The following is a 60948-nucleotide window of genomic DNA, read 5'->3' as shown; positions in this document are numbered from 1 at the left end:
ACGGCATTCCAATGCAACGGTGTTTTCTTTAGGAGTTCTATGTCGTAAGAAGCTCTCAACCTGATTCTTTTCTATTTTCCTACTTTAAATGGGCTTTGCTTTACAAATGGCAGAGGACAGATACGAAATGTACTGGACACAACTGCAGGTAGCTTCACTCGAGAACAACTTTCTAGAAGAACCAAGTTTCCTGTTGTCTTCTTTTGGAATTGTAGTGCATCTGTTGAAACTTGTATATCATTTACAGTATTGAGTCTTGTGCCACTGCTGTACCTGATGTATCCAACCCGGATTAAACAGAGTATGTGCCACAAATACCAACAGCATGCTGGAATTTCTTCTACAAACCTCCTGGGAGGCTCTTTTGGAGAACTTTGGGTGCTGACCTAGGCCACTGCAGTTGCATTCCAATGCTAATTAACTCTTCCCTAAGCAATCATTAATGGAATCAGGGAGATGCCACAGCACAGCAATGATGCAGATCCTGCAGGGCATCTCTTCCAGGGTCCCCTCTGTGAATGTGAATCCATCCTGGAAACACAATCATGCTGTCCTGGCCTTTTCCAACCAGGCAGAGAAAGGGGAGCCCCTCCCTGGAGTCATTTGTGACTCAGAGGGAGTGAGGCAGGAACAAAGCACAGAAAGAAAAACTTTCAAAACTAGAGCAGGGGCCAGCACCCGAGCCAGCCAGCACTCCCATCTTTTCCTGCCCCAGGACAGCTCTGTACAAGCCAACAGGAAATATCAATTAGTTTTAGCACTAATAGGTAATTCCATTTCTAATTAAACATTCCTCTAAGTGTGGGAAGTCTAGTCTGATACTGTTGCACCCAGAGGGACAGACCAATTATGATTGCTGCACATTTTCTACATAATTAAATCCTCCACCACACAGCCTGCTGCACACCTCGGTATAGAAATGTTATTTATACAGTGTTAATTAACTGGATTTCAATTAGCAATACAGGCATTGAGATGCTCATTTCACTCTGCCACTTCACTGGGATATAACTGGGTATATGTTTACCAAGAGAATCAGGGAAAATGGGATGATCACCCCTGTGAACAGACATGGAGCCCCACAGGGAAGGCAAGGAGGCAAGAGGGTGGCAGCCCTGGCACAGGTGCCCAGAGCAGCTGTGCTGCCCCTGGATCCCTGGCAGTGCCAGGCTGGGCAGGGCTGGGAGCACCTGGGGCAGGGGAGGTGTCCCTGCCATGAACAAGGTGAACTTTAAGGTCCCTTCCCACCCAAACCACTCTGGGATCCCATGAAATGCAGCTGGGATTGTTCTGTATTTTCTCCTTGCTGACATTTCTTAGGTGGGAATGGCTGCCTTTTGTCATCCCTTTTTTTATTTTGCATTGTAAAGATTCCAACTGAACATCCAGCTGTCTTTCTTTTCCTTTTATTTAACAAACTGTAACATCCTCAGTGGACCTGTGTAAAGCATTCCCCAGACACAGCTGCCTATACAGACACCATTTTTCTCCATCTGAACAACACCCATCTCTTGTCAGTGTCCTTTGGAGCAGCCCTGCTGTCCCAGGCCTGCCCAGCCCTGCTCCCAGCCAGCATCAGGACATCAATCCTCATCCCTGAGCAGCTCCTGGAGATAGACTGAGTGCATGTGGTGGGCAGTGCTGCAGCTGAGGTGCCAGTAACTCCTGCTGAACTCGGCCACTGCTGTGTAGTAGCTCTGCCAGGCCTGGCAGTAACACCTCCAGCAGTGCCCAGAGCTGCAGCCCTCGTGGGCAGCCCCACCCCAGGAGCTGCAGCTGCCCTCCTCCTCAGCTCTGCTCCTGGCAGGACTGCAGCACTGCTGCTTGTGGCTTTTCTTGTGCTTAGCATTTTGTTTCGGGACTTTCTTCCTCGCTTCCTTTTGCCTCGGGCTGTGGGGTGGCTCCCGAGGAGCCTCAGGTGTGGCACAGAACCCTGCTGGGGGCACAGGGCTTGGCTCCTGTGTGTCTGAAAAGGCCTCAGAGCACGAGTGACTGGCCCTGCTGTGGAAGGAACCCCTGGAGCTCTCCGAGCCGTCGCTGTCAGCCCCGCCTGCTGCTGCCTCTGGGTGATGTTCCATCTCCTCCCACTCCACATCCCCATTTCTGGGCAGCTCACGCTGCTCTCCTGGGCCTGAGTAACTCCTTAAAATCTCCACCTCTCTCTCTGACCCCTCTTTAATGAAATATTCATAATCTTCAACAAAATCTGAGAAGCTCCAGGGACTGGTGAGTTGGGTTTTGAAAGAAGACAAGCATGGAATTTTGGGAAGGTTCTTTTTTAAGGCCTCCTTGTCTGGAGCCTGAGTGCTGTGTCCATCCATCCTGGAGATGGGTTTGGCTTGGTTCCTCTGTTCTATGAGAGAGCTGGAAGTTTGGGGGGTTCTATTTTTCTGTACATTTGAAGGATTTGTGCACTTTTTAATCTGTTTTTGCTTCGGAGTCTTTTTTGGCCTTTCTACAGAAGAATTATCCCTTGGAAGATTAGAGGGAGGCTGAGGAATGTCTGGAAAGCCATTCTGGACAGGCTGCAGCACTGGCTGCTCTGGTTCAGGACTCACAGTGTCAGAGTTCACCACAGGAGCCGTGGGTATTGCAGGTTTAACTTCCACCTGCCCTTCCTCAAACTGCTCCATCACTCCAGGGGGGATTGGCTCTGCACAAAAGGGAAACAAGCAGCACTGAGTCAAAGGTTTGGCTCTGCACAGAAGGGAAACAAGCAGCACTGAGTCAAAGGTTTGGCTCTGCACAGAAGGGAAACAAGCAGCCTCTCAACCAAAGGTACCCCTCCCTCTGGGGCCCACACCAGAGCCCACGAGAAGCTCCCCAAAACTGCCTGTCAGACATCAAGGGAGGGCACAAATCAACCCCTTCAACTCCCAGAGGAGTTTAAAGAGCCACATTTCCTTCACAGGGGCACCAAAGGCTGCTCAAGACAAACACCACTCCACTTGTCAGAGCTGGGTGTGAGGAACGTGGGCAGCAGAGGCACAGCCCCAGCAGAGAGGGACACAGCCCTGGGCCTGTCTGCAGCTCTGACTGACAGCAAAGCCCCGAGCCCAGAGCAGCCCCAGCCCAGAGCCCACCTGGCAGAGGAAGGAGCTGCAGGTTGCACTTGTGAGCAATTTTCATCATGGTGTTCTCCTCCTCCCCACGGCAGCAGTAGGTCACAGCCAGCCCCAGGGTGCCTGTGGGACAGAGCACAGTTAATGCAGGCCCAGCAGAGCTCAGGCTAGCAGGGTCAGGCCCAGCAGGGCCAGGCCCAGCAGAGCTCAGAGCTGACCCCAGCAGAGCCCAGAGCGCCCAGCCCAGCCCAGCCCAGCCCAGCAGGTCCCACCGAAGCGCCCCGCGCGGCCGATGCGGTGCATGTAGGTCTCCCAGTCCAGGGGCACGTCCAGGTTGATGACCAGGTTCACCTTCTCAGCATCAATTCCACGAGATGTCTGCAGGGAGGAGGAGGAGGAAAGGGCAGTGAGGGCTGAGCAACTGCACAGAGCTTGAAATAAACACAGAACCCAGGTGTGAGAGGCTGGGGGGAGCACAGTGGGGTCACCCAACATGTCAGGGTCACCCCAGCACGTCTGGCACTCACAGCACGCTGCCCACAGCTTTTAGCTGCACAGCAACAGATAAATTGGCAATTTCTGAGCCAGACCACAGAATGGGTGGGGTTGGATGGGCCCTGGAAGCATCACCTCACTGCAGCCCCTGCCATGGGCAGGCAGGTGAGGAATGGGGGTGATCTCTACCCCCCAGGGGAATGGGGGTGATCTCTACCCCCACTCTGAAAATGAATCACAGTTCCTGGTGCTCTGTCAGCACGTTTGAGTTCTCTCCAATTCCAAGAAAATCTGACCCTCTGAAGTGACTTTACGTGCAGTACTCCTGCATGCTGTAAAATTTGCAGAGCAGTTAATAAATTTGAAATAGGATCTGTAAAAAGCTTGTTTGAAAGCAGTAACAGCTCACCAAGTCTGTGGAAATCAGAACTCTGCAGTGGAATTGCTTTAATTTAGCCATGGCATCAAGGCGCTGGCTCTGATTCATGTTGCCTAGGAAGACAAAAGTTAGAAGCAGGTTACATTCTTCATCTTTATGCCCCTCACATTCTAGAAAACACTGCTTTGTATCATCAGAAATTTATCATCAGAAATAAGTCAGAAACCTCCTCAAACATCACCCCAAATGAATAAAGAAGGAACAAACAAAACTGGAAAACTCAGGTCACTCATTACAAAAATAATTCTTTTCCTTGTAGACTGAGTCTTAGAAACCTATGAAAAGTCAAATGCTATTCTCAGCCATTGAACCAGAGCCCCTGCAAGGCACGATTTAAGATGTATTTTCCTATTTTAGGTGACATTTATGCACAGTTTCAGTGGAATCAGAACATTGTGAATGGCTTTACCTGCAATGCACTGAGCAGGGAAGCCTCTGGATGTCAGGATTTCAAAATTGTGAATGAATTTACCTGCAATGCACTCAGCAGGGAAGCCTCTGGATGTCAGGATTTCAAAATTGTGAATGAATTTACCTGCAATGCACTCAGCAGGGAAGCCTCTGGATGTCAGGATTTCAAAATTGTGAATGAATTTACCTGCAATGCACTCAGCAGGGAAGCCTCTGGATGTCAGGATTTCAGCCAGACGTTGAGCCCTGAGGGAACACACACACTGAGGACAGGAAACAAACCCCAGGCCTGGCAACACCAGCCAGCTCTCAGGTTGTTCTCCACAGCCAAGGACTGCACTGTGGCATTTTCAGTGTTTCACAGGGCATTCCCCAGGCTGAAGTTTGCAGAGTGCTGAGACCTCAGAGGCCCCACGGATGCAGCCCTGGCTGGAGATCACAAGCTCTGCTCCCAAACCTGCTTTGCCCAGGTGTTCTACCCCACGTGGGTTACCTGCTGTGCAGATTGGAGAACACCAAGGCCTGGTTGAAAGGAATCTTGCTGAACAGCTCCTGCATGTGCTGGGTTTTCTCCTCAAAGGTTTTATGTGGGAGGGGATGGGAATTCACAATTTTGTAGTACTGCTTCAGCCCTGAGCAGGAAAGCAAAACAAGAGATTGGGGGTTGCCACAAAAACGTGCACAGAGCTCTGTAAACTGAAGGGAAACTGCACACAGGCACACAGGAGAGCCTCCAGGAGGAGCTTTTCTTAAAAGGCTGAAATTTTTCAAATGGATAGAAGAAGCAGAGAGCTCCACGTGTCACTGGAATTTTAAAAATACAGAATCACAGACTGGTTTGGGCTGGAAAGGCCTTTAAGGACCTTCCCATTCCACTTCAGGATTCACTACATCAACACTGGGAAGTGATATTCACAAACTGATAACTCAGGGGTGAAATGATGAGAAACCTTGCATCCTGCAGGCATGATCATGAAAAACCATGCATTCTACAGCTATGATCATGAAAAAGCATGCATTCTACAGGCATGATTGTGAAAAAGCATCCATCCTACAGGCATGATTGTGAAAGACCAGGCATTCTACAGGCCCATGATCATGAAAAACCATGCATTCTACAGGCATGATCATGAAAAAGCATGCATCCTGCAGGCAGGACTGTGTGCTCACCGAGGAGGCCGGGGTCCGTGGGGTTCAGCCTCACGAAGGTGGGCTCCCTCATGTACCTGGTGAGAGCAGCAGCCAGGGACTCGGGGTAGGTGGCTGACACTGCCAGCATCTGCTTGTTGACAGGCAGGGAGGAGTAGATCCAGCTGAGGGACACAAGCAGGGCAGTTACTCACACAAAAGCACTGATGCAATCCCCGGGGCAGCGCAGGAGGGCTCTGCCTTACTTGACCTGCTCCTGGAAGCTGCCCTCCTCCAGCAGCTTGTCAGCCTCGTCCAGCACCAGGAGCCTGACGCTGGCCGTGCTCAGGTACTGCAGCTCGATCAGCTGCTTGATCCGCCCTGCAGGGCAGCAAGGGGAGAGCAGCGCTGAGGGCGGGACCGCACACACCTAACAGCGAGCTCTGAAAGCATTCCTGAACTCCTGAGGCAGCACGCACAGCCAGCCCAGGGTTACTGAGCCCAGCAGGCACAAGGCACAGCCGGGCTGTCCCCACCTGGGGAGCCCACGGCGATGTGGCACTTCCTCAGCCTGCTCCTGTCCTGGCTCAGCGGCGTCCCCCCGATGAACACGTGGCACTGCAAGCCTTCCATTTGCGTGCCGATGGTGGTGATCACGGCGTGGATCTGCACGGCGATCTCCCTGGTGGGAGCCAGGATCAGGATCTGTGCGGGGAAGGGATCAACGGGAGGATGGGAGCCGCGGGATGGCGCTGAGAGCCCGGCGATGTGAACCGCGCAGCCCCAGGGCCGGATCCCCCAAAATCAGCGGGAGAGGGGAGGGGAGGATCCCCTCCTCTCCCTCTCCTCCTCCCTCTCCGTCTCCTCTCCCTCTCCTCCTCCCTCTCTCCCCTCACCTGCGTGGCGGGGCTGTCCAGCAGCACCGCGTCCAGGGCGATGGTGGCGAACACGCAGGTCTTGCCGGTGCCAGACTTGGCCTGCACGATGAGATCTGCAAAGAGCGGCGCGGGGTCCCTCTCCTCCCCGGGACAGCCCCGGGAGAGCCCCGGGACAGCCCCGGCCCCGCGCCCGGCCCGCCCGCTCACCCAGCCCGCAGCGCCCCAGCGGGATGGCCTTCAGCTGCACCGGAGACGGCCGGTGGAAGCCGGCGGCCTCCAGCCCCGCCAGCACCGGCGGCGAGAGCAGGAGCGAGCCGAAGTCGGCGGGGCCGCCGGGCAGCAGCACGTCCCGGGTGCGCACCCGGCCCGGGGCCGCCATGGCCGCCGCCATCTTGGCGGGCCGGGCGGGAACTCTCGCGAGAGGTGCCGGGCGAGCGCCGCCAGGGGGCGCCGCGCGGGGAAGATGGCGGCGGCGCCGCCTCAGGGCGGGCACGGAGCGGGCACGGAGCGGGCACGGCTCGGACCGGCCCGGCCCGGCGGGCTCGGCACCGCCGCGAACAGCCCGACATCGCTGCTGAGTGCAGCTCCCGGCCCCGCACTGACACCCCAAACCCTGCCCTGTGCCCGGGAGCGCTGTCCGAACGCGCCCCGAGCTCCTGGGGCCGTGCCCATCCCTGAGGAGAGCACACAGCTCGCACAACACGCGATTTATGAGCCTACAAAATTCCTACAAAAAAATTAACAGCACGGTATTCACTCAGCAAAGGGCACATGCGTTAATCTGTATGTGCGTTAATTACTACCCTCTGTAGGCCACTTATTTGCAGTCGTGGGTGGCTTTATGAATATCAGCTTTTATGGCAGCTCTGGACGTGCAGCCTGCATTCATTGCAAGGCGATTTGGAAAAGCTCCACAGTACCAGACATACACTGTGCCATTATTCGTACAGTGCCGGGCAGCCAAAATGAATTTGAATGGCTCTGGTGTGTCACGGGCTCGCTCACGCCTTTGAAATCCCTCATGTCTATATTCCTGATGGGGCAGAGCAGTCTGTCAGATTCCATTCAGTTATGTTTATTGTGATGATATTTTCCTGAGTACCAAGCTCTTCCCCCTGCAGGACAAAGAGCAGTTCCAGTTTGGAACTCCACCAAGGGGGAGCACACCAGGTGGCCACGCAGGTAACAGGATCTACAGGCATGCCACCGCTCCGATTATTTTTTAATTTTTAAGTGGATATTCTCCTTGGTCCTCAAGGGGAAAGAGTCTCCAACATGAGATAACTGTCTCTGGATAAATCTGGGAAAGGAGACAGACAAAGACACCTGGACATAACAAACATTTGATTAAACAGAGCCTTTCATAACCCCTTTAAATTGATGTGATTTGAACAGACAAGAAAGAGCAGTGAGGAGGGACTGTTCCCAGGGGGAAGGGCAGCGAGGAGGCGACAGAACAGCCCCCGAGAGCCACTGCAGGAGCTGCTCCCTCTCTGTGTCTCTCACTTATTCCCTTCCTCCCAAGGTTTCACGCAGGCTGCAATACAGCCCAGGTGATCTGGAGACAGACGTTATTCTCTGTGCGTTTATGGGACATTCAGACACTGCACCGCCAGTCACAAAGGTGCTGCTGTTTGTATTTCATTTCCTCCAGCCGTTCAGCGCAGACAGACTCCAAACTCCCTGTTTGACACCCCTGGCAGGTTTGCTGTCCCTGTCCCGCTGCTCTGGCCTGGCTGTGTCACACTTCAGCTCCTGCAGCTCCCGTGAAGGGTTTGTAACCCTCATCCCCACGGTAAATCCCACCTGCTCCTGGCTCTGCTGAGAGCCCTGTGTGAGGGCTGGGCTGTGCTGGATCACAGTGCAAACAGGAATCTTCTCCCTCCAGCCTTGCTCCACCTCAGTGACTCTGAGTTCCAGTTCCCGTTGCTGACCTTCGCTTGCCAGCCCTGCCCAGGGGGATCTGCAGCTCTGCCATGCCATGGCTCTGCTTCTGAGAGCCCGAGGAGCTATTCCTGCTCAGAGCAGCCTTTGGAAATCTTGACATTGAATCTGAATACTCTGCAGGCGGAATAGGTCCTGGGAAAGGATTTAGGTTGGTAAAAGAAGCAGATGAGACATCCTTCAGAGCTGGAGGATTACTAAAATAACAGGTTATTTTGAAGGGATGTAAACTCCCTAGCTTGGGGTCATAAAAATCCTTAAAGTTTTAGGATGCAGAAAAGCCCTGCTAGGGAAAATTCTTTCTCCCATAGACACTGAGAGCATGTTTTATCCCTCCAAGAAAGTGCTCACCACATTTTTGTCCCTGCCAGAAAGTGCACATCACATATTTGATTTTCATTCCATGCAGGACCCATTTTCCCCTGAGTCTGTATATCAGTGTATCAGCTTTAGGCAAGTGATGTTCTAAGACACTTCTGAGTGGTGCTGCTGATGCTCCAGGTCGGGTGCTCACTATTTCAGCCTATTTCAGACTATTTCAGCCTATTTCAGCCTGTTTCAGCCTGTTTCAGCCTATTTCAGCCAATACCAGGACTTAGGACTTGCACTAAATACTTCCCACAAATTTATGCATCTCCTCCTTTTCATATAAATCTGCTCTTTATTTCCAGCACTTAAATTCTTGTTGTGACTCTTTGAGATACTGAGGTAAAGTGCTCATGGATGGTTTGTGTTGGCTTCCAGAACTGTTGGGTTGTATCTATTTTAAGAATATATTCATTATTGACTTGGCCATTGCTACTGCAAACAGGCACCAGCCTTGCCTTATTCCTTTGCCTTCAAAGGATTTGTCTTTCGGATCTGCCAAGACATGGAATTATTCAGAGCAAATCTGGTTTACATAATATTTGCAGAATATTTTGAAAGTGAGATAATCTCATCCTCCTGTCCCAGATGTTTTCCCATTAAGACAGGGAAGTTTCTCTGTTCCCTGCAGCACGTGTGAGTCACTCCTTGGAGTGTGGGATGTATTTGTGCTTGCACTGCCATGGAAACTGTGTTTGTTCTGTGTACAGTAGGGCCCGGGACAGTGAAAGGGCCATTGATCCAGCAGAGAGGGTGGCTGTGTATTCACAGCACAGACTGACTCCGAGCACCCTGCATGTTCCCTTGGCCTCTGGAGAAGAGAGCTGCATGGCAAGTGAGCAGGAGCAGCAGGATCCCCTGCACTGCTGTAGTCATGACAAAGCTGTGGGCTCTTCCAGCCAGTCTGCTGCTGGAGTTGCCATAGATAATGATGAGGAGGAGGAGGAGGGTGATGTCTGACATCCATCTCAGGCTCATTTCAGTGCCCCCCTGTGGGATGGATTGGGTTCCTTGTCAGGCACATCCTTCACAAGGATCAGGGAGACCTCCCCAGATTTCAGATGGAATCCCAGGCCCACGGGCAGTCAGCACAGGCACATGCACGGGTGCAGCTGCAGGTTAAAGCAAGGAGAACTAAGGGATCAGGTCAGAGCAGCTGCTGCAGCTCTGCAGAGAGAAATGCCAGTATTTCACTCCTGTTGTTTTCCTCCAAATAAATAAACATCATCCCAGTTTAATCTTAGATACCAAGATTTGCTAAATTATTTTTTGAGCTCGTATGAGCGGGATCTAGGTCACGAAAACGCAGCGAGGCGAGAGGAAATGCAGTGGATGCGCAGCACGAGGCAGTGCTGCACAAGGAGCTGCCCTGCTCCTCATCCTGGCACTCCAGAGCGGGCAGGGCAATGCCAGCAGCTGCAATTGGGCTGGAGCAGCGTTAGAAGTTTTTATTGTGAGGATGGGGCATAGTGAGGCTGGGGCATGTCAGAACTTTATATATAAAGGCCACAAGGGCAGAGACTGTGTGCACTAAATTAGACTTAATGGAAGAAACAGGAATATTTTCAGGGCTATTTTATTTCTTTATGCACAAATATAAAACCAGCCAAAGTTCTGGCATTACATCCTTACCTATCGTGGCTGGGTGTTTCTGCCCCAGTGGGTTTAAACAAGGATGGATGCAATTCAGGTCATGCTGCAGCTGAAGTGGGAGGAAATTCTGAAAGGTTTGTCGTCGGTGTGCAAGAAAGTGAAAAGGAAAGAAAATTCAGCGATAACCACGCTTGTTAGTTCAGCAAAGAACAGTCACGTGGGAGCCTGGAGAAAGCAGATCAATGAACTGAAAGGCAACAAATGAGATGAGCCTTCAGCTGTGAAGGGATGGATGTTTCCTCAATCAGGAACGAACGAGGCAGTTCATACAAGTGCAATACTCCACTCTGAAGGAGTATTCTAATTTTTGCCCAAGGATCTCAGTTTTGCTTTTTATCCCGAAATAAACCATGTAGCTTTCTGCTTCAGGGAGTTTTATTCTTGGCTCTGTGTTTTCTCGGAGATCTGATTTTCCAGTGCACTGCACCATCTGCTCATGGTTTACACCACGGCAGAGCGGAAGGAGCACAGGGCCTGGCGTGAGGTGTCGGTGCTGCTTTGAACCAGTTGTCTACACGCAAGAGAAAAATGCTGCTTAGTAAGGAAATCCTACTGAGAAAATATTTCAGATTTTTCTCTTCGCTTGCAACTTCCCAGGAGTTTGGAGCACATGAATATTCCGGTCTTTTCTTTATTCTGTGCTCCTGAACTCCTTCATCAGTCTCCTGGGACAGGAGCAGCCCCGGAGGCTGGAAAATGGATCAAAAAGATGTCCTTAGCAGCAGCCAAACAGAGCCTAGAAACTCTTCCTGTTCATCTGCCAGAAGATCACAGCGTTTGGTGTCTTGCAAGAGGCACAGGAGCCTGCAGCATCTGCCACTTGCCTTGTACACGTGCAGGCCTCCTGAATCCTTGACACGCGCCGAGGGTAAAACATTGTGTGAGTTCAGTTTGGTCCTTCCAACAGCCATGGGTACCCCTGGCATCTCCACGGTGCTGCCACAGTCAAATGGGACAGCATCAGTTAAATCTGGGAGTGCTGCAGTGACCCAGGGCTGGGCTGGCCCTTCTCACCCCTGCCAGGGACAGCTCAGTGAAATTTGGGAGTGCTGCAGTGACCCAGGGCTGGGCTGGCCCTTCTCACCCCTGCCAGGGACAGCTCAGTTAAATCTGGGAGTGCTGCAGTGACCCAGGGCTGGGCTGGCCCTTCTCACCCCTGCCAGGGCACTGCACGCCCTGGGGGCTCCTGGTCTCTCCCTGCTCGCTCCCTGTGCCCCAGGAGCTGCCCGAGCCAGGCACATTCTGGCTCCCGGGGCCATCCCAGCAGTCAGATCTCTCCCTCCTGCCTGGCTCCTCACCCTGCCATATGCTGGGATGGGCTCTGGACAGCCACACCCGACCCGGCCCGTGGGGAACAGCCAGCTGGCCAACCAATCCTGCCAGGTTTCAGGGGAAAAATCATAGCTGGGCTGGCTGGCTTGGACTGTAGGGAAGAGCTGAGACTGACAAGCACCCTCTCACATCATGGCATGGCCTGTTGGAAGTGATTCACTTTTTGATAAGGTCATTTCTTCAATAAATTAATATCTTTATTGCCCCACATTCTACAGAGCCTCGAAGAGAGATGCTGTTCCCATGCTGAACAGATGGGAAATGGGAGCCCTGAAACGAGCGAGGAGACAGGAAATTTTGACCCATAATAACCCAGACGCTGGAAGGATCAATAAACATTAACTCTGGAGTGTTTCCCAAACACATGTGAAAGGGCAGATCGCAAATTTCCCATTTAAACTGGATTTTGACACAAAGGTCAGCTTTCAAAAACACTGAAACTGATTTCTGTAAACAAACTAGCAAACAAACCAAACCCTATTACCTTCTATAAAAAATGTTTTCCTCCAAAAAATAAAGACCTGGAGAGGCAAAAATTTTAGCCAGTCTTTGTGAAATTTATGGGGAAAAAACCAAGTAATTACCTTTTTAATCCCAAATTTGAAAACACAAAGTAGTATTTCTCCTCCTATCAAGTTCTTTAGCATTGCAGAGCAACTCAGACTAAAATATCACAGGGGACTCAGCATTTATCATCTAAACAACACATTTTGCAAATAAGATGGGAATAATATTTATTTGTGAGAAACACTCCAAACTTCAAACCCTTTCAAATTCAGCGCAGTTATGAAGTCTGATGATCCAAAAGTGTTTGTATTTTGTTTTTTCCCTGCTCGCCTGTCCATCTGTTTGGTGTCCTGTGGTGAGAAGCAGTGTTAGCAATGTCGATCCGAGATAAAAGCATCCCGGGCTAAGAGGGGCTCATCCGTGGCCCCGACATCCCCAGAGCCAGGAGTTCTCCCGGTGCAGACTGGCAGGGGCTGAGCCAGCGGAACAGAAAGGGAGCTGTGGTGACAATAAACCCCCGGGGCCCGGGAGCGCCTGTCCCCTCCGGTGCTGGCCCCGGCAAAGGCCACCCGCGCCTGTGTCCCCGCTGGCCGGGCCCAGCACGGCAACCGCGGCCAGGACAGAACGGGGACACCGCAGCCGGGGGGCTTTGCAGTTTCTCCCGATTAAGGCCATGTAGGTTAATCCGCGCCCGCGGAGCCACGTGCGGAGCGCGGAGCGCCGCGAAGCAGCGCGGCCAAAGCGGCGGGGCCGCTCGGCGGGCGGGCGGAGCGCGGGGCCGCCGGGCCAGCCCCCGGAGCCGCCCCCTCTCCTCCCGAGCCGCGGCCGCCCCGCGCCCGCCGGGCCATGGAGCAGCACCTGCGGCGCCTGCGGCAGGAGCTGGTAAGGGCCGGGGGTCGGGGACCGGGGGGCGGCTCCGGGCAGGGCCCGGCTGTGCGTCGGGGGTCCCGCCGCTGCCATCGCCGTGAGCGGGGCAGGGCCGGCTGTGGGTCGGGGTCCGTCCGTGCGTCGGAGAGAAACCGCGGCGGGGGCTTTAGGGACACGCACAGGTCAGAAATCAGGGAAGCAGGCGCAGAGATGGACGGGAATAACTTTCTGGGAATCAAAAGGCTGCGAAAGGAGCGCGCTGGCACCTCCGGTGCCCTGTGAAAACACTTCTTTAATAGGAAAGCCTTTGTCAGAAAGGAGCGGTGTTTTCGCCCTCCCGCTCGGGGTATCCTCAGTGCCGGGGCTTGCTGGGGCTTGTCCGGCAGCCCGGAGGGATTGCTGCTGCTCTGGGGCTGCCTGCCTGGGCTGGGAGGCGGAACTGATCCTTCCCAAAATAGGGTGCCAGTGGGTCTGGCTCGGAGTCTGCCTCATCCTGATAAATAGATAATGAGAACAAAAGGGGAAGACAAGGCAGAGCAAGAACGGGTGGGTGAAGTTTCTGAATGCCAGAAGCTCGGGGTCTGGGCTGGAGGGAGGTGATTGCAGCCGGGTCCGTGCTCCCTGGAGCTGTGTGCATGGCAGGAAGCACTCCGTGTGTCACCCCAGCGGGCAGGCAGAGTTCCAGCTGTGCCCGGGGCAGACGGGGCTGGAGAGCCCCGTGCTCCTCCAGATCCCGGGGTCTTGTGAAACACGGGCTGCAGCAGTGGCCTTTTGCTCCCGTGGCAGCAGTGACATTTAACCTGGTGCCGTTCCCAGTGTTTCCCCAGCAAGCACAGGAGGTGAAAGACAAACTAAAACAAAGGGAAATGGGAAGCACTGGTGTGCTGTACCCTGAGTGTGATGAGTGAAATGCAAACTGCCAACCGGGACATGGACAGAATTATCTGACAGCCCTTGAAATTCTGAGCTGGGAGGTGAGGTGGGAGAAGGAATAGCTTCCAGAAGAGCAGCCTAAGGATAAGGTTCCTAAATCTGTGTTTTGTCTTCTAACCAAATCAGTTTTGTTATCTGAGCAATATTTTTGTAGAGGAGTCTAAACATTGCACCTCTCAGTCTAAAACATGCCTGCTCTGTAGTGCAAAATCCAACTTCTGAAGAGTCAGTATATTCAACACAAAGGGAGATCCCTCACACTCAATGTGAAACCCAGAAAAAAACACTTTAAATGAGAAAATTCTGCCTTTGTTCAGTCCTTGCTATAATGCAGGAATTGATTTTTATCAATTGTAAGAATGCAACAGTTTTTATTATATTAGCAAACCATGACGTAGCCTGGCATCAATCTGCGTATGCTTGGCTTGAAACCCTGGGAGGGGGCAGTTGTCACCTTGAGCTGGCCGAGCTGTGGCTTGGCTGAGAGCAGCCTGGCTCTCCATACAGCTGGCTCCCCCTCCCACCGCCCGGTTTTTGTTGTTCAGCCCTTGGAACTTCCTTTCACACGGGCGATCCCAGCGCGGCCGAGCGCGGCTCTGCATCCGCAGGGTGCAGCTGGGCTCAGCCTGCTCACCTCCCGCGCCTCCCTGGCTCAGCCTGCAGTGAGAGTGGGAGCTGCAGTGGCTGGAGCAGCCCTCAGGGCTGTCCTGAGTGACACCAGCTTGTAAAAATCACTCCTGTGCCGCAGCCTGGAGTGGAAATGGGTGTTTCTGCACGGCCCGAGGGACAGCTGGGCCCATCTGCAGCTTGGGCAGTGGGAGCTGGGCTGTGAGCTGTGCCATGCTCTGCTGGGCACGTCCTGCCCGGCCCTTGGCTGCTGCAGGGCCACGGGCAGCGATGGTGACAGTGGCTTTGGCCACCTGCAGCCACTGAGGCAGCACAGTGGGCACAGGGAGTCCAGCCCGCTGTCCCCCTGCACGTAGCAGCACACAGACCAGGCTGTGCTGTGTCCAGCAGCAGCCCTGGTGTGCAGGGAGGCTCTGCAGGGCTGCCCTCTGTGAGCAGCCGGGCTCCTCAGTGTCACACAGCAGGGTTAGGGACTGTCCCGTTAGCAGAAGTTTGCTTTGTCTCAGTGCAGGCAGCCTCTGGTTTGCTAAAGCACACTTCTGGCCAGTTTTGAGGAGGGGATTTTCTCACAAAATAGTGGATGTTGGCACAGCTCCCAGTTCCCAAGGAAAGGTTATCTTCCAGTGCAACTCAATCCCCCAGCAGCGTGAGACAGGAGGATTCCAGCTCTGGTTTTCCTTTCCCTTGCTTTGTTTATTAAGAACACATTTAATTGCTGGTGTGCTTGGCTGGGCCCCCGTGTGTCACCTGTGCCCTGAGAGCACAGCGAGCTGTGCCAGGCGAGCCGGGTCAGGCACGCTCACCCTGCTCTTCCCATTTCCTCTGGGAAAGCTCTGCCAGGGCTCCCGAGGATCAATCTGACCCCTTTCAGTCAGCCAGGAGAGCTCTCCCGCTCCAGCCGCGTGTTTTCCATTGTAAGCTGATCGTTCCTGGCATGTGTGCTGTCCCTTTGATTGGAATTCATTCAGAGCAGCCGGGAGAGCCTCAGCTGACACAGCCATTCATGCCGTGGGACCAGGGCTGCCATCCTCATCCCGGGCTGCCACCAGCCCGGGCAGCTCCTTGCAGGCTGTGCCAGCCCTCTGCACCTCAGCCCGGGCTGCAGGAAGTATTTGAGACCTCGTCCTGCTCCGGGAAGCCCCTGGAGATTTCTGGATGCACGGCGGCTCGTGGGAGCGTGCAGCGCTGGTTTGTAGGTCTGGTGGTGGAATAAGCTGTGCTTCTGCACTCCTGTCTGTCCTTCCAGGGGCAGCTGTGGAGCGTGCCCCAGAGCCTGGCAGTGTGCCCTTCCTGCCGTGATGCCCATCCTCCAAGCCCTCTGCCTGCATTCGGGGTCTGCAGGCGTTGTCCTGAGGCACACAGAGCTGTGCTGCTCCCCGAGTCACAGAACTATCTCAGCAAAAGCTCAGATTTAGCAGGAGTTTGAGGCTTAGCAGGAGCTGTCCTGCTGAGGGATGGGCAGAGAGGAGTTTCATTTCTGTGCCTGCCTGCGCTCTCAGACACCAGGACAGCTCGCCCTGGTGTGCAGCAGCAGCACGCAAGGACTGTGGGGTCGGGGCTGGGGCTCATCTGAGGCAGGATAAATCATTTTCTCTCTGGGGACTGCTGAGTCCACGGGGCAGAGGCATCTGGCACGTGGGGTTTGTGTGGCTGTAACAGGCCAGGGGGCACAGCCTCGTCAGCTGTGCTTGGAACCTTACTTGGCTGTGCTTGGACTTTACTTGGCATGTTTTGGTCTTTCAGATGAAGCCAGGATGTATCTGAGCTTTCTGTTGCTTTCTTCTGGGAGGAAAAGTATTTAAGTCATCAGTCTGACTGGAACTTTTAATGTTCTTCCTGCACATTTGTCATAAATGCATCGAATTACTGAGTTTGATAGAGTCTGACTCTGCTCTTACATTAATTTATGTCCTGGTAGACAATGTTTCCTGCTATGAATATCCTGCAGGAATAGAACATTGGGTCCGAGTGGAAAATCCAGCCAATTATTTTTACTCTTTGTCTCACACTGGGTCCTATTCCGGTAACTGTGTCACGCTCCGAGAGGATCTGCTGTGTTTTCATTCCTGCTCTCTCTGAAGGGGCAGCTCGGGTGGTTTGCAGTGTGTGAGGCAGCCCGGAGGGTCTGGTGCCCCTGCTGCAGCTCAGGAGCCTCAGCTGATGCAGGTCCTGCTTTGGGGCACGGGAGGCAGTGCCAGAAGGTTGGGTGGGTGTCACAGACCTCGTTCCTTGCTGCTCTGGGGGAAGGTGCAAAGGAGTGACTTGACAGCAGATGTCCTGTCGTGTTTAACTGGGGAGGGAAGGCGCTCACAGGCTGTGTCCTCTGGGTTATTTCCAGAACAGTCACCTAAAGATGAGGATGGATTTTTTCAGACTCCCAGTTTCACGTAATCAGGAATGGCAAAGAGCAGCCTCCCAGGGAAGCAGCTCTGGGCTGAAAAGTGACCCTTCTAACCATCATCTTCAGTGGCCAGTCAAGGCCTGTGGTCTCCCTTATGGGTTGTGAGTAGAAGTCTGAAGATTGGGGTTATTTTTGGCCCGTTTTTATCCTGGTTGAGGAGAATTGATTTTTCTGATTTGCCTTTAAGGATAGGGAGTGTGACTGGGAAGCACAGCACAATATCCTTGCAGTGGGGAGGAAGGTGGGAAATGGAGTGGTGTGAGCCACGTCTGTCGTGGTTAACATCTGCTTGGGATCTCTTGAAATTGTTGTGAGGAGGAGTCTGGTTCAGTTTCAGCATCCTTCCTCTTCCAGAGAACTGAGCTCACAGTTAGCATCCTCATGCACACCCACCCTGGGAAGATGAGGTAAAAGAGACACTTTAAATTATTGTGATAAAATGCAACTGCAGGCCCTTGGCATGCTCCAGGGGAAGGAAAAGAAAGTTGGAACGAGGGGCTGGAGAGAGCTCTGTGCAGCAAGGCTGTGCCCAGCCACAACTGCAGGCTTGCTGAGATTAGTCCAGTTAGTGACCCAAAGGAAAACACAGAAACAATATGATCAGCTCAGCAGTTCTAAAATAATTTTAGTCTCTATTATGTCATCTGCTTTAAATACCGATTGTTTGGTGCTGGCTCTGTTGCCCATCAGAACTATTATTGAGAACTATTTGCCATTTGTTCTTTCCTGTCCTCTTAGCAATAACTTCCTGTGTGTGCATTTCTTTTACCTACGAGCTGGACATCTGTCTTCCTCCTGCTGGTGACAAACACGCTGGGGGCTCTTCCCAGCTCTGTGCTCAGTGGAGCTGGGGTGTCCGGGCTTTTCCTTCCCACCAGCAGCACGAGCTGCTGGCCCTGGGCAGGAGAGGGCTGGGAATGCTGGGCTGTGGCTCCAGGAGATGGCTGGAGCTGGATCCTGAGAGCTGGGAAGGGAGATGTTAACAGGAGAGCATCAGTTCCCAGAGTGGCTGGGAAAAGTTACTGATTTACCTGGGAAGGGGGAAGGAAGCTCTCCCTTATTTGTGGATCTCGTGTGTTTGAGGCTGTTTGGTGAAATGCCAGTAGCTGCTGGAGGAGGCTCCTTGGGCCAGGCTCTGCCCTGCTGTGTTAATCAGTGCTGCAAGGTCATGGGTTTAGCAGCTGTGTGAAGCAGTTGTGGGTATTGTTGGGGGGTGAGCACCATGGAAAGGGTGTTTTCCAAACAGTTGGTGCCCTTGCTGCTCAGGATGCACTGCCAGGCCAAAAACCACTCCATACATGAACTCTGGCAGTCTTTTGTTTAGTTCCCCCCCATGTTGAATATTCCCTGACAATCATTTGAAAGTGGAGTTCTGAATTTTGCACTTCAGTTTTCAGTGCTTGGGGTGTCTGTAGTTTGAAGGAGCTTTGCTTTGGAGGAGCACTGAGGCAGAGCTGCCTGGGTCACACCTGCCCAGGAGGGCTGAGCAGGTAATGCCTCAGTGCTGGAGAAAGGAACCTCTCCCATCACACACCAGTCCCAGGCACTGAAGGGGAGCACAGCCCTGTGAGTACTTGTCTTGCTTTAAAGGGCATGAGTTGGCTTGTGCAGAATTAGACATCACATTTTTCATGCCAATTTTTAGGGATTGCAAAAGTTTCAGGAATAATGAGATCCAATCTGAGGCATCTGTTTTTAACTGGTTTATAGAGCTAGCTTTGGATATCTGCAAGTTGTCATGGCTCTAAGAGGGCTCTTTTTGGCAGCAGAGAAGCCAAACCACCACTTCTATTGAAGGGCCAAGCCTCAGATTGGACACGTGGGCCCTGGAAGTGCTGCTGGGTTTGTGCAGCGTGGGCAGGAGCAGCAGGGCAGAGGGAGGGCAGGGCTGTGGCCCTGGCTCTGCTCTGAGCCCCACAGAGCTGGGGGGTCACAGCTGGCAGAGGCAGGAGCAGCTCCTGGTGCCCAGCTCACACAGCAGCCCTGCACAGCCCCAGCAGGGCCAGGGTCCCTCTCCACACCACGAGGGCTCTCTGGGCTCTGGGGCCACATTCACACGGTCTGCAGCCCAGCTCACCACAAACCTGAGTTCCTTCTGCAGGGTGGTGACCAAGAGCCACGGGGGTACGAGGGCTGTCCCTTCAGCCTGTCCCTTCAGCCTGGAGCTCCCATCACCCCCAGCCCTGCATCCATTTGATTTGCAGCCCAATCTGCTGAATTTTTTGCAGAATCCCTTTTTCTTCTCACAGGCCAGGCAGTTCAGTCCTGACCCTCTGCCAGGGTGATCTCTCTTCTCTGGGACATTGTTCTTTTTCTGGAGAGTCTCAGAGAAGCCAGTCTGAACTTGGGAGAGCTGAGATCTTGGCAAGGAGGAGAGGCTGGCAGTTAGGCACTGGGGAAGGTTCATTTTCCCTCCAGAATTTTCTTTCCAAGGTGAGCACTCTTAATTGCAGGTGGATGGAATCCAAGCCCCACAGGCTGTTTGGCCACCAGGCAGTGACTTCACTTTGGGCTGGGCTTTCTCCAGTGCTGTAAAAGACTGAGCAGACACCAAGAAGAGCAAAAGATAAAGCAGAGGGGGTTGGTTTGCTTCATTTTTTTAACTTGCACAACCCGAAATTACAGCAGCATTTGGCAGCAGAGTTGAAGGCTCAGGATGTTGAGAGCTCAGTTGTTGCTGGTGGGGCTGACATTGCTGAAGGGACACTGGGCTGGAGGGTGGGATTCCCCCATGGGATTCCCCCCCAGGGCAGGCACTGGGGCAGGATGGAGGAGCCCCAGCCCGGAGCCTCCTGTGCTGTGCTGTGCTGCCAGGGGCTCAGCCCAGGATCCCCCTCAGTCATGCACAGAGATCCTTTCCACAGAGGACATCACCCCTCTTCCTTTCCAGCGCTTCAGGCTCCCCAGGCTGCTGCTGCCCAGCTTTGGCAGCCCCAGCTGCTTTGTCCAGGAGGAGAAATGGGCTCAGACTGTTCCTCCAGGGGCTCTGCTGTGAGCAGCGAGCCCAGCTCTGCCCAGCACTGCCCAGGAAGGGTTAATGCTCCCTGGCTTTGCCTGCTGAGCCCGGCAGGGCTGCCCCATCCCAGGGCAGCTCCCTGGGGCCGGGGGCAGTGGGGCAGGTGCTGGGGTTGGAGGAGCTGGGGCTGGGGCAGGACCCTGCGCTCCCCACAGCGCGATTACTGCGCCAGGGGATTTGGGGGAGGCGGCCAATGAGGGGCCAAGCTGGCTCCAAATCCAGCTTTTCCCAAAGCCCCAGATAGAACAGACTGCCATTAAGAAGGCGAGGAGGGTTAGGACGAGCAGCACCTCGGCAGACCTGGAGAGGTAAGGTGGCAGTGCTGGCTGAGGCTGGCCCAGCTCGCCCTGGGTGCCAGGGGCACGCTGGGGCTGCAAGGGACATCATCTGCACGTCTGCAGCAGGGCTTTGTTTGCTGATGTTAGGAAGTGCCATAGCTGGAGGCCCTGGGTGGTGGAATCAAGAAGCTGAGCAGAGATTTTCTGTGTCTTTGTAGCTCTGTGCTCATTCCGGGTGATACACAAGTTTTTTGAGAGAAAAGCTCAGGAAAATGACTGCAGCCTGCTGGTGAGTTTAGTTCTAGGTTCTGGGGTTTGAAATGGGGATTTGTGGTCAGGAACTGTTGAGCAGTTCACCTTAGAGAGCTGGGTTCTCAGTTTTCTGCTGGTGCTGTTCCTCACTGCTCAGCTCAGTACAGAGATGGAAACAGAGCGAGTAATTGAACCAGCTTCGTTAAAATGAAGGAGATGTAGAACATAAAGCTTGGTAACGTAAAGCTGAATGTAAGAATAAAAGAAAAAGCTGGCCTTTTTCACCCTAATCTTGAGATCTGCTGCTGTACAGAAAGTGTTGATGAGCCTGTTGAAGTGTTGGTGGCAGCGTAGGCTGGAGCTGGGGTCATCTCTGCAAACCACCTCAGCCAGGGCGCCACGGCCTCACCTCCAGCCCTGCCAGCCCTGCTGGCCCTGCTGTTCCTCCCTCTCCTGCCCCTTCCCACTCCCCTCCTGCTAAAAATGACTCGGTGGCAGCTGTTGGGAAGTGGAGCCCGTTTGCTTGCTGCTGCTTTGGGAATATGATCCAGATCCTGCACGAGAGGGAGAAAGCAGCGGAGAGAAAGAGAAGGGGAGCTGGGAAGCTCTGGAGAATAACTTGCTTGTTTTGAGCCTGGTGTAGAAAGTTCAGTCTTTGTGGTGAGGTTCAGGGATGAAGCAGAGCTGCTACTAAAGGTCCTAGCCTGGGAATCGAAGAATTCCTGGTGGAATGTAAGTAACCCCAGAGTTTGTTGGTTGTTCTGTGCAGAATTTCCAGTGCAGTGAAATGTCTGGTTGTCCTCTGGTGAGAGGTGCCTGTCTGAGGGCACTGAGAGCTGGAGATGTGTTATGGAGTAACAATCTCATTCTTCCTGGGGTTTATTTTTAATCTACTTGAGCACTTCAGGTAAGGAAGCAAGGCTCTGTTCTGGCTCCTGATTTCAGCTGGTGACAGGGGACAAAAGACTCAAAAGCACAGGAATATTCTAAAACTGGTGGCAGCCAAAACCATTCATAATTCTGCACCTTGGGCTTCTGCCAAGCAATTAATGGAAACTCAAACTCTTATTTTTGTTGTCAGGTTAAACAATCCACTTCTGTCAGCTCCTCTTATTCCTGGAGGGCCACTCCTAGAAAAATCTAAGGAGAATCAGAGCGCTGTTGGCTGAAGGGGATGCAGTGCAGGGGGGATGAGTGGCACGTGTGGTCAGGAGGGGGGCATGGCCCAGAAAGCTGCTCAGCCCTGCTCTGCTGGCCCGTGCTGCTGCTGTCCTGCCTGGGGACAGTGCTGGGGACACCGACCCACAGGGACACTGCTGGGGACAGTGCTGGAGACACTGCTGGGGACACCGACCCACAGGGACACTGCTGGGGACAGTGCTGGGGACACTGCTGGGGACACCGACCCATGGGGACACTGCTGGGGACAGTGCTGGGGACACTGACCCATGGGGACAGTGCTGGGGACACTGCTGGGGACACTGACCCACAGGGACACTGCAGGGGACACTGCTGGGGACACTGTTGGGGACATTGACCCAGGGGGACACTGCTGGGGATGCTGCCCCACGGGCACACTGACACAGGCGCACACTGACACCTGGGCACACTGACACAGGGGGACACTGCCCCATGGGGACACTGCTGGGGATGCTGCCCCACGGGCACACTGACACAGGGGGACACTGCCCCACAGTGACACTGACACCTGGGCACACTGACACAAGGGGACCCTGCCCTGGGTGCCGCTGACCGCTGTCCTGTCCTGTCCTGTCCCCACAGCTGTCCATGAAGGAGGTGGGTGACGGGCTGCACGAGCAGATGACGTGCATGATGGGCGCCCTGCAGGAGCTGAAGCTGCTGCAGGTGCAGACGGCTCTGGAGCGCTTGGACATCTCGGGGCGCCAGGAGCCGCGGCCAGGGGGGGCCCAGGGACGCTGCCCCCCGCCCCTGGCGTGTCCCCTGCCACGGGCAGCCAGCTCGCCCCAGCCCGCTGCGCTCGCGGGGAGCGCCCGCCCTGGGGACAGCCCCTGCTCCTCGGGGAGCCTCGGCGGGGAGGCTCTGTGCCCCCCCAAAGGACCCGCCTGCAGCAGCCAGCCCCGCACGGCGCAGCCCAGCAGGCAGGGCACGGCGGGGGCACGGCCGCCGTGCCAGGAGTGCCCGGGCTGTGACGATGGCCACGACTGGACGTCGTCCCTGATGTCGCAGAGCAGGAACCGGCAGCCGCTGGTGCTGGGGGACAACATCTTCGCAGACCTGGTGGGCAACTGGCTGGACCTGCCCGAGCTGGACAAGAAGGGGGAGAAGAGCGAGGCGTCCCTGTCCGCGAGCAGATCCCAGGAGCTCTGCAGGAAGTTCTCCCTCACGGCCAACATCTTCAAGAAGTTCCTGAGGAGCGTCCGGCCGGACCGCGACAGGCTGCTCAAGGAGAAGCCCTGCTGGCTCCCTCCCGAGGACAAGCAGCCCGAGATCTCCAAGAGGTCCAAAAAGATCAGCAAACTCAAGGGGACGTTTTACCTGCCCCTGCACGGGAACCTGCAGAGCCACAGCAAAGCAGAGAGGTGCCCGAGGGCAGAGGGCCGTAGCGAGCACCCCAAGGTGGGCACCAGGAAAGTCCCCAACCCCAGAGACTACAGCCAGGGGGGCTTTGACATCAACACGGCCGTCTGGGTCTGACCTCTGCCCTGGCCAGCATCTCCACACCCAGCACGAGCTGCAGGCTGCTCAGGGGACCCTGGGCTCTCCACAGCACGAGAGAGCATCCGTGCTCTGGGCTTCACTCACCTGCACGTGGAGCTTTCTGGAGAACTACGGCAGCCTGAGCTCCACGTGGGGAAACCTTTGGGGGCCAATACTGGCAAAAATAATGCAAATCTTTAGCAGCTTTAGGGTGAGTGGTGCTCCAGGTGAGCAGCTCCTGGTGCCAGGCCCATTCCATCATCTCCAGCTCAATGGTGCAGCACAAAATCCACGGTGTGCATGTGTGTGTATGAGTGTGCAAATATATATATATATAGTTTTGTTAAAAAGTTCTATTCCTGCTTGTGTGCACTTGAAACTGGGCTACAAACCAGGCATCCCAAGCCTTGTACCTGAAGCACTTGTTATTTAAATGGAAAGAAGTTTGAATTTATAAGACTTGAACAATTGCTATGGGGGGGGTTCCCTTTAAACTGTATCCCTGGTGCCCCCCCAGCATCTCCCTCCCCTGCCAGTCAAACCAGAGGGGCACAAGGTTTGTGACCTGGGGGTCTCGGTGGGTTTGCCCCCTCCCCTCCCCTTGTCCCTGTGGGTCACTCCAGGTACAGCACCTCTGAAGTTCACTGTTGGGCTCTCACCCAGATGCAAAGCTCAGTCCCCGTTTCCCGTTGTGTTCCTGTGCTGTTGTACAAACCTGCTTGGACAGAACCAAGTTCTGCAGTGTCGGCTCTCCAAGAGTTTCCAATAAAGTGGGATTGTCTCGCTCTGCTGTGGGACACCCTGCTCTGTTCTCTCACGGGGGTTTCCTGGTGTCCCAACAAGAGTTCCCATCCAGGGAGAGGTTGTAAATCACGGCAGGGCTCCCTGCCAAGGTGCCAGCACTGCTCCAAGGCACAGCCCCGAGCCTCCAGGGCTCTGAGCCTCCCCGTCCCTCCTGCCTCCCCCAGCAGTGACATGGACAGAGGGACAGAGGGACAGAGGGACAGAGGTCTGCAGCCAAGGGAAGAGCCCCAGTCCCTGGCTGGAGAGGGGGACAGGCCAGGGTGCTGCCACAGCCCCGGGAGCAGAGCCTGGTGCTGGCGCAGCAGAGCCCTGTGTGCAGCAGGGCTGTGCTCCCAGAGCTGCTCCCAGAGCTGCTCCTCTCACTGCCAGCTCAGGAGGGGCTTGTGTGCGAGCAGGGGGGTTCTTTTCTTCCAACAGCCAGCTCTGCTCCTGCTGTAACCTCCCGGGCTGAGGCTGCTGGAGCAGAGGCGTGCAGGCAGGATTCCTTTTCTCCTTTGCAAATTAAATATAGGCACAAGGCAGGCCCTGTTTGTGCCCATACAAGGAGAGGAGCAGGGCAGCACCCAGCTCAGCACTGCTGCAGGAGCCTGAGCAAGCCTTGGCCTCTCTCCTCGTGGGCTTCAGGGCTGCTGCTTCCCCCGTCCTCCTTTCTCTGAATGCTGAAAGGCTGCTTGTAAAGCATTTTGCTTTCCTCCTCTTTTATCAGGAGTTCATCCTGTTTGTTACCTCCCTGCTCCTTTTGGCAAAGAGGAGTTTTCCAGAGAGAGGAGCAGCTTTTCCTGCAGCTGCCTCAGTCCCCAGGAGTGTGGCCTGGGGGTCCCAGCCCCGAGCCCTGGGGCACCCCATGGGCAGGAGCACATCCCAGACCTGCCCTGGGATATTCCCATAGCCAGGAGCACATCCCAGCTGTGCCCTGGGGCACCCCACAGCCAGGAGCACATCCCAACCCTGCATTCCCACAGCCAGGAGCACATCCCAGCTGACGGTGACACTTGGGGTGGCAGCTGAGGGACATTTCTGCAGAGGCTGCCCCTGCAAGGCCGTGTGTTACACAGGGCACAGGCTGGGAGTGTGAGCCCAGGGAAATCTGCAGCCCAGAATGCACACAGGGACCCTCTGGGAAAAGCAGTTCCTCCAGTGTGGGCTAGGCTTCAAATGCTTGGAAATAGCGAGAAAATGCAGCTGCATCTCAAAGTTCTTCAGAGAAAAAATATTTAATAAACATTCTTTATAGACATTCAAATAATGAAGAATTATCACCCCAGCCAGACATCCTCCCTAATTTAGTCTCCAGAGCAGGATGTGCTAATAGATCAGAGCTGGGTTTGTGAATTACCATTTCACTTCTCCAGGGACTTTTCCTGAAATTACAATGGCTTTTGCTCCTCTTTTTTCCTTCATGAAACTGCCACGGAATTGTTCTCCATTATTGAGTACAAAACCCACCTAATTAGCAGAATGGCAGTGTGTGAGGAGGCCCTGGCTGCGTTCTGCCCGGCTGACAGGAGTGGCTGGTCCCAGCCACGGACAATGACCAGAGGGGCAGGATGCCAGGGAGGGCAGCGATGGCAGAGCAGCCTGCTGCTGGGATTTGCTGGGAATCTCTGGTCAGCCTCAGCCCCGGGCTGGGCCAGCAGCACTCCCAGAGCCCAGCACGGCCAGAGCTGCCCAGCCCTGGGTGGTGCCTGCTGCTCTGGCCCATCTGGCTTAATGGCAAGAGAGGATTTAGCTCTTAGCGTTAATCGAGTGCTTTTCCAGGAGCTGCTCTGCTCCCTGGGCTCGCCCCTCCTGCAGCCCACACCCTGCTCTCCCGGCCAGATGGCCTCCAGAAGGCTCCCAAATGTGCCTGTAATTAAAAAGCCTTGATTTTCAAAACCATTTCACAGCTTATTCTTCTGACAATGAGATTGCTGTGGTGCAGGGGAAAGGAACCGCGGCTGGCGGCCCTTTCTGTCCACCCTTGTGGAGTGGCTTCAAACTGGAACAGAGCAGCGTTAGATGGGATTTTGGGAAGGAATTCCTCCCTGTGAGGCCCTGGCGCAGGTGCCCAGAGCAGCTGTGGATCCCTGGCAGTGCCCAGGGCCGGGCTGGGCAGGGCTCGGCACAGCGGGAGTGTCCGTGCCCAGGGCAGGGATTGGAATTGGGGATGTTGGAGGTGCCTTCCCAGCCACGTCCTGCTGGGGTGGCTCGGCTGGAGCTCCCCCCAGGTACCTGCTCAGAGCTCCCCCTCCTCGGGGCTCCTGTGCTGCAGAGCAGTCGGGGCTGGCCCTGGGGCAGCCGGCCAGGCGCTGCTCTGCAGCTGCCTGATCTGCATGTGCTCATGCTAATGCTCTGGAGACCATTCACGGCCGGCTTTGTGCTGCCTTTCCTGTGCCCTGAATGGAGCTCGCTTGCAAAAAGAGACACTGGGTCCCCTCACTCGACATCTCTCAAGAGGGGAACGCTGTGTGTGCTGCTTGCCTGGTGTGCAAAGCTGTGGCTGCTGCGATGCTGTTAGCAGCATGGTCGGAGCTTTGCACGGAATATGGACCTTAAAGAGGCAAATAACAGAGATATTCCTACGAGAAATTCTTATTTATTCCTAAGAGGAATGGGAGAAACATTCTATTTGCAGCTACAGGGTGTTGGGAACTTCTCTGGAGATAAGCTGCACTGCCAGGAAAGTCGGGCAGAAGTGCTCCTTCAGCAGGGGTTTATGGCAGCTGTAAATCACTCAGATGGGTGGGATGGGGCACTCAAAGAGCTGAAGCTGCACCTTCCTCCCTGCAGCCTGCGGGACCTGCAGGAGCCGCCCCAGCCGGGCTCCACCGGGGCTCTGTGTGCTGGAATCTCCCTGGAGCAGCCTGTCACCCCTGCGGCCCCTCCGGGGGGATTCCCGGTGTCCCCACCCCGGGATTGTCCCCAGCAGGGGTTGAGCTCCTTTGCCATAATGTGATTTCGTGGGACAATTGGATGTGACACATCCTGGCAACCCTGGAGAATCACAGAGGGGCTGAAGGCTCAGCAGGACACAGAGCCCTCATCTCTGTGTGCATCCCAGCTGGAAAAATAACCGCAGGTGAGGGTTTGCAGCGTTTCCTCTGGGGCACAGCAGGGTCCCGAACACGATACCATAAATTAATTATTTCTGTTCCAGCCCTGCAGTGAGAGCCATCTGGCCAGATGCCTGCACCCTTCCCAGAGCCCCAGGAGCTGGAGGAGAGAGCTCTCCACGTGTGTCTGAACCGGCTGAGCTCCTCCTGCCCTGCCAGAAGCAGGAGCAGAACCAGAAGGACTCTCAGCACTCGGGTTCCTCTGGAGCTGGGGCAGCCCCTGAGCCCTCTGTGCTGTGGGAAAGGTGCTGCTTGTCCATGGGGACCTGGGCTGGGCAATGGGAACAGCCTGGACCTGTGGGGATGGCTCAGACAGCTCCTTGTGCAGCTCACACAGTTCCTCATGCTCCTCAGCTCCTCATGCACCTCAGCCAATTCCCATTCCCACGTGTGGCCCTCCGTGCCCAGCTCTGTTCTCCTCTGCCAGGATCCCAAGGCAGCTCTGTGTTCACAGGGGTTCAGGTGCTTGCAGCCTTCAGGTCTGGGGCATTTCCAGTGTCCCCACATAACCAGGGGTGGGCAAGGACAGCCCTGGGGTGGAGGAAGCTCTGGAGGAAGCTCTGGAGGCGTTTTCCTGGCGTGGCCCAGGGGAGCCCTGCCTGCCCTTGCCGGGAAGAGCCAAGAGGGAAAGAGTTAAAAGCTGTCTCCAGGCAGGAGAACAAAACCACCCTTGCACTCATCTCCTGGCTGTGCTCATCTAATTACGTTATTTAACAGGATACCCTCTCATTGATTTTAATTACTCACATAATTTGGGAAGTAATTCGCAGCACATCCCTGCAGGGTGCACGAGTCTGAGCCGGGAACAATGAGCTGGAGTCTGCCCGGAGAGCAGGGAGGGGGAACAAGCCTGGGGCACCTGGGGACCTGTCCCTGGGAAAGGCGTCACCCGTGGTACAATACTGTCACCCGTGGTACGACATTGTCACTCGTGGTACAGTACTGTCACTCATGGTACAATATTGTCACCCGTGGTGCAATACTGTCACCCGTGGTACGACATTGTCACCTGTGGAACAATATTGTCACTCGTGGTACAATACTGTCACCCGTGGTACGACATTGTCACTCGTGGTACAGTACTGTCACTCATGGTACAATATTGTCACCCGTGGTGCAATACTGTCACTCGTGGACTGACATTGCCACCCGCAGTGTGCATTGTCACCCAGTGCAATATTGCCACCTGCGGTACAATTTTGTCACCCGATATGATGTTGTCACCTGTGATACGATATTGTCACTTGCAATACAATATTGTCACCCACCATACGATATTGTCACCTGTGGTACAATATTGTCTCCTGCAATACAGTGTTGTCACCCACAGAATGATATTGTCACCCACGATACAATATTGTCACCTGCAATACACTACTGTCACCCACAATACACTATTGTCACCCATAATATGATATTGTCACCTGCAATACACTATTGTCGCCCCCAGTGCCACACTGTCCCCCAGTGCCACACTGTCCCCCCAGTGCCCCTCAGTGCCACGCTGTCCCTCAGTGCCACGCTGTCCCCCCAGTGCCACGCTGTCCCCCGCGGGTGTCACCCGCACCGTGCCCCCCTCCAGCCCAGCCCCAGCGCAGTGGCTTTGAGCCACAGCCCTGCGATTTTCTGGGCTTTTTTAAACACAGTTGCACACGGTTTAGCAAAACTGCACCCCCAGCCCGCACTTGTTTGGTTCCCTCGCTGTCTTTTGTAAGTTCCCCTGCTTAATTAGGATGCAAACAATCCCAGAGGAATGTTTAATTAATATTATAAAGCAACAATGGGATGATTAAGCAAGCCTGGGCAGCTGCTATTTATACACAGGACATGTGGCACTTGTTGGGGGCGAGCGTGTCAAGGAGAAATCATTCCACGGTGCAGTTTTATTGCTTGTTTTAATTGTCTGGTTCAGGCCTTTTCTCCTCTTTGTGCTCGCTGAGGCAGAGCGAGAGCAGCCCGGATCTGACTCGGTCCCTTGTTCAGCTGAATTACAGTGGAGGCTTTGAGCCCTGCCCGGCTCGGGGCTGCACAGCAGTGAATGCCCAGATCCGGGCCAGGGGCAGCGTCTGGGGCTCCCGGGAGCACCAGAACATCCCAGAGGATGGGGACGGAGCCTTGCCAGGAGCAGCAGCACCCGCCGGGCTCCCGGGCCAGGGCAGGGGTGGGATGGGGGTCCAGAGATCACCTCCCACCCTCAGCACCCAGGGAACCCGTGGTGGGGTTGGAGAGACCCCAATTCCACCCCCTTTCCCGGGCAGGCACTTGCTCTGGGGTGGGATGTGCTGCTCCAGCAGCTCCGTGTGCTCTCAGCCCCAGTGCCTCGTGCTGTGCCTTTGGGGCATTTCCCTTGGAGATGATTTCTCGGAGCTTGTGCACAACCTGAAGTAATTGTGTTTGCCTTGGGTTGAACTCTTTTGGCACTCTCTAAAAATAAACGCTCGATTTCTTCTCCTTCCCGTGGAGCTGCCTCTGCTGGGAGCAGAACCAAACAAACTGGTAAAAAATTAAAGGGAGAGGTGGGAAATCCAGCAGAAGGGACACGAGGTGGCAACAGCACAGCCCCGAGTCTGTCAGGAGCCTACAACCCACAGCAGACAGTGGCAAATAAACCCATGTCTGGCAGGGGATGGTCCTGGGCCAGCTCCACACGCTGGGTGTTGTCCCTCCCTCCCTGCTCTGCCCTGGCACAGATGGGGCACAGTCCCAACCCCGAGGTGCTCCAGGAGCCCAGCCCTGAGCCAAGCACCCACAGCAGCAGGACCTGGGGAGCTCTGCACCCTGCACAGCCCCCAGAGAGCTCCATCCCTGGCCTTTACCCCCAAAATCTGCCTCGGGCAGCTCGAGGGGCTCAGTCCCACCAGGGGAGGCACCAGGAGCCTTTTCCTCCTGCCCCAGAGCAGCTCTTGCTCTGACTCTGCTCTGACTCACCGTGTCTCATTCAGCACCTCACACTTATTCAATTATTACTTCAGCCCCGCTCTGGGAAGCTTATCTCACACCAAATCCCTCTCAGTCGAGCCCTGCACACTGATTGTTTCAGGAGGAAAGGGCCAGGAGCTGCCTGTTGGCTGTGATCAGCCTCTGCAGGGTGGGGAAGCGCCCTGAGCTGGGCAGGCAGCAAAGCCAGGTCCTGTTCCCACTGCTGGGAGCTGCCTCCAGCTGTGCCAGCTGCTCCTGACAGAGCACAGCCTGGCCCTGAGCCCGGGGCTGCGCTTTGGGATGGAGCTGGGCTCAGCCAGCAGCCCTGCACTGAGGATTTGAGGGAGCCACGTCCCCTGCCTGAGCCCTTCAGCTTGGATCCATCTCCTGGGCACGCTCAGCACTCCTGAAACCATGGGGACAGGGGCAGATGGATGCTTTCCCTGCTCCCTGGAAATCCCTTCACGTTTCTAACAGGAGTTCAGAGCACAACCAGCTCCTGCTCACCGTGGGGGTTTGCTGCCAGATTTTGGTGCCTCTGCCTGGGTGATACCAGAGGGAGCTGACCCAGGTGCAGGGGACGGGGCAGAAAGCTCAGGTGTGGAAGTGCTGGCTCCTCACAGGATCACTGAGGCTGGGAAAACCCTCTGAGATCAAATCCAGCTGCCCCAAGGCCACCACTGCCCCCTGTCCCCAGGGCCATGTGCTTTGAGGGGCTCTGCAGCTCTGCCAGGCTGCATGCCCCATTCCTGCTCTGCCAGGCTGCATGCCCCATTCCTGCTCTGCAGCTCTGCCAGGGCTGCATGCTCCATTCCTGCTCTGCCAGGCTGGATGCTCCATCCCTGCTGTGGCTGGGAGGCTCCCGAGGTGCTGCAGCTGCAGCTCTGGCACATCCAGCCCTGCCCTGTGCTTCCCCTGCTCCTGCACATTAATCTGGGGCTGGAGCCGGTGCCGGGGCTCCCTCATTTCAAACATCATTTATCATACAGGATTATCCTGCAGGGGCTCCCGTGCAGTCATATTTAATAACATAAACTGCTTCAAATCAAATGATTCTCCGGTGAATTTAAGCCAAACTGACAGAGCAGCTCGGCACTTCTCATTTCCAGGGCTGGATGAGGATGGGGTGCAGGATGCTGGGTGCCCCCAGAATGTCACAGCCCCCTGGAACCACGGGCAGGGAGAGCCAAGGTGCGAGGGAGCTGGGCTCAGTTTACCCAGGATTTGGGGCAGCAGAGCTGCAGCACTGCTCCCTCTCACTCAGCTCCCCATCCTCACCCAAAACGGGCTGCAGGGAACGGGAATTCTGTGTGAAACACCTGCGGGGAAAAGGCAGGTCCATGGGGCACAGGACTGGGGGCTGCCCTCTCCTTGGGGTGGGTTGGAGGAGAGCCGGGGGCATCCCGGGTTTCTGGGCTGGAAAACTGGGTGGAAATCAGAGCTGGGAGCCGGGCAGCCCCAGCAGAGCCCCGCAGTGTCCGCAGCCCCGGAGCCGCCCCCGCTCCATCCCTGCTTTGTTGGTGGCTCGGGCTGGGCACCCGGAGCATCCTCCCTGCACAAGGGCTCCTTGTGCCCGGCTGCCGCCGTGCCAGCCCCCCGGGGCAGCAGGAAAACACCGGGGGGGTTCGACCTTGGCTGGAGCCTGGGGGGCCACGGGCTCCTCTGAGCCCCCCGAGTCCCCAGGGCTCCAGCCCAGGGCTCCAGCTCCGGCTCAGGGCTCCCAGCTCTGCTCCCCCCTTCTCCAAAATCCCTGACAAATGATTTCAGCTTCCTCTGGAGAGCATCCCGCCCGAGATGGGGCAGGGCACCCAGAACGAGGGTGGTGGGGTGTCCCCACAGCAGGAAGGAGCAGCTCCCTTCCCTGTGTGCAGCCTCCTGCCGAGGGAGGACAAAGGGCTGCTTCGGTCCCGGGACAGCACAGAGAGTTCCCCGTTTCCCTGGCACCGGGAGAGCCCAGCCCAGGCAGGAGCAGCCCCGGGGGCAGAGCTGTGCCAGGGCTGCTGGCAGGCTGCAGCACTGGCACTCAGCCCTGCCTGGGGGCTGCCGAGCCCAGAGCCCCCCACTCCTGCTCCCCTCCCTCCTCCTGCACCGGGTTTGTCTCCAAATTTGGGGAGTTTCCTTCCAGGAGCAGAGCCAGAGCTGTGGCTGAGAGCCAGAGCACTGACCAGCTGCTGCAGGAACCAGTGCCAGAGCCCAGCCCCTGCCGGGGGTGGGAAGGATGCTCAGCCCCTGCCAGGAGGGCTGGCACATGCTGGTTGTTCACCAAGTGGCACCTGGGCCTCTGGAAAATCCAATTTCATTCCTCAGTGCCTGGTCCCGGCAAAATGAAGAAAACATTCATTAGTTTTGGTTATGTTGCAAAGGTTAATGGTGAGTTTAACGTGAATTTTCGAGTTTCTCTGGTGGCTGCAGGACCTCCCACGTCAGCCACTGCCGTGGCAGGAATGAGCTCAGAGGCAGCAGAACAAACCTGGATTTCAGCAGCCTGGGAGGGTCTCCCTGCCCCTGGCTGGTCCAGCATCACAACCTGCAATTAAAACCTCCCAGTGGGGCAGGACGTGTGGGATCATTCCATCCAACCCACAGGAGGGGAAAACACGACTTCAAATAACCTTTGGAAAGCCCTGAAAATGACAGAGAAACAAGCCCAGGCTGGAGGGAGAGCAGCACTCTTGCAGAGATGGCCGGGACTGTCCTTGGGGGAATTTGGGCACAGCTCAGAGGAGCTGGATGGCTCCAGGGACATTTTAAATGTGCCCCTTTGCTCTCGGCAAAATGTTACTGTGCTCGGCTGGCTCTGGTCACAAGCAGAAGCCTGGGACTTCTGGGAGGTTTTTCTTTTCCCTTTCTTCAGGACATTCTGCAGTGAAGTCGTTTTTAACCTGACATTTGGTGGTTACCAAGTGCTTCAGGACATTTCTGTCTGGCCTGGCTCTCCGGGGCAGAACCGGAGCTATTGTGCTAAAATCCATTAAAGAAGAACTTTATTTTTTATGCAGTAAGAAAAGGAGCACAAACATCCCGAGCTGGAGCGATGGCAGCGGAGCCTCCCCCAGCCCTGCGCCTCTCCCACACTCCCATCTAGCGGCAGCCTCGGCTCAGAGCGCCCATCCTCATCCTCATCCTCATCCTCATCCTCATCCTCATCCTCATCCTCATCCCCATCCCCATCCTCATCCCCATCCCATCCCATCCCATCCCATCCTCATCCATCCCCATCCCATCCCCATCCCCATCCCATCCCCATCCCACCCTCACTCAGCCCACCCCAGCCACTGCTCGCTGCCCCAGTTTACACAAGAGGCGTCCAGCGATCGCCACCTTCACTGAAATGACTTTATTGCTAAAACACTTTTACATTTTATAAAGTTTACGTTTGTTGACCAACCTGCCAGCACGGTGTCTCTGCTCCTGCAGAAGGAGCTGCAGAGGTGGCTCGAAGCCAGGCAGAAGTGACCCTGCTGGTGCTGGGCAGGAGGCAGATGCTGTCGTGTCCAGATGTTTGCACCACTCTTGTCTGGGCTGCATTCAGGAACTGGCCTCTAATCCACCAGGAACAGAGTTTTAGGAAATGCTGTTGACAGAAACGGCTCCCCTGGTTTCCAGTGGCTCCACAGCAGTGCAGGAACATTCTCCTCCTTCATTTCCACCTGAAGCAGCAGGACAGGGCCTGCTGAGCCCTCCCACTGTGGAACACACTTCTGCTCCCACCCACCCGAGGGGAGGCAGGAGCCCCCAGCCCGGGGGTCCCTGGGCTCTGAGCTGCACACAGAGAGGAGGATGGAGCACCCAGGGGCCTCTCCAGAGCTCTATATACTTTATAAACTTTATAAACACCAGGGATGAAAGAATGCAAGGAACAAACCCAAAATGAACCAGAAATCCCCTTCAGCTGAGCAGGGAGCACCAGCCAAACCAAGGATCACCCTCCAGGGCAGAGCTCGGAATGAAACCAGAGCTGTGCACAGCAGAGTCACTGCACAAGGAAATATCTGCAACAGGCCAGGAGGAAACACGGGAGTCTGCTGCCCCTGGGGAGGGGCACATCAAACACAGCACAGGCTGGGGGCAAAGCCACCAGGATGGGAGAGGAACTCAGAACATGCAGCAAACCCAAAGGCTGGAAACGGTAACAGAAACACAGAAACAAAAATGAAAATGTACTAAAATTTAATCATTCATAAAAGCTGTAATTTAATCTGTGACAGTAAAACACGAGAAGCAATATTAGAGTTGGTTTAGTATATTATATATTTTTGCTTTTAAAGCCATAGAAATCAGTTATCCCAGTTTTTTTCCTATAAAAGACCCATTTTTCCAAAGCATTATGCACAAACATTTTTAATTAGAATACAATGGCAGAATGAAAATAATGATATTCCGTAACTTTTAAATATAAAATGAAGTCAATGACTCAAAAAGTTATTTGTTGCAGTGAGTTCAAAGGGAAATTTTGGATAATATATATCTATAGTTATAGATATAAAATATAACAGTGGAACATTTTTAGTGCTTGATGGGGAGAAATTATAATAAAATGGTCAATATGAATTTTAATTATAGTAGCAATCTCTAACATTTGAAATGCATCCATGCTCCTTGGGATAATCATATGCTAGAGTCAATTATATTTATTCTGACATCTGTTAATTGCTATTGCAAAGGAGGAGGAATATTGGCTTAAATTTCCGAGAGATATACACAGAGCAACTGCGTTTTCCAAGGACTGTGTGCAAACCATTTGTAAGATCTAAATTCTTCCCACAGAATATAAAAAACAGGAGAAGTTTCTTCCGATATGTTACTCATTTCCATAAGGTTCTGAAGTTGGGAATGCTGGCACTTTCCATTTAGGCAACAGTTCTTCATTCCTGCAATCTGGAGAGTGAAACAAAGCACAAATCAAGATGCTGGAGGGACATTTCTCACTCTGCTTTTTTGGCTGGGTTTGGTTTTTTTGGGTGGGCAGCCTTTTATTTCTGTGCCAGTGAACCCCATGTCCCACCCAGAGCAGTTTTTGTCCCCACAGGTCCCAGCACGGGGCCAGCAGTGGCAGCAGAGGATGGAAGGAAGCCCAGGTGAGCCCTGGGGGCTCCGAGCTGCTCTCACAGCCAGGGGGAGCTGCCAGGGGAGGCTCAGCAAAGCTCTGCTCAGTCCCACGGCAGCAGCTCAGCAAAGCTCTGCTCACCTGGCCCTGACCCAGGCACCTCTTACCTGGCTCAGAGCTGCTGCGTGGTGGGAGCCTAAAGCAGCAGACATGATTTCTTTTTAGGCTTCTTCTTTTCCACTGGTGTTTTTCTATTTATCTGTCTGACCAGGTCATAAAAGATCTGCAAGTGAAAAGCACAAGGTGAAAAATCCAAGTGATAAAACACAAGCTGTCAGAACCGAGGCAGGCTGGGGAGCTGACAACTCTCTCCTGGTGGCTGCAGTTATGTAAATTCAATTAAACTGCTTGAATTTATTAAACGTTTCTCAAGCAGCTGCTTATGGAAGAGGAAACCCAAAGCTCCCATCAGTGTGCAGAACATAAGGGAGCTGGAAACTGAGTTTATCACCACCAAAGCCTTCAGGAGAGCAGGGCAGTGAAACAACAACTCAGAAAGTGGGAGAAAACTCGGGATTAACAAAGGGGTTTTAAAACAGGCACAGTATCCTGAAGGATCACTGCTGCAGAGCCTGTCCCCCTGCAGGAGGGGCAGCCCTGTCCCCTGGCTGTCCCTGCCCCACGGTGCCACAGGGGCCAGCACAGGGCTCTCCTGCAGCCCAGAGCCTTCGGGAGGGCTGCTGCTGCTGCCAGTTGTTTTCCCAGCAAGGCTCAACCCATTTATAGCAAAATGAGCTTTGCAAAAATGCTTGGAGCTGGGTCACAGCATTGAGGAGAAATATTTCAGCCTTCAGAGGGCTCCACCCTTGTCCTTGTTTATTTTTTCCCCTTCCTGGAGTGGCTGACAGCTCACAAATTCTTGTTGATTCCAAAGAAATTCAGAAGAGAAAGAAACAGTTTATAACACACTGTAACAACTGAAACTTGAGATTTTCCTTTCTCACAAATTAGATTATTTAGGTGCTAGGACTGACTGTGAGAACAGCCATCTGCAACAAGGTTTCAGGAATGCCACCATCCCTAAAAAGAGTGAGCGTGCTGCAAGAGCATCCCAGAGGTCACCAGAAGGTCACCCAACTCACTCTGGATTAAAAGCTTATTATCTGAGAGTTTTGAGCAAATGCATGCAGGAATTTATCACTCTTTACTTAGATTTTAACAAATTTAGAAACTCCAGAAGTAGTGAGAAAGCAAGAATAAACCCCATAGGAATGCAAATGCTTCCCCAGCCCAGGAGCCAGCAGGACAAACTCCCAGTGCACTGAGCTGCTTCATTCACAGCTTCTCCCTTTGATTTCCTCAGCTTTTGTACTTTCCACAACTAGGAAATATCAGCTGGCAGGAAACCAGAACATGAGGATCACAGGGAAAGCAGGAACTCATCCCCCAGATAACCACATTCTTCCCTCTGCCGTGACCTCCCGGGGGCTGCAGCCCCAGCAGGGAAAGGCAGGATTCCCACGGGAGGGCTGAGGGGTGGCAGAGCAGGCTGTGCCCCCCAGGACCCCTCCCCAGGGCCTGAGGAGGGTCAGCGTGCACCCCCGAAGTGTGGCACCCTGCCTGGGCACGCAGGTGGCTGAGCTGCTCCTGCTGCACCTGCAGCCCCACACACAGATCCCTGCTGGGGCCCTGCTCCTGCCGAGCCCTGCAGCCAGGCTGAGCCCAGCCCAGCAGCCCTCAGGGGCTCCCCTCCCTTGCAGCCACCCTGCTGGCTGCCAGAGCAGCCTGGGCCCAGGCCAGGATCCTCTGCTCCTGCTGCTCACACAGCCCTCAACGCTCCCACTTATCTGCTGGCAGCAGCCCAGCCCTGCTGCACGGGGTCACCCCAGCCTTTGTGCCTGGAAACTTGGCCTCTGGCACAGGCTGATAACTCCAGCACAGAACAAAACCTTGGTGCCTGATGTGGAGCAGAGCTCCCTCAGGCAGCCCACGGCCCCTGGCAGCAGGAGGAGCAGCCCAGAGCAAGGGGGGCTCAGTTAAACTCGGGGAAATGCTCAGCTCTGGGTCTGGGCATGGCTTTGGCAAGCTGGGGGCTGTGATGAGACGTCTGCAGGCAGAAATGCAAATATTCCAAAGCCAGCAGCCAACCCCACACGAGACACGGAGCACAACGGGGCATCACCCACGCCTGGCATGGCAGCAGTTATGGTGCCAAAACATTCTCTCAGATAAAGTTTATCTAAGCTGAAAGGCACCCAGCTCAGGGCCCTCTGCTGTTCATGGCCCTGGCAGAGGCTGTGGAAACACCAAGCTGGGCTGCTCCCCTGCCTCTGCAGAGAAAAGGGAGCACATCCTTGAGGCAGACCCTGCCCTTCCCCAGGCTGGGAGCCCAGCTCACACAGCCAGGCTGCTCCAAAGCCCCCTTCGTGCTGGCAGCACACAGGGCAGGAGCTGCTTACCTCATTTACGTTGATTTTCGACTTTGCAGACGATTCTAGAAAGGCACAGTTACACCACTGCCGTGCTAAGTTCTGCCCCTGCTCCTTGCCCACGACTCGTTCTTCCTCCAGGTCACATTTATTGCCAACCAGAATCATGGGAACCTGCAGGGCAGCAAGCAGGAGGAGAGATCCATCAGCAAGGTGGATCCATCCGTCAGGAGGAGAGATCCATCCAGGGAGCTCTGTGCTGCTGTGGCTCCCAGACTGAGGAGGGGAAATGCAGGGGGGAAAGGCAGGGGGGGAAATGCAGGGGGGGAAATGCAGGGGGGGAAATGCAGCATGAACTATGAACCCAGTAAAAACCAGGAGACAATGATGAAGTGGCTCTGCCCCTCTCCAGTGCCTGGCAGAGCTGTGGCACTCCAAGGTGTCCCCAAGGAACAGAGGAGCTGTCCCAGGCCAGCCTGGCTGGGGCTGGAGCTCCTGGGGCACTGGGAGCTGTCCCTGCCCACGGATGAGCTCTGAGGACCCTTCCAACCCAAACCTCTCTGTAACACCTTAAGCAAGGGAACAAAACCCCAAAGATCTCTCCTAGCAGCCCAAGTGCCCCTGCAGGGTGCCAGGAGCTGCCTGGGGCTGCCCAGCCCTGTCCCCTGGGCCTGGGGGACATGCTGTCCCTCTGTCACCTGCTGGGCCATGGTGAGAGCAGGGCACACCAGGGAGTGCCCAGCCCAGCCCCATTTCCTGCTGCCCCACACCGAGGGGAAGCAGAAAAGCCCTAAAGAGCAGCTGAGAGGGTGTGCACCCGCTCCACTTCCTCAAACATTTCATTCTCTGAGCAGAAACCGAGTCCTGTCCAGCTGGAAAATAAATCACTGCCCGATTCACTTGGTAATTTACAACACACTGAGTGTTTTTAATCTGCCTCAGTGTTAATATTTGTGGTCTCTTCCTGACACTGCTACACTCAAGATTAATTTTTCTCTTTAAAACTCCCAGCCATACCCATTAGAGAATGATCATATTTTTATTTTTGAGACATAAATTTTCCTTATTGCATGAGGAAGTCACAGCACAGATGAAGCAAATGCAAAAAAAGCACATCTGAAAGCAGATCTACAGGCTCCATCAGATCAGACTGTAAATATCCTGTTCTTCAGAGTTTCTAGACAGTTAAGAGAAATTGTCTCATACTGAAACATGAAAATGTGTTATGAACATGTTCAGCAAAAAACTGAAGTGTATGGAGATGTGAAATAATAGAGCAAAAAGTGATACTGAGATGAGTAAGCAGTGCAGGTTTGAAAGACATGAAACTGTGTAAGATTATTGCAGAAGGTATTAATGCTTCATCCAAAAATGGAGTTTGGTGAGCAACTACCTTTGATAATTTACTGTTGGGTGTAGGAGATTGGAATTTAAACTCTTCAGGTATAGACAGTGCAATGATTGATGTACTGGGACTTCAGACATGCTCTGGTATGAAAGACAGAAAGGAGCACACTTCCTAACTCAGCAAAACACAGCCCAAACGTTCAAAAGGCTCTCAAGCTTGGCTTCAAGAGGTGACACAGAAAGCAAAGAATGCATTTTAACATGCACTGAGCTCCTGAAGGCAGAGGAGAGCAGCAGAGTCTGCTGAGGGATGAACCTGCCCAGCTCAGGGCAGAGCTGAGGCCAGCACAGCTCCTGCCACAGGGATTCACCCACTCTGACCCTGCCCCAAGGAAAAGCACTTTGGCACAAATCAAAGCTCAGCCTGTTCAAGCAAGGAGGGAACAGCACAGGACCACGACCAGGGACACAGCCTGAGCCTGGCCCACCTTCTGTCACACACCAAACTCCCACAGCTCATCTGTCCTTACTGTAAAGGGCTCCAAACAACCAAAACCACCCAAGACTCTGTCAGGCCCTCGATGGTTTAGTTTATGCCACTGTGTGACAGATTTTGCCACAGCTCTGAACTTCCCCTTCCCACATCTGGAGCAGTCTCCAGTGCCAGACAGCTGCAGAGCTACCAAGAACATCCTTACCACTATTCCTCTCTAACTCTGAGGGAAATAGAGCACCGAGAAAGAGGAAAATGCAAATCCTGGAAAGGAGTTTAAAGGAGAAGAAGTTAAGCAATGTTGCTTTCAATCAACTCCCAGCATTTCAGAGGACTGTGGCTGCCAGGACACAGGGAAATCTGTCTGTGATGTCCCTTAGCAGGTGCTGTGCCTCAAACAACACCACTGAAAACTACAAGGCTCTGAAAACTCACTCAACATACCCAGGGATATCCTCTGAAAGGAGCTTTGTGTGTAAACACACTGCAGTGCTTCCGAGAGCAAAGCCTCTTAAGCGTTTGCAGGAATAAACCAGAGGTGTTCTACTCACATCTTCAGTGTCCTTAACCCGTAGGATCTGTTCCCGCAGGTCCTGGAGGTCGTTAAACGTGGACTGTGCTGTTATAGAATATACTAGTGCAAACCCCTGCCCATTCTTCATGTACAGATCCCTCATGGCTGTGAATTGCTCCTGCAAGCAAATATTTTTTAGAGTAATTAGCTGGAGAATGCAGCTAATGAACAGTTCCAAAGGAGTACTTCTATTGTGCTGGAGACAAGAATGCAGTGCCACGCAGATGGATTTACATATTTACCCCTCACAGAAACCCACTGGAGCATGGAAATTGAATAAAAGCATTAACACTCTTTGCCTTTGCTGTTTTTTTCCCCTTAATAAAGGGCTTCTTGGAAAAATGGGGAAAAGATGAAGTGCAGCAATAACACCAGGCTGAAATGCCAGAGCAGGCTGGACAATGCCAGCTCAGAGCTGCCTCTGCCCCAGCAGGGCCAGGGCTTTGACCAGCCCCACACAGCTCCTGCTGGTGAGGATTTCGGGGCTTTCCCAGTAAAACCAGCTTCCAGGGAGCACCAGCTGCCTGGGACGTGCTGCCAGCCCCCAGGGCTGGTTTGTGTGGGGCCAGGGCTGTGCCAGCTGCAGGTGACACTGGGAGGGACAGCAGGAGGCTCCCCAGCAGCAGGGCAGTGCCAGGGCGGTGCCAGGGCCAGGTCTGCTGGGGAGTGCTGCCCACACAGCTGGGCACCTGCCCCTCGCCTGGCACTGCCTGCAGGCTGTGTCCTTGTACGCTGGCCCCTTGCAAAGGCCACGGCTCAAACCCTGTGAAACCCTCCCAGAGCAGAGTGCTGATGTGGGGCTGGCACAGCAGGCACCAAGCCCTGTGCCCCAGCAGTGGCACAGCTCCCTGGGCACTCCCCTCTCTGCTGAGGTGATTTAACAGAACCCTTCATTCAATGACTGCAGCTGATTCCTGCCTTTGCTGGGGCAGGATCGCTGCTCTCAAGGAAGGAGCTGCTCAGAATTAGGTACAGAAATGCCACTTACTGTCCCTGCTGTGTCGAGGATCTCCAGCATACACTGCTGACAGTCTACTTCCACTTGCTGGGGAGAAAGGGGAACAAAAGCTCCGAATGAACAGCGGGACAGGCAAGAGGGATCAGCTCCCGCTGCCCCCCGGCACCAAGGGCTCTGAGCACAGCAGCCCCTGCCCTCCCCGGGCTGAGCAGCACTGCCCTCAGAGGATTAATGCCGCCCCCAGCCAGGCATTTGGGTCAGCTCACATGCTCCAGGACTCCCTTCATTAGCAAGGCTTAAACCAGCAGCTCGCGGTAAACATCTCCACTTAAGTGAGATTGTAAATATCTCGACTTAATCCACTCTTGCAAATCAAAGCACCTTAAAACTTTAATTTTTTCTTTGCTGCCCGGAGAGAAGGGAACAAGGAAGAGAAGAAAATGAAAAATATTTCAGCATCCTCACAGTGAGGCTTTGCAAATCTTCCACTCTCTGAGAAATGTCTTGGATCTAACGAGGGTAATTCCAGGAAAGTCAAGTAAATTTAACAGCAGAGCTCACACCACAATTTAATTTAATTATCACAGGCACAAATGTCACAAGTTTTTAGTGTATGTTTTGGTGCCTTTAATGCTGCTGACATTTCTGCTAATCCGTGAAACAATGGCTCACTTGACACCCATCCAGGGAAGAAAGCAGCTCTGTGCCCGGGGTTACGTAAGAGCCCAGGGACCCTGCAAGGACTCCTGCTCAGCCCTGCTCCCAGAACAGCCCCAGGAATTCTGCACTCGGTGAGACTTCGAAGAAATAAAACCCACGGCGCTTTACCTTTCTGTATGAATCTTCTATTGTTGGGTCATATTTTTCAACAAAAATTCCCTGAACAAACTGTACAGTCTGGGGAGGAAGGGAAGAAAAAAATCCTAAGTGAGCTGAACACAACCAGAAACATTCACCAAGAAGCATTTCAGGAAAAGCAACAACAGTAAATCTGCTCAGTAGTGAGGACCAGAGAAAAAGATGTAAAATTTCAATGTTGAAAATAAATTTTTTTTCTGTTGAAATCACGTTATTCAAGAATGCTTTCAAAACCTTTTTGCACGTCAGGCCTGCTTGTCTCAGAAAAGAGGATACCCTCAAAAATGCCTTTACTGCAGTGCCTGTGACTTCAGAAGGATAAAAACCACCAAGTATGGAGGCCCTGAGACCTCAGCAGAAGCAGAGGCAAGCTGTGCACTGGGAAATGCACATTTCAGTGCAATCCAGCCCAGAGCAGCAGTGCAGCCTGCTCAGGGCAGGTTCCCTTCCCTTCCTCAGTCCCAGCCCACCTGCCCCACACTGGGCTGGGAGCATCCCCGAGCAGCATCTGTGCTGCCTCCTGCCAGGACACAGCTTTCCTCCTGCTCTGGGAGGCAAAGCTCCTTTCTCCTTCTCACCCCCAAAAATCTGCAGTAAAACAGCACAGCAGGGTCTGAGGGTTGCTGATATTTGTTGGTATTTGTAAAACGAGGTGGTGTTTGTTTGTGAAACTGAGAGCTCAGATCCCAGCACTCAATTCTGTCCCTTGGAAATCTCTGTGCTGCCTCCTGCCAGGACACAGCTTTCCTCCTGCTCTGGGAGGCAAAGCTCCTTTCTCCTTCTCACCCCCAAAAATCTGCAGTAAAACAGCACAGCAGGGTCTGAGGGTTGCTGATATTTGTTGGTATTTGTAAAACGAGGTGGTGTTTGTTTGTGAAGCTGAGAGCTCAGATCCCAGCACTCAATTCTGTCCCTTGGAAATCAACAAACACACCAGATACTTTTGCCAACTGAACCTTTCTCAAGTTTTATACACAAATTCTGCAAATTTGTGAGGAAAGTTGGAGAAGCCACAACAATCTTGTTTCCAAATGGTTCTAGATCACGAAATAAGTGCATTTTACACTGTAATGAACCACGTCTCTGCTTCTCCAGTGTTCTCCTGCCACACTGAGCAGCTGTCCCAGTGCAAACACTGTAATGAACCACGTCTCTGCTTCTCCAGTGTTTTCCTGCACACTGAGCAGCTGTCCCAGTGTAACAGCAAAGCCTCGCAGTCAGCCCCCATGAAGGAGGATCACACAGCAACAGCCCCAGCAGCTGCAGGGCCCAGACTGGGCTCAGGACGGCTCCTGGGCATTCCAGGCTGGCACAGCTGCTCCCAGAGAAGGCAGCTCTGTGCCAGGGGCTCCCACGGGAGCACTGGCACATCTGTCCCCCCTGGGAAGCAGCCCTGAGTGTGGCAGCCTGACTGACGTGTGACACTCTTGATCTCTGCTGGGCTTCATCTTCGTCTGTCATGGGTGAAAGGAAAGGCCAAGGGAGGAGCTGCACATCTGGGGGTGCTTTTGGGTTCTGTGCAGATGAAGACTTGCAGAAGTTTCTCTCTGTTTGGGTGGTGCAGCCCAGCTTTAGTTGCCAGTTCTCTGTAAGGCTTTGCACCACCTTTGTAAACTGTGTCACCCACTGCCACTCCAGGAGAGTTTTAGCCTCAGAAATGGAATAAAACTGCTGTACAGGAAGCAAATTTGCTGAACAACCATGGCTTTATGGCTGTGCAGGTTTTCTGCTACTCCATCACCGTTACCAGAAGCAGCATCAGCAGTGTGCTGGCACAGAGGAGTTAAACAAGGAGGATCTGCACTGGAACAGCCCCATGCTGTCATCTGCACCAGAGGGAGAGCAGGCAGAGCTGGACACGAACACCAGGCTCTTTGTTGCACAGGTCAGTCTGTGCAGTTGGGAGAATGACATTTAAAGTGACCCCCATATTGTTGTAAATCCCACCTTGTAACCTCTCCTTGCTAATGCTTGTAAATAAGTACACAGACTCTGAAAGCTAAATATTATCCACTCCTAGCTGCTAATTGGCAATTACTGTGTGCTGCTATAAACATAATGGATCACTGCTGCATGTGAATTACCAAATATGCTGACTTAGCACCCAGCCTGTCAAAAAGAATTTAACTTTTGTCCACCACACCATTTGAGTATTTGCATTTCAGCTGTTCAAAAGGTCAGGGATGGTGCTCACTCAGACTTCACGTCACAGAGAAGGAAATTCAGGTATGTCAGATGCTGAGTAATTTTTATTTGCAGCATACTACTAAGTGCCTCATTTCACCTAGTGAGTCTTTCAGTGTTACATAAGAAAATTAAGATAATCAGGGAAGTGCTGGTGGAAAAAAGTAATACAGATTGCTTACATTGCTGTGGGAGAACAGAGCTTGCAAAAAAATTACACCTTGTAAACACCTTGTAGTGATTAGGATGGGATTGCTGGAAGAGTGCACCAAATTTGATATACAACTGAATCATCTCTCCTTCTGTTCACTGGGGTTCTGCAGGTGATTTACAGGATTATTACCTGCTCGTACCAGCAGAATAAACAATGAGGCAGGACAGGAAAGGCTGCTCAGCCATTATCAGGCCTGTGACAAGAACACTGCAGTTCCTTGTTGTAGATAACTCACACTTGACCAGTTCTTTGCCTCTCTGCTGGAGAGAGCTGCTTGGCTGGTGAGTGATAAATGGTGACACAAGTCTCTCTCACAGGGCTTTACTATCAGCTCTGCTGTGTAAAGCTCTCCTTGGGAACCAGACAAGCACTCCAGGAGAGCAAAGAGCCACCAGCCTGCTCCTCCCTCCCTGCAGGGGCTGTGGATGATCCTCAGGGCTGATGCTCTGAGCCCAGCTGCTCACTGGGGATGGAAAACCCCCAGCCTTGGAGGTGTGCAGGGCTGAACCCCAGCTCTGATTGATTCCAGCCAGATTTCTGCTGTGCCACTGCTGCTCGGGCTTGCAGTGCTCACGGATATTCAGCGTGTACAGCACAGCAGACATGACACGCTAATTGCCAGCAATTAATCACCTCTCCTGAACCATGACACACCTCCTCAGCAGTGCCACAGCGGCTGTGTGGAAGTGCTGGCACATTCAGAAGTCCCACAAACTCCCCAAGCACCAGCCAGCTGGTGTGCAGTGCGGGCTGCAGAGCTCTCCCCAGACTCACCAGAGCGGACTTGCCCACACCTCCTGAACCGAGCACCACCAGCTTGTACTCACGCATGGTGTGGTCTGTTCAGAGCGACCTGCAAGGCAGCAGAAAAGGCAGCAGTTAAGGCACAGAGCTGGGAACTGTCCTGAAAGCAGCAGCAGCCCTGCACCCAATCCTCCTGAGAGGGAGAGGCTCTGACAGCCTTCACTGACAGCTCTGGGCTCCATTCTCCACCTGAACACTCAGGCTGAGAAGGCCACACAGCCCCAGGTTGGAGGAAACGGCCACAGCTGGGTCCTGCAGCGCTCAGAGAGGAAGAGGATGGACACACCAGGGGACAGACACAGCGGCTGTGCCAGGCACCACGAGCTGCCACTGCCGGTCTTCTGCTTCCTCAGCATTTCACGGCATAACCAGAGCACGGGACAAGAAAATTAGATCAGAAAGAAGCAAGTCAGGAGGTTTCCTTCTCCCCTCCACCCCCAGCAGGGAGGGATTTAGGTCAGTGTTTTCTCTCTGGAAAAGGTCAGGCCCAGCACGCGGCTGCCAAGGCAGAGCTCTCTGCTCGCCCAGCACAGACTCTGCCTTTTTATGGAAATCTTGCAACTCCCTCAAGTCACTACGCAGCAGCAGCAAACTCTGCTGCTCCTCGAGATTCCCTGACAAATAAGGCAAATGACAAAGGCATGATAAACACTTGACAGCGTGTTTACAGAGCGGCCAGGCCGGGCTGTCCCTGCAGCAAACAATGAGCTCAGCGCCGAGCCCCTTCCGCAGGGACGCGCTTCCTTCCCAAGTAAGGCCGGAGCCCGGGCAGCTCCAGCCAGCCCTGCCAGGGATTCACGGGCTCCACAGCCACAGGCACCCCCAGCCAGCCCTGCCAGGGATTCACGGGCTCCACAGCCACAGGCAGCTCCAGCCAGCCCTGCCAGGGATTCACGGGCTCCCTGGCTGCAGCCTTGCTAAAGGAAAGCGTCTTCCCAGGAGTTGGGTAGAGGAATGTTATCATGGAGAGCAGGGCTGGGTTTTCAGTGTGGACGACTCCCTGGCAGCGTGTGTGGAGTTTATGTCATCACTGAACCAGGGCAGGCTCTCTTCTGTCGTCTGGGCTCCCAAGGGGAAGATGTGAAAGAGAGTCAAGAGCCCCATGTGCTGCTGCTCACCCATCCCCAGTCTGAGCTGAACTGGGACCCACAGGGAGCTGGGGACCCTCCAACCACCCCCCAGCCTGTTCCACGGGCTGAATGCCACCCAGCTACGGTTTACACAAAAACCTGAAAATCCCACGTGCAGCTGGAGAGAGACACAGATTTCTGTGTTCAGTTAAGCACAACTTTAAACTAATTTTAAGCCAGGATGACAGAAATAAAGGCCTTGCCTGTGCTGAGCTCTGCAGTCACACAGCCAAGCTGCCCTTCCCTGCTCCAAGCCCTGGGGAGGGAGCAAGGCTCAAGCACTCAGTGCAGCCCATCACTGTGAGCACCTGGAGGAGGCTTTTCTCCAACTCCTGAAGCCCATGTGAGCTGCAGCTGCCTAACTGCAAATTGTGAAATCAAGTCAAACTGAAAGGGGGTTTCCAGAAACTGCCTGAAAGCAGAGCAGGCGATGTCTGTGCACTCCAGGACACTGACAACAGCTCTGGCTAAATTCTGGGAACTGCAAGCTCTTCTGCTTGACCATTTCCCTGAGAAGTAACATTCACTTCCTTTCTTTCGAAAATCATGATTTTGAATGGGAAGGAGAGGGGAATTCCAATTAACAATTTGTTTCCCCTTGATAATCCCCAGAAATTAAAAGCTGATGCATTTTTCATAAAGCATAAATGCAACCTATTGATCCAGTTTGTCTTAATTTCCCTACAGTCCCACAGTCAGTTCCACTAAAGAAAACCCAGAAAGCAATCAAGCTAAGGGTTAAATTTAGCTGTGAACTATTTCATTTCTTATTTATAGTAGAAAATACTTGTGGGGAAGTTTAAGCTGGGAGCAGTACAAGACTAACTTCTCATTTCTTCTCTACAATATTTGCTGATTTTTTTTTTCAGGTGCAACAGGAAACCAAGATCCTGAAAGGCACGAGCCTTATTACTGTAAACCCCACATGCCTTAATTATCTTGTAGCTCTTTCACAAGTATGTTAATGTTATCTGTTTATACAACATGAATAGAGTGCTCAAGAAATTACTATGCTGCATCCCAGCCAACTTTTCATTTGGCAACTGTTGAAGCCCACCTAAATACAGTCAGACACAGCAGCATTCATTTCCATCCAGAGCTCTCTGTAGTAGAGTCACATGCTGCAAAGCCACAGCTCCATTTCCAAATGGAACTGGACTATGGGTGTTAAGTGTTCCTTTAGAGTCAAGAGAAGAGTGTGAGCACTAAAGAGTGAAGAAAAAATTAACTGTAATGTTGTGAAACTGGCCTCATTAGTTCAGAATGCTGTGGTGCACAATTAAAGCTAGAGCTGAGTGTGTCTCCTTGCTCCTGCTCCTCTGGCCAGGCACAGCCCCTGAGCTCCTGCAGGACAGGCAGGGGCACAGAGCTGAGTCCCACCCCAGCACTGCCCCGAGCTGCAGCCCCCTCTGCCACTCCAGCACCCTCCAAACCACCCCCAGCACCCACAGGGTAATAAATCAGGGGGTTCTTGCATCTGTAATCACCACAAAACTCTGCTTCTACACCATCGGACACCTGACCCACCAGAATCCAGCTGTGCTCTGGATTCTCTACCAGGAGCATCTCTGCTGCTGCTGCCACCAGCACTGCCCAGGAAGAGGCAGAAATGGACATTCACCCACTCCCAGCAGCAGCCCCGGCTGCTCAGAAAAGTGCAGGGCCCTGCCCTGGGAGCAGTGTCTGTGTCAGTACCCGAGGCAGTGCAGGCACAGCACCCCTGGCAGCACCACAGGGGGATGCAAACACAGCTGAAGCCCCAGCCTGAAGCGTGGCTCACCCAGCTGCACCCCTGCTCAGCCAGCCCGTGCCCTCTCCAGAGCAGCAGCATCCTCCCCCTCCTGCAGCAGCAGGAAGGAGCAGAACCCGAGGGTATTTCCCAGCAAGGGAGGCCTGAGGCCCTCCAGGACACAAACCTGATGCAAAAGCAAGCTGCTTCTGTTTCTCAGGTTTCAGCAGCTCATCGAGAAGTTCATCATGCAGGCAGTGAGGAGAGAGAAGCATGAACCAAAATAAGCAAGCACAGCACTGAAACAGCGAGTGCAAAAACTTATCAATTACCCAACGTTCACAGAAATGTCATTTAAAATACGATGAGAACACTAAAAAACTCTTACCTTGGCATAAAAGATCTCTCATCAGTGTTAGCAGCTCTACTGAAGGTTCTTCCAGGCTCCCCACAAGGAACTGAAAAAATTAAGAATTAAAATAAAGAGTTAATTGCTTTTCAAGTGTCAGCACTTGTGAAGCATCTCTGTAGTGCTTAAGTCCAACCACCCTCCTCCTGTGGACTTCTCCTCCCTAGAACACTCCAAGGAAGACTTCACTTACAAAAGACAAGCTCAAACGAACCATGTTTGAGGTTGCATCAAGTTCTGCAACACCTGCAAAGTGCAATTATTTTAGGGACTCCAGCAGGTTTGTGGCAGGGCTTGGAACAAGATGAGCTTTAAGGTCCCTTCCAACCCAAACCACTCTGGGGTTCTGTGACAGTCCTGGGGATCAGAACAACTCCCACAGCACCATCCCCAGCCCCAGGAACCTGCTGGCTCCTTGTCCAAGAGCTTGAGAAGCCCCAACGTTTCCAGCACCCCAATCCTTTGTTCAGCAACGCTGAGCAGCAGCAGTGCTGATCCTTCAGGCAGGAATCACAGACTGGCTGCTCTGACACGGCCAGTCCTGGCTTTCAGAGGTTCAGCACTTCATCCTTTCTTTTCAAGGGATAAAAAAAAGCATCAGTTGTTCCTCTGGAATCACAGGAAGTTCAAATGGAAACCTAGTATACTGTTTTTTTGAAAATATTTCTGTTTAGCAGCTCTGGAGTCACCTTGGAGCCACAGAAATCAAAATTGTTTCGAAACAGATAACGGAAGCTCTCATAATCCTTGTCAAATATTTTTCCAAGTAAAAGAGAAAGTGAGTCTAGATGGGATGGATGGGATATTGGGAAGAAATCCTTCCCTGGCAGGGTGGGCAGCCCTGGCTGCCCCATCCCTGTAAATGTCCAAGGCCAGGTTGGGCAGGGCTGGGAGCACCTGGGACAGGGGAAGGTGTCCCTGCCATGGCAGGGGGCACTGGAGGGGCTCTGAGGTCCCTTCCAACCCAGCCATGCTGGGATTTTCCATGAGGTGCTGGCAGTGCAGCTCCAGCACTGCAAACAGGCCATGGCTCAGCAGCACCAGCTGCCCCTGCACCCACAAAGCACAGCCTTTAAATCAGGGCGAGAGAAAAGGAACAGAAAGAAGCGCGGCACAGAAGGGAGCAGCACAGAAACCACAGCACCAGTTCCTAGAGACAGTGTGAGATGGCCTCTCGAGGTGCAGCCTCTGCACCCCTGCACTGGGCTCTGCTCTGCCCCAGCAAGGTGCACTGGGCTGCAGGGAGATGTCCCTGGCTGAGAGAGGCAGGGAGCAGGGGCCACTCACCTGGCTCTAAGGAAGAAAAAAGAGAGTAACTCCTTGCTTGCCCATCACTGGCACCTCCCTTTCTCTGACTTTCACCAGCGGGCACCGGAATATTGAACGTTTCCAAGGGAAAAGTGGCGTCAGCACTGTGCACATCTGAGAGAGAAGCACAGATGCCTCTGAACTGCAGCACCTCCACTCAAGGCTGGCTGTGCCACCCCCGTGGCCGTGCCCTTCCCACTTCCCAAATGAGAGGCAGATCCTTGGGATGCTGCAGCCACGCGTCCTGGTTATTTTTATCCTGGCAGTTCAATACTGAATCGTGGCTACTATAAACAAACCTGTTTAATTTTCGACTTGTAAATGTTCTCCGTGCCAGTTTTTCTCAGTTACTATAAACTAGGCCATGGAAAGGGGTGGATTTTCTTTTTTTAAAAGTGTCAACTAAACATTGCTCAACACTCTACCAAAATCCCTCCATTACTCAGAGCCATGTTGGCAAAACAAACCCAAACCCAGCACTTCTGCAAGGGGAAGATTTACAGCCATCAAAACCACACTTCAACTGACAGACTCCCTCCGCAGTAAAAAAAAGAACCCAAACAAACAGAGAGAATGATGCAGCAGCAAAGGCTGGAAACACCAGGCCAAGGATCTCCCTTGGCTTGGACCAGCCCAGGCGCTGTTCAGCTCTGCCCAAGGACAGCTCACTCAGCACCTGCTCCCAAACTTGTCCTAACCATGTTTTGAGGTATTAAATTACTCAAAGAAGCCAAAAGCACATGGAATACTTCCCTAACACTCACCAAAGCTGTCACTGGTGACACAGTGGTTGCAGAGCCCTGCTGGGAACAGGGATGTGCATCCCAAAGGAAAGGGGGCTTGGCTGGAAATGCCACAGCTCCTTAGCAGACACCAGCCCTGAACAGCAGCAAGGCCAACACTGCCATAGATTACCCTGCTAGTTAGCAAGGAGTCTGTTTAATTAACAAAAATCACTGCCATGGACTCACACGTTCACAAAACGAGCCCCTTCTCCCAGGCAGTCAAACTCCCCGGCTTCAGGGTACAGGGAAAACCTCCTCCACCTTTCCTGAGGCCACCAACACCAGAAAAATGAGAGACAAGAGAAAAACAAAAGACTAAAAGACCAGACTAAGCAGAAAGCAGGACTTGAATGCGACTTCAAAAGCACAGTTTGACAAACTTCCGTTCACAGACTCTGCATTTATTTTCTTACTCATTATCACTGCGGTCTCCGACACCAAAGTAAGTGTGTTTTAGGTATTAACATTACATAAGAGGCAACATTTTATAATTTGTGGCAGGAATCTCAGCCTCAGTTTTGTAATTTTAACACCAAAATCATTATCATTTCCACTGACTGCTTTCAGCATCAAATCAAATACCAATCAAGGCAGCAAATGTGTAATGAGCTATGCACAAGCCTGCTGTAGGATGAGTCATGACCCCACTGAGGTGCATTCCTGACGCTGGGACATACAGGGCTGTCCCTTGTCCAAATCATCAGTAATCCAAGTGTAAATATATTTTCCTCCTGTTTTTCAGGCAACAAATAACCCCAAAAAGACACAGCAAGAAGCACACCCAGAAAATAAAGCTGGTGACAAGCCAAATAAGCAAACAGGTGTGTGAGAACACAGGAGAACGACAGAGGTGTCACCTGAGGAGTCCCATCAGAAAGGGCAAGAGAGCAGCCTTCAAACCTTGCATCCATTCCCAAAACTCCCAGCCCAGGCGTGTGCTCCTCAGAGGCACATCCCAACCACCACTCTGCATCACTCCACATCCCCTGGAGCGCTGGGAGGCTCCTGAGCCAGGCCATAAAGGGCTGGGCAAAGAGTAAAGTCCTCCAGCAGCAGAGCCCTTCCGACTCCAGCCCTGTGCTGAGCTGGGCCTTGCAGCAAATTAACTGCAGCCCACACAAACACGGCAGAGAGACAAACTCCTTGGAAAACAGCAATAATTCTGTCATTGGAAATAGTCATTTTGTGCACAACACTCTGGGGCTGATCCTCCTCAGCCTGTAATCTTTTGTGCAATCAGCTTCACGCTGAACCTGCAATTTCAAATAACATAATGTTAACTTCTCTGGAAGTGACTGCCTAATTATTCACTGGAAATTGCTTTGCTATAGAAGCTCTCCAGGCAAGGAACAAGGGCTCTGGGCAGCTCAAGCCTGCCATGCTGAAACGGCTAATTTATTTTTTGTCCTATTGGTCTGCACTTGCAGAAAGTTGCTAGGGACGTGTGCCAGGCAGACAAAGGCAGGGGAAAGGAAGCCAGCAGCACAACTGAAAGCCCAACACACACTGCATCCCCAAATTAGAACAAAGGCCGACGTCAGGGGCTGAGCTGGCAGCTGCCCCGGCCGGACTGCGGCACTCTGCACGCCGGCGAGAGCTGCAGGCAGGCACAGCCACCTCTGGGCACAGCGAGGGCAAACACGCCCTGCTCAACTACCAATGTTACACTAAAACACTGACTTTGCTCACTACTAACACCTTATCAAACTAACAGGTTGATAGCAGGCATTGTGAGGTCACAGGTCCAAGCAACACCACGGTCGCGTTGCCATGTCCCCTTTTCCATCTGGCCCCACTGGAGCAGCTCAGCAGAGGGCTTTGCACCATTCAGGAGTTCTCCACAGCTTGTTTTGGAAGAAAAAAATGAAAAAAACACTTCCTTTCCCCCTTCCTCATCAGCCAAGCACGTAAACATTGAAGGGCATCGCCATTAGACACAGCAGCCGTGCAGGGCACTTCCTCCATTTGCTGCTACCACATCCACAACTTGCACTGATTTTTAAGCCCTATAAAGTTTTTCATTCCTCTCCATTTCCTTTAGTGGAAAAAATATCCTGACCTTTTATAAAACAGATTAAATTCCACACAGACCCGAGGAGGCTCAATCGTAGCAAAAGACCAACTGCATTCTACTTGGAAGGAAAAATTTGTTGTGCTGATAGTAGCTTGGCAACATTCGCCACTATTCTTCCTGGTTTATATAATTAAGAGTAAATAAGTGACATGAGGTAGATAGATTGCCACTGAAATTTCAGCTTGCACTTTAATTATTTCATTTCTGCAGTAGTGGTGACGAGACATTGGCCATAAAGCCCAGTCTAGCTTACTTGGTCTCCAGCATAAAAAAATATAATGAAGAGATGAAGCTTCCAGGCCACTAAGGGTTCTTTGAAACTCCTCAATAAAATTGGAGAGGTTCAAACTGCTCTTCCTGTGTATTTCAAGCTGACCTTGGGTAGGTTAAGATGAGGTATTGGGAAGAAAGTCTTTACTCAAAGGGCAGTGAGGCCCTGGCACGGGGAGGCTGTGGCTGCCCCTGGACCCTGGAAGTGTCCACGGCCAGGCTGGAGCACTGGGACAGGGGAAGTGTCCCTGCCCATGGCACTGGATGGGCCTTAAGGTCATTCCAAGCCAAACCATTCCACAATTCTGTGATCTACACCCACCAGTGATAAATCCTAAGACTAACACCAAGCCTCTAAACATGGGGCACATCCCAGCTCCTCAGGAGACCGGGCTAACTCACAAACCCCAGAAAATACTGAGATCCTTTAAACCTCCCTGGCACAGCTGCAATAATCGGTGTGTTTGTACACTGGATCTGACCGTGCAGCCCGTTCTAAAGGTCAGCTTTGCATGTGCAGCCCAGAGATTTTCACTTTCCTGGTGTGTGGCAGCCACAAGCAACCAACCCCCCCCATTCCCACGCAACTGCCGCTCATTAAACGCCTCTTTTAACAACAATTTCCAGAATGAAAAGCCCCACTGACCATATGGCCACTTATTAATACTACATTTGTTTATCAGTTTAAATAAACCCCTACAGCAATGAGCATCCATGCAACGAGGGCTCAAACACAGCCCACAGCGGATGTGCTCTAGCACTGCCAAGTAGGGCTGCACCTCCTCAAGGCCTTTCAAGGCAGATTTCAAGGCTTGATAGGAACCTGAATAGCAGTTGAGTGCACAGAATTAACTTCAAATAGAGGGGAAAGTAACAGTTTCATTGCGTTTCGTAAAGAAATTAAGTTATTTAATGTGGTGCTTAATCCTTCAGTATTTAGCTCAGCCCCTTAATGCTGCTTCCTGGAACCTTGGGGCAGAGTGGGGGTGGAAACTGAATTTTCTTCTCCAGCGAAAATGAAACTTTCTTCTGTGTGAAGGTTTTAACTGAAGGGATATTCAAACAGTTATTAACACTTCAGTGCCAGAGTGAGAGCTTTGAGGCCAGGGGGGTTTTAACCAAACCACTGCCAGACCCGGCCTCTGCACCAGGGCTTCTCTGAAGTTTTTTAATCCTCCTGAACCTGCTTAAAAGGGCAAAACTCCTTTGACAATTCATCCTGGAATTTCCTTTATGGTGAATAAAAGGTGACATTAAAGGAAACAGCTCTGATAGTTCAATCAGTTTTATACGAGCCATTTCAGTATTTATAGGTCAAGCTTGATTACAACCAAAATAGACAATTATACAGAGCAGCAAGGCCAGGGCTGGGGCAGCTGGCAGCAGAGGGGCTGGCCTGGACTCCCAGGGAAGGGAGGACACATCCCACCCCTGAGCAGCCACTCCTTCACTCCACCTCAGCAGCACTACTCAAACAGCAACCACGAGAGCCTTGTTTTTAGGATGTGCCTTTGAAAGGATAAGACGTAGGGCAAAAGGAAAAAAAAAATCATCTCTCCCACGTTAACGTGTAAATTTGTCAAACACATGCCTGGGGACAGGTTCTGCACTCTGCAGGACTGCTCACTTCATGTGAGTGTCAACTCCATCTCCACAAGTTCTGTGCCTTCCCCGTGCTGAGGACACCTTCCACCAACGTTAAAACTTCCACTCATCTGCTTTTTCTGGAGCAAATCTGCAAACAGAGCACCAGCCCAGCCCAGGCCCTCAGACCAGCACTGGGTTTAAAAGCTCCTACATCTATTCAACTTCCACCACAGAGACGCAGTGGATGGGAAGCTGGCACGGGAAGGACCAGGGAAGCGACAGCAGCCCAGCTCTGCAGACACAGCTCCATCCCCCTGACACCTGCTGAGCACCAGCCAAGCCTGCCCTGCTGCTACACGGATTTGGACTCGATACTGCGTTTATGACAAGGCTTTGGGCAAACAGTTCATTTAACAGAGCTGCAAAGTACTGGAATTAGAGAAAAAAGGACAAGACCCACTTTCTCAGAATCACACGGCCCAGGAAAGTGCCCTGGAGCATCACAACAGCTGTTTGATCATTTCAAATGGGATTCCTGGAAAAGCTCTGACTGCATTCTAGTGATCAATACACCAATGCAGTGTATTCACAAAACAAGGCAAAGCCATCATAATATTGTAACCTCCACAACTTCATAAGTGATCTGATGAGTTAAAAGCCCTAAATGCATAAATATTTCATGAGAAAGGCTGTCTGGAACAATTTCAGTCTGTATCTTTAATCTGAATGTTATTTTCAGCTACAATTAGTGTTATAATCTAAAGCAGAAAGCAACACTTGGCTAAATTTATTTTCTCTTCACCCATATTTACTTCAGAAATCCAGCAAGTTTTCTGTTTTTCAGGTCTGATACCCAGTAACTGTTACTCAGCACAGGACTGACAAAAACATCAAATCTCAGGGTAAAGCAAGATGTGCTGGAATGAGACTGTTACACAAAAAAAGGAGAATTGCACCAGAAATAGCCTTACCCAGTGAACTATGAGTTACTTTTAACCATCACGTGGTGAGTGGCATATAAAAAGATATTATTCTGCATGTCAGCTGTCTGTAATGAAAGTTTTCCTCTTCCCAGCTGCCCCTCCCAACAACTTCAAGTTTATTTGCATGAGAGAAAAGAATATTGCATAAAAATACAACATAAAAGGCACTGCATCCAACACATCCAGCTGAAGTGCTCCTCCCACGTCCTCGTTGCTTCCCAGATTCAGGGTTTATTTCCAGCTGAAAATGTGGGAGATGCCTGATTCCACCCAGATTCCTGCCTTGGACACAAACCTGCAGCAGCCTTCCTGGCAGGGCAGGAGCAGCCCCAGCTGCAGCCAGCGATGCTCGGCTCCGTCAGGAGCAGACTGCTCTGCCCTCAGCTCACACGCAACAATCTGACTTAAACATGACAAGTTCACATTTTTGCAGTATTAGAACACTGCAGAACACAACATCATTGGATCCAACAAATATTTCGACTAAAAAAAACCCAAAAACATTCCAGCCAGCCTTGAATCCGCAGTCATTGACAAGGGGAATGCAAGTGTCTGTTTTCCTGCAATGCTCCAGCAAGCAGCAGTTATGCAACACAGCCCATTGACAAACACACTCCCAGGTGCAGAACATTCCCAAAAAGCAGAGTTCTGACAAAGCAACAATCACCTATCACAGCAATGCTCACCCTGCTTGTTACATTGGGCACATTTCTGAGTGCTTCTTGCCTCACTGAAGCAATGAATAAAGATTTGTTTCAGCCCCAACACAGCCACTGCTGTGGGCACATCCAGACCTCTTGCTTCAGTGCCCCAGACGGATTTCAGTATTTTCCATCTTATCCATATCACAATAAATAGAAAACCACAATGCTTTGGGCCACCTGCTCGACAGGACTGCCACTGCCTGGCTCCCCACATTTTAAGTTAAACAAAGTCAAAGAGATGAAACAGCCAAGTGAGCCACCTGCAGCCACGGGCTGTGAGCAGCCCTGGAGATTCCTTTTTGGCTCTTTACCTGTTACCTGTTTCTCCCCTGGTATAAAGCCCAGTGCAGGGTCAGATTCCCCTCAGGCTGATGATTCTGTTCATCAAAAGAAAGCAACCAGCAGCTTCCAAAGCACACCAAGTCTGCTTCTGTCAGCATCTGGACTTCTCACCCAAAACCCATCCAACCCATGCCTGTCCCTGGGTTCAGGTGCAGTGAGGAAGTGCCTGTTCAGGTATAGCAGGTATTTCCCAACTCCCAAACCCTGCCCAGCACTCTGCAGGGAGCAGAGCACACATCAAAACATCAAACCACGTCTTTATGTGGCCACGGCGGGGTTCAGCAGAGCCACCCGACCTGCTCCAGCAGCTGACACGCTGAGAGGGAGCCCCAGCCCTGCCCTGGGCTCTGCTGCACTGGAGAAACAGCAACAGGCAGCTCTGAGCTCACCTGCACCCAGGTGAGCTGCCTGCCACAAGGCTCTGAGCACAGCCTGCAGTGCAGAAGGAACTGACCCAAAATGACTGCAGGTCCACTGAGGGATGGGCTCTGCTGTCCCACCTCCTCCCACACACCCCTAAGGATCTTCCCACAGCACATGAATGCAATTCACGTTTAAACACACCATTTCTGATCAGGAATGTAACGCTCAGTGCCTCCTCCTTGAGCACCACCCTTCTTCCCACAGCCTCCTCATTTTAATATCGTTAAATGGATTTCTCTGCACAGCCTTCATTACTGCAGTATTTGCAAGGGAAGAGGTGATCTCTCACTAACCAGTTCTGTCCCTCTGCAGATCAAAACTTGTTTCACAGCAAACCTGGGAGTCAAACAGCACCAGAGGTGCAGCACAGAGTGCTTCAGTGTAAAGACCAGGGACCAAGAGCTGAGCAGGCCCAGGTGTGTCCTGACTGAAGCTCTGCTGTCACTGGGTCCCCTTTTCTTCAGAGGGGAGCTCAGAAAACAGGCACTAATTAACAAAATTATGCTATCACAGGAAATAACAGGAAGCTTCTCATAATGAGCCATTTAGCTCTGAAGGGTTTCAGTCAGACATGTCAAACCAGCTCACAGAAAATGTCAACAGGCACCAGCACACAGCCAGCTGAGAAACAACAGCAGAGACCCTCAATGTGCTGCCACAGAGGCAGCCCAGGTAACTCTCATGAACACAGGCTGGTCCTGGAAAATAACAGCCTGGTACCTCTGACACCAAATGTCACCTAGCTGGTACTCTTGTGGCAGCCAGAATGAGCTCCATCCCACCACTTCCACTAACTGAAACTTGATTCCACCTTCCAGGACCTGAGCTTGATTCCACCTCCCAGGACCTGAGCTTCATTCCACCTCCCAGGACCTGAGCTTGATTCCACCTCCCAGGACCTGAGCTTCATTCCACCTCCCAGGACCTGAGCTTCATTCCACCTCCCAGGACCTGCAGGGAGCCCAGGGGAAGGATGGAGAGGGACTGTCTACACCTCACACAAGGTCTAACATCTGAGCCAGACAGGCTGGACCAAGGAAGAGAGCTGAGCAAGATGAACAGCTCTTTCAGAAGACTTTGGGACATCCTTACTTATCTCTGCCATTAGGTGTCATGTTTCCAGCAGCAGCAGCTTTCCTGAAGAGCAAACACAAATGCCTACAGGAAAATTTCACCCTGGGATTTAGAAGCACCCTTTTAAGAAGATGCTTTCATTAAAATTCTGTTTAATTTCCAATTAACTATTAAATAGAAGAGTAAAAGAAAATAAATAACTACTACAGCGCTCAACATAAAATGAACTGAGGCTATACTTTAACCACCATCCTCACTACCTCATCTTCAAAAAACAGCCCAACAACCCCCGAAATCAAGGCCAAAAAATCCAAACAGCACCCTAGGACATGACCAAGTTTTAAAAGCTGTGTCTCTCTTGAATCTGCTTCTGCAGAATTAAATACACAAAGTTATAAGAAGTGACTGATGTTCAACATTAATGTGGCTCATCAGAAATGAAAAGAAAGTGATAAAATAATAAGTCTCCCATGTTACCCTAAAACCCAAAAGTTTTGATCAGGATCCACAGCCAGAGCCAGCTAAGCTGATTTTGGCAAGGCTGAAAGTAACACTGGATCAAGGATAATTCTGAACTTCAAACAGCTACACAGAAAAAACACTTCAAATATAAAGCCTAAAGGTCTGAACTTATGTATGCTCAAAAGATACACTTTGTTTTCTCTAGGAAAACAGGTAACAGGTTCCTGTTGTCAGAGCATTAGGATTCCTCTTGAAGATGATTTTTTTAGTCTGCAGAGCTGCACAGAAGCAATCTGTTCTCTAAACACCGAGCACGAGTTCAAAGTGCCACCGAGTGAGCTGTGCACGTGCAGGGTACAAGAAAAAGCACTGCAATATAAAGTACAAACACATGCTTGGAGTTGTTTATGCCCAGGACGATGATTCAATATACAATTAAAACTTTAATGTTCAAGTACATCCACACGTTACCCTCCTGCCATTTAATTACTTTTCAGTTTTTTTAAGAGCAGTCCTCAGACTGGCTGAGCAGCCACGAAATGTATCACTAATAACCCATGCCTGTATATCTGCAGCTTATGCTTTCAAATATAAACAGTTCCTATGCTCTGTGCAAACACGAGCCTCCAAACAAAAGCATTTACCTGTCCCTGGACTTACGCTGTGCGAGTAACTCGGCCCGTTTGGCAGCAGATCCTCTCCAACCTCCAGCAAAGCCACTTCCCCTGAAAGCAGCGCCAGGACACGAGAGGGCAGCCAGCGCGGGGCGCGGGGAGCCCTGGGGTGGCAGCGCTGGGACAGGCCCCAGCCCGGAGCTGCTGGGCACCCCAGCACTGCGGGCAGGAGAGGAGCTGCTCCGGAGCGGGGAGCAGGCGCTCAGCATGAAAACAGATTATTTTTAGAAGCGGTGCGAGCACAGCACTTCCTGCCGGCTCCACCTTGAAGAACGACAGACGCTCTGTCACCCTCCATTCCAAAGGCAGGATTTCACAACTTCTGCTACCTGCCACAACACAGGGAGGCAGGGGACAATCTGCCGAGAACGGCAAGTGACAATTTCCCAGTTTGTAACTTGGCACTAAGAACTTCTGTTGGAACACGCTGCCAGTCTTCGCTCGCGTCAATAAATCGATGCCTTTTTGCCTGCCACAGGGATGAACAGAACATTAAATGTTTTTATTTATGACACTGATTTTTTCCATAGCAACCGGATGCGAACATGGCATTCCCAGCGCAATGAAGTCACTATAGCAACGTGATAATGATGTCAGAATAATCAGACAGCATTTCATACTTGTGAAATACACGGCTTCTGTGAATTCAGAAAGTTGCAGAGACCACAAAAACAAGAGTGCTCCATCTGGAACTTCCCTTTAACTTGCCTGGTTTTGGATAAACTTCTCATTAAAGGCACAGAGCTTTGCTAACGCACCATTTTCTGTTTCTCCAAGCTTCATCCATTACTTCCTGAAAGTCTCACAAATTCCCGCACTAAAACCCTTTCAGATCCGAGGATCTGCTACACCAGGGAGAATTACTGGCACGCCATTTCAGCATGAAAAAAGCAATGACACAAATCACAACAGTGAAACATTTCACAGCAGACAGGCACTGTCAACTGAACAGACGCTTTCCTCAGCTCTTCAAATAATCTGCTGTCTCTTTGCGGGGAGCAACACAACCACTCAGAGAGAATTACAAGAGCAATTACAGAGTGCAGATACAATACTCTGAAGGCAGACAGGCGTTTTCAAGTCAAACAACTATTTTAAGAAATATTCTCTCCCCTGTTAAGCTACCGAAAGGAAAAAAACGCAGAGTTGTCATGGTTTGCCCTTCCTGTTTGCGGCTCTTTCCAAGCTGTGCGCAGAGCCAGACCCAGTTCCAGCTCTGTGTCAGTCGGAACTGGCTGGCTGTGTCCAAACCCCAACCCTCCCACCGAGCAGGCTTCGCAGGAATCCCTGCACCAAACCCACACCTTCTGCACCTCAAACATCGCCAGCAAAGACACCAATTAGCGAGAAGAACCTAAACACCAAAAAGTTTCCGTAGGCAGAGAACAGTTTCTCTTTTAAAGGAAGGAAGTGCAAGAACCCTTTTCAGAGCTGAGGTGGTGTGAGACAACCAGTCCTTGGGAGTGGAGGATGAGGATGGGCTGGGAGGATGAGGATGGACCCGAGGGTGAGGATGAGGATGGACTGGAAGGTGAGGATGGACCGGAGGATGAGGATGGAAAGGAGGATGAGGATGGACCAGAGGATGAGGAGGGCCAGCCCGCTGCTCCACATGGCTCACGGGGGCTCCCCCTTGGCTTGTCCCACCTGCCCGAACCTCCTGCCGCCCACCCGGGCCGGCGGAGCGGAGCGGCTCCCGCAGCCTGTCCCTGGCCCTGCCGTGCCCTGTGCCAGCCCGCCGTCCGTGCCTGCAGCCCCGGGGCCCGCACAAGCCCCTGCGCCCCTGGCCCCGGCGGGGAGCAGCGGGCGCGGGCCGGCCCGCGCACACCTGACCGCAGCGGCACCGCGACAATTCCGCTGAGCGCCGAGCTCGGCGACAGCCCGCACAAGATGGATGTCCGGCGGGGCTGCACGGGACCGGCCGGGCAGGGCAGGACGGGGCCGGGGCCGGGGCCGGGCCGCGGGGAGGGAGGGCGCCGCGTCCGCTCCGCCCTCGCGGCCCG

The 60948-nt window shown here is 52.8% G+C and overlaps 3 protein-coding genes across 7 annotated transcripts; 1 reads left to right on the top strand and 2 right to left on the bottom strand.

The window, feature by feature from the left end:
• Positions 1-1390: 1390 nt before the first annotated feature.
• DDX20 (DEAD-box helicase 20) lies at positions 1391-6816 on the bottom strand. 2 transcript variants are annotated; one of them, XM_039695751.1, is made up of 11 exons: positions 6621-6816; positions 6432-6526; positions 6072-6240; positions 5802-5916; positions 5578-5720; positions 4901-5039; positions 4595-4653; positions 3967-4049; positions 3335-3440; positions 3084-3185; positions 1391-2653 (listed from the first exon to the last, which is right to left on the bottom strand). In XM_039695751.1, exons 1-11 carry the CDS (start codon positions 6802-6804, stop codon positions 1584-1586), a joined length of 2265 nt encoding a protein of 754 aa, XP_039551685.1. In that variant the 5' UTR covers positions 6805-6816; the 3' UTR covers positions 1391-1583. The 2 variants fall into 2 exon arrangements, with proteins under 2 accessions (XP_039551685.1, XP_039551686.1); XM_039695752.1 differs by lacking the exon at positions 6621-6816 and having other exon boundaries at positions 6072-6217; positions 6432-6508.
• A 6181-nt stretch (positions 6817-12997) lies between these two features.
• On the top strand, positions 12998-24081 carry INKA2 (inka box actin regulator 2). Of its 3 annotated transcripts, none has more exons than XM_039695759.1 (2): positions 12998-13097; positions 22372-24081. In XM_039695759.1, exons 1-2 carry the CDS (start codon positions 13062-13064, stop codon positions 23263-23265), a joined length of 930 nt encoding a protein of 309 aa, XP_039551693.1. In that variant the 5' UTR covers positions 12998-13061; the 3' UTR covers positions 23266-24081. The 3 variants fall into 3 exon arrangements, with proteins under 3 accessions (XP_039551693.1, XP_039551692.1, XP_039551694.1); XM_039695758.1 differs by lacking the exon at positions 12998-13097 and adding an exon at positions 13116-13628; XM_039695760.1 differs by lacking the exon at positions 12998-13097 and adding an exon at positions 20645-21321.
• Positions 24082-34236: 10155 nt separating this feature from the next.
• RAP1A (RAP1A, member of RAS oncogene family) lies at positions 34237-48308 on the bottom strand. Of its 2 annotated transcripts, none has more exons than XM_039695749.1 (8): positions 48239-48308; positions 44962-45040; positions 41760-41828; positions 40962-41018; positions 39951-40091; positions 37590-37733; positions 35298-35413; positions 34237-34961 (listed from the first exon to the last, which is right to left on the bottom strand). In XM_039695749.1, the coding sequence occupies exons 2-7, from the start codon at positions 45016-45018 to the stop codon at positions 35327-35329; spliced, it is 555 nt and encodes a 184-aa protein (XP_039551683.1). In that variant the 5' UTR covers positions 45019-45040; positions 48239-48308; the 3' UTR covers positions 34237-34961; positions 35298-35326. The 2 variants fall into 2 exon arrangements, with proteins under 2 accessions (XP_039551683.1, XP_039551684.1); XM_039695750.1 differs by lacking the exon at positions 48239-48308 and adding an exon at positions 45278-45434.
• Between the last annotated feature and the right edge of the window lie 12640 nt (positions 48309-60948).

Source organism: Passer montanus, unplaced genomic scaffold (genome assembly GCF_014805655.1).
Source record: "Passer montanus isolate IOZ18808 unplaced genomic scaffold, ASM1480565v1 scaffold93, whole genome shotgun sequence".
Taxonomy (NCBI): Eukaryota; Metazoa; Chordata; class Aves; order Passeriformes; family Passeridae; genus Passer; species Passer montanus.
Note: the sequence above shows the minus strand (reverse complement) of the source record. Positions and strands in the feature narration are given on the sequence as shown.

Bases quoted from the DNA above. Each gene is read 5' to 3' on its own strand.
- INKA2 (XM_039695758.1), top strand. From the start codon at position 13,590: ATGAGAACAAAAGGGGAAGACAAGGCAGAGCAAGAACGG. The intron at 13,629-22,371 runs GTGGGTGAAGTT...CTGTCCCCACAG, and splicing joins ACAAGGCAGAGCAAGAACGG to CTGTCCATGAAGGAGGTGGG.
- DDX20 (XM_039695751.1), bottom strand. From the start codon at position 6,804: ATGGCGGCGGCCATGGCGGCCCCGGGCCGGGTGCGCACCCGGGACGTG. The intron at 3,441-3,966 runs GTGAGCTGTTAC...TCCTCCCTGCAG, and splicing joins TTCTGATTTCCACAGACTTG to ACATCTCGTGGAATTGATGC. The intron at 2,654-3,083 runs GTGGGCTCTGGG...CCTTTTGTGCAG, and splicing joins GCAGCTCCTTCCTCTGCCAG to AGCCAATCCCCCCTGGAGTG.
- RAP1A (XM_039695749.1), bottom strand. From the start codon at position 45,018: ATGCGTGAGTACAAGCTGGTGGTGCTCGGTTCAGGAGGTGTGGGCAAG. The intron at 37,734-39,950 runs GTGAGTAGAACA...GCTGCCCTGCAG, and splicing joins GGGTTAAGGACACTGAAGAT to GTTCCCATGATTCTGGTTGG. The intron at 35,414-37,589 runs GTAAGCAGCTCC...TTTCACTTGCAG, and splicing joins CGAAAATCAACGTAAATGAG to ATCTTTTATGACCTGGTCAG.